Source organism: Lactuca virosa, chromosome 1 (assembly GCF_052849685.1).
Source record: "Lactuca virosa cultivar CGN04683 chromosome 1, Lactuca_virosa_CGN04683_v6, whole genome shotgun sequence".
NCBI classification, from domain to species: Eukaryota; Viridiplantae; Streptophyta; class Magnoliopsida; order Asterales; family Asteraceae; genus Lactuca; species Lactuca virosa.
This window is the reverse complement of record NC_136426.1, coordinates 47,664,894-47,736,982: the sequence shown is the minus strand read 5'-3', so window position 1 is coordinate 47,736,982 and position 72,089 is coordinate 47,664,894. Positions and strand designations below refer to the sequence as shown.

The following is a 72,089-nucleotide window of genomic DNA, read 5'->3' as shown; positions in this document are numbered from 1 at the left end:
TTCCGAATAAAAGTTATGATTGTTTTTCCTTTATTGAATCGTTACATCGAATGAATATGATTTCCTTTGATTAATGATTTCCTTTGATTAATGATTTCCCCTGATTAATGATTTCGGATTTCTACGTGAGTCGTTATAACCATGCATGATAATGACTAGTTCGTCTGTCTTGGTACTTTAATGAACACCAAAATTTGATCTTAAGACTTTGTCACCCTAGACTGGCCGAGTCTAACTGTAGCGAACAGCTTAGGTGTGGGGGAGTCACCCCCGTATAGATCTATACACAAACTCTCGCTCTCCCTCCAAGAGACTTTGATTACAACTACAGACTACGACCGACACTTATTGGTGTCACCCGTTATTACTCACTCAATCCACATGAATTTGATTAACCTTGATTAATGATCGAATTTTAGTTTACATGAAGAGAAGGTAAGCCTAACAGACGAGGAGAAGAGGACTACTAGGCCCTACTAATTTCGTATGTTATTTAAGGCTGTCGAGTATACGAAAAGCGTGTTTGTCCATTTCGCATATAATTTATTTGGACCTTACTAGTAATACTAATGGGCCACTGAGACCCAATAGCATGTAAAAACCATTGAGGGTCCATTAAGCATGTAATTGGGTCAGAGGAGGCCCAATAACATGTATTATTTAAGTTGGGCCCAAAAGCCATATTAATGAGTCACGAAGGCCCATTAAGCATGATTAGAATCTCTCAAGCCCAACCATTTGAACGTTTACTTGTTTTGTATAGTACTAATGTTGCGAGTTGTTTAATCGATATGTCGTATAAATCACGAAATTGTTTTATAACGATTTATAGCTTTATAAAATAGTTATTTTTCTATTTAAAACCGATAAGTTATAAAGTTTTGTATATTTTGGCCCGATTATTATTATTATTATTAACATAATTGACCAAAAACATTAATTTGACCTATTCAGCCCCCTTATTTTGTAAAGTTGACAATTTTTGCCCTTTTTATAAAAAAAATGACATTTTAGGTCCTTGAACCATTTTCTTGACATCTTTGACCCAAACACTTATTTAAATAATGTTTTAAGCCCAAAAGTGACTTTTTGAAAGTTTCAACCCCTTTAGTTAAAAGAATTGCATTTTAACCCACCTTTTTCGCAACTTTTACACTTTTTACCCAAAATCCAAATTCTTTGCATTTTAAATCCTTTTGTAACAAATATGATCATTTTAAACCCCAGAAATAGATTTATTTACCTTTCTACCCACTGTTTTGAGAAATTTCCATTTCAGCCCCTTAAGAAACATATTTTTCACAACTTTGGGCTTATGGGCCGAAAAGCCCAAAAATTAGCCCAATAAGTCATAAAATTTCATTTTTAGTCCTTTGAAAAACATAATGTTCATAGAAACTTCTATTTTAACTGTTTTGGCATTTTGAACCTTGTAAAAACCGCAAATGACAACTTTTTCCTAAACTTTTACTTATTTGACAAAAATAGTCCAAAAATGAGTTTGATGTTGTAGTATGTTAATTTAAAGCTTGTATATTAGTTTATCTTGACATGTTGAGTGAAATATGAACTAGATCACATATTTTTCTTGAACTATAGATCTCGAAATATCTTTCATCTTTAGGACAAATACATCACAAAATCACAAGAAATCACACATAACATCATAACATACAAATACACATAGGTCTTCACATTTTACTTGCATTCTCCCCCATAAAACATATGAAAACCGAAAATAGAGGGGTATGAACTCACCTTAGGTTTGTGGGTTCGGTTTTGAAGAAGGAAATGGAAGAGTTTTGGTCCTAGTAAGCCTTCTTGGGTGGATCTCGAACTTAGAGTTCTCTAAGATGATGATCATGAGTTTGTGTGAGTTTAGAAAGATTCTTGATGAAATAAAGAGACTAGATTATAGATCCAAGCATTTAACTTACCTAAGGTGATGATTCTTGTGGAAGAACCTCCTTGAAATGCTCCAAGATCTCGAAAATTTGGATGGAGAACAGTATGTGCTTGAGAGTGTTTAGGATGAGAGTTTGAAGATGTGTGTGTGTGTTTGGTGATCCTCGGCCGAAACAAGAAGAGAAGAGAGAGGGGAGAGTCTTGAGGTGATGGTGCATGGAAGTATGAGAGTTGATGCATGGATATCCCATGGGTAATTGTGAGGTGGCACCATCAAAAGTCAACCCTCCCTTATCCATTCTTTTCTTATTTTTTTTATTTTGTTTTACTTGGGCCGAGAGAGAGAGAGAGAGAGGAGAGAAAAGATTTGGGCCTTGATGTTAGAGTCCAAAATATGGAGCCCAAATTAATAACTTTCGGCCCATTTGGGCCTTTGGAGTGGGTTACGGCCCAAACGTGCATGCAAGAATGGATTGGTGGCTTTTTAGGGCTTATTGGATTGTTATGGCCCAATAAGGCCCATTAAAGGTAAACTAGTCCATTTTAGACTTATAAAGCCCAAAAAGGTTAAGTCTTATGAGAGTGGGTCCAATTAGAGCCCATTTAAGATTTCTAAGCGCAAGATAGTCACATTGGAGGTTTATTGGCCCCTTTAGGCCCAATATAGAAATCCTAGTCCATAATGGACTTAAACCGAGATTTCTAGGGTTTCCAACCTTTTGTTGACTATTTGAGTGTTTTGAATAGAGTGTTTGATGGAATTTGGTTGTCATTGAATAAGCATCATATGTTGCTTTCAAGTTTTAGTTACAATGTTATCCTTGTTTAATGTTTACAAAGCATTAGAATTCCTAGTTGTGACACACAGTGGTATTGGTATGTAGCCTCTGGCCGTATAGAGCATGTCTCGCAAGAGAATGACTTCTACCCTTAAGGCATTGGCAGAAGGTTAGACAGGGCTGAAAGCCTGAAATCTACCAAAATGTTTAATTTGAAATTGTATGTCTTCTGTGCCATTTGGGCCGAAGCGTTATTGATATATATCAAGTATTAAAATTGTTATGTCTCATTGATTTGATATGGAAAGCTTGTCGCATGATTCAAATATGCCTTTGTTGTTCCTTGTTCCTCTTTGCTTCTGCCATATTGATGTATATATATGGCATAACGTTATATTATATCTAATTTTGAACTCACTAAGCGTCACCGCTTACCCCTTTCAGTGTTTAACAATTGCAGGTGATAAGCATCCAGTATAGTCATATACTGTTAGAAGATTTTGAATAGTTAAAAGCTATTACTTTTGTATTTAGTACTCATGTATGTATAAAACTTTAATATCCTGGGTAGTTATGTAATATATAACACTTTGTAATAGTCGGTTTGTATCCAGTCTTTTGTAATCAAATTATCAATGTAAAATATTATTTATGAATATGCATATAGCATGTTTTGGAGTGATAATAATGTCTTTAGTATGAAAGTTTGCTGTCACACCCCAAAACCGAGAACGGCGGAATACGTTCTGGGGTGGAGGACGTCATGTACAGTATCATAACAAAGCATAATAGTAAAGACAAGCAACAACATCCATTGCATTAAGTTAATAATTGTAATACAAACGTGTTCAGTACAAATGTTAGACACCAAAAATACAATCAAAATAAGTGGAGTCTTATATGTGCTCCGTCTTCTCAAAAGCTGCATCCGTACCTGACTACTGATGACCTGAGAATACAAGTTATTTTGAAAACGTTTATCAGCATAAAGCTGGTGAGTTCATAAGTATTTAGTGTCATTTCCTGTATAAAAATATTCACAATTATACATTTGCAAAAGAAAGTTTCGGTGTTTGAAAATAGTATGAGCCATAGAAAACCCTATGTTTTCCAGAAAAAGTAGTCTTCACTAAGACCCGATGGTTTGTTTGTTCCTTTGATAATGTACAGGTTTTCCCAGTAGTTATTTGTTTGAAAATATAGTTTGACTTTATCCATGTATAGTATTGAGAAAAATGTTTTACCCCAACAGTAACACTGTTGGCCATATGTAATGAAATGCAGGCTCCAGGTAGTATTAAATGTACAATACTCCTCAGGGAGTCTGTTGCCTTTAATTTTTAAAGTATTAATTAAAGGTTTGAATGTGAACTCGTACGTAACCATGCTGATTGACGATCGAATCCCTTTGACCCTCCGAGTCATATGTAAATGTGACATTTTGTCACCCCTGGGCCTAGACGGCTCGGACTGTAGCTAGCAGTCGGGATGTGGGAGTGTCTGTCCCGTATAGATCTATACACATAATGCCCGCTCTCCCTCCAGGAGACTCTGGTTACGCGGTGATAGCACAAAGATGTGTCGTATCGAGAAATAGTATGTCACATTCTATTTTAGTAAGTTCTCTTGTATAGTATATAGTGTTCTCTTTGTATAGTACATAATGTTCTCCTTGTATAGTATATAGTGTTCTCTTGTATAGTATATAGTGTATATTGACTCACAACTGAACTGACTCTAGTAGTTGTCATGGCAATAGTAGCATTGAGTAGTGTCCCTTAACTATACCTATTATAGTTAAGATATGAAGACTTTTATATTTGACACAAATATATAAGATATATAACTAAGAATTCAACGAGAGTCGGACTAATAACAAAATACCCTAAGCCCACAATCAAACAAGAACAGGAAGTAAGGTGAGTTATTAGTCCTAAGTCCTTCAAGTCTTACTTATATAAATATATTGGTGTAGATACCTATTATAGTTAAATAGTGTTATTGGTTGCGTGTCTTTGATATCCAAAGGCATTGAACTGATATGAAAACTTTTATGTCTGACACAAATATATAAGATATATAACTAAGAATTCAACGAGAGTCGGACTAATAACAAAATACCCTAAGCCCACAATCAAACAAGAACAGGAAGTAAGGTGAGTTATTAGTCCTAAGTCCTTCAAGTCTTACTTATATAAATATATTGGTGTAGATATGGTTTGAGACAAAAATTGGTTTAAACGAATTTTGGAAAATAGTTTTATAGTGATTTAACATGAAAATGAATTTGGTAAGCATTTGAAAACAGTTTAATTGGCAATATAGTTGAAAACATAGAAAATCCCTTTTTGGTGGTAAAAACAGTTAATAGTGTAGAAAATCCTTTTGGTTGCAAGTTATAATCCACATGCGATTGTTACTATAACTTATTTGGTTCAACTTGTATTCCCCCCCATAAAACAGTTAAAAACATTTAAAAGGTTCATTTTGGGGTATGAACTCACCTGTAGTGAGTGAAGTGGATGGAAACGCCGGGTAGGATGCTAGGTGTCAAGTGAGGACTTGAACACACACACGGATCCTATGTAACATGTAGTGATGTATAAAGTATCTAATTAGTTGTGTAATCACTAATTAAGTGAGTAAAGGTACTTTAATGTTTGCAAACACTTTGTTTCAATTGTTAGGAGTGCTAAAGGTGGCATCTGAGGAGTGTATGGCCTCACTGTGGAGTTTACACTTCACTTGGCAACACTTAAGTGTGTTTACGGTTGGGAGACCATTTCCCCCATGAGTTTACGGCCGTAAACTCATGGAAATGGTGAGTTTGTGTGTCTAAAGGGCTCATGCATCACCAGGAAGGCTCCTAGGATCAATTCGAAGGCTTGGGAAGTGATTAGGGTTCAAATGGGTACTCCCTTGGAGTTTACGGTCCTTGGACCACTCCTTGGGAGTTTACGGTCGTAAACTCTAGGAGTTTACGGTCGTAAACTCCAGGGTTTACGGCCGTAAACCCTTGACCACTTCAACCATTTCTTGTTTCAAGGTCCTAAGCTCATTTACGCTAGTTTCTAGTTCATCAAACAAGCTAAGGAAGGGTTTAGGGGCATCAAAACACCATTTGAGGTGTTTACGGTTTTTGGGTTTACGGTTTTCGAATGTTCAAGAACCGTAAACTCAAGTTTATGGCCAAAAAGTCACGATCTTGGGTTCCTTCGTCCATGCATGCAGGTATCTAGGCTTTAGAGAAGGTTTGGAAGTGTTTTGGGGCTTCGAAACCCTCATATAGGAGTTTACGGTTTTTGGGAGGCTCCCCAAACCGTAAACACATGCATGTTGGGGTATTTGGATGATCCAACTCGAAATAGCACGAATACTAAGCTAGAAAATCAAGTTAGGAAGATTACCTTTGATTTTTTTGAGGCTTGAAAGTGGTGTTCTTGAGCCAAACCCGATTTTTAGAGAGAGAAAGTAGAGAGAGAAAGCTCCAAGGTGGGAAAAGGCTCTAAAGGTGGACACTCCTCCTTTATATATGGCTGCCTAGTGGGGACCCACCATACACTGTCGTTTAAGCAGAGCTAAATGTTTTTACCGGGTAAACTAACCGTAACCCGACTTAGTTGTTTTTATTCCGTCATTATATATTATTTATTTTACTAACTCAAAATGAATTATTTTAATAAATAAAAATTAACGGAAAATTTTAATGGAACCAACTTATTATTAACGGAAACGGGTTACAGTGACGGAGTAAATTTCGGGTTGTCACATCATCCCCCCGTCAGAGGGAATTTCGTCCCGAAATTCAGAATTCAAGTAGTTAAGTTATTACAACACAACTAAGCAAAGAGATGAGGATAGTTAAGTTTCATTTGATCCTCGCGCTCCCAAGTGAACTCTGGTCCTCGTTTGGCGTTCCAGCGAACCTTCACAATCGGGATGCGGCTTTGCTTCGTTCGTTTGACCTCTCGGTCCATGATCTCCACAGGTTCTTCCACGAAGTTGAGGCTCTCATTGATCTCGATTTCATCGAGTGGAATTATGAGAGTCTCATCGGATAGGCACTTTTTCAAGTTCGAGACGTGGAAGGTAGGATGCACATTACTAAGTTCGCGGGGTAGATTGGGTTTGTAAGCTACTGGGCCGATTCTAGCGAGAATCTCAAAAGGACCTATGTATCTTGGATTCAGCTTTCCACGCTTTCCGAAGCGTATCAAGCCTTTCCAGGGTGAGACTTTCAAAAGGACTCGGTCTCCCACCTGGAATTCCAAGGGTTTCCTCCGTTTGTCTGCGTAGCTTTTCTGTCGGTCTCTTGAGGCTTTAAGTCGTGCTCGGATTTGTACGATCTTTTCGGTGGTTTCGCGGATCATTTCTGGACCGGTGAGCGTGTTGTCAGGAACTCGTCCCTTAGCTAATTGAGTGTCGCCTACCTCGGCCCAGCACAGAGGGGATCTGCACTTCCGGCCGTATAGGGCTTCGAATGGGGCAGCTTTGATGCTTGTGTGATAACTGTTGTTGTAGGAAAACTCGACTAGGGGTAAGTGGGTATCCCACGCCTCACCCAAGTCGATTACACAGGCTCGCAGCATATCCTCCAAGGTTTGAATAGTTCTCTCACTTTGTCCATCGGTTTGAGGATGGTAAGCTGTGCTCATATCCAGCTTAGTTCCAAGAGCCTTCTGTAGTGACTGCCAGAACCTCGAGGTGAACCTGCTATCCCGATCGGAAATAATGGACACAGGTACACCGTGCAGTCGGACTACCTCTTGGATGTAAATTCGCGTAAGTCTCTCCATTTTGAAATTTTCCTTGATAGGAAGGAAGTGGGCGGATTTGGTTAGCCGGTCGACAATTACCCAAATGGTGTCGTACCCACTCGGAGATTTGGGCAATTTGGTAATGAAATCCATAGTAATTCTCTCCCACTTCCATTCAGGTATCTCTGGCTGTTGGAGAAGACCCGAGGGTTTCTGGTATTCGACCTTGACCTTAGCGCAAGTAAGGCACTTGTTCACGAAGGTAGCGATTTCCGCTTTCATGTTAGGCCACCAGTACGATTTCTTGAGATCCAGGTACATCTTATCTGAACCTGGGTGAATGGAATATCGAGTGTTGTGCGCTTCTTTCATGACCAAGTCTCTGAAGCCACCGTGACGTGGTGTCCAGATCCGGTCCATGAGGTAGTAAGCTCCGTCATCCTTGGCTACCAGATTTTTATCCATTCCTCGCAGGGACTCTCCCGCCACATTTTCTGGTTTCAAAGCTTCAAGCTGTGCTCCCTTAATTTGTGCGGGTAGATGCGAATGGATAGTCAGGGTTAGGGACTTGACTCTTCGCCCAGAATATTCCTTCCGACTTAGGGCGTCTGCTACTACATTGGCTTTACCCGGGTGGTAACGAATTTCACATTCGTAGTCATTGAGTAGCTCGACCCACCGTCGTTGTCTCATGTTGAGCTCCTTCTGGTTGAAGATGTGTTGGAGGCTTTTGTGGTCGGTATAGATGGTGCTCTTTGTACCATACAGATAGTGTCTCCATATTTTTAGGGCGAACACGACCGCTCCTAGCTCGAGGTCGTGCGTGGTGTAGTTGACTTCGTGTGTCTTCAGCTGTCTTGAGGCGTAGGCGATGACCTTACCTCGTTGCATCAGGACACAGCCGAGCCCCTGATTGGATGCATCGCAATATACGACGAAGTCATCTGTCCCTTCGGGGAGGGACAGTATCGGCGCGGTGCACAAGGCTCTCTTCAGGGTTCGGAATGCCTTCTCTTGTTTTTCTTCCCAGTCAAAGGCCACGCCTTTCTGGGTCAATGCCGTAAGAGGCTTCGCAATCCGAGAGAAATTCTGAATGAATCTTCGGTAGTAGCCAGCGAGGCCTAGAAATTGGCGAATTTATGTAGGCGTCTTCGGTGCTGACCAGTTCTCAATAGCTTTAATCTTGGATGGGTCCACGTGGATTCCTTCTTCGCTAACCACGTGTCCTAAGAATTCGACTCTTCGGATCCAAAATTCGCACTTTGAGAACTTTGCGTAAAGCTTCTCCGATCGTAGAGTTTCTAGGACCTGTCGCAGATGATCGCTATGCTCTTCCTCACTTCTAGAGTAGATAAGTATGTCATCAATGAAGACGATGACGAACTGATCCAAGTAAGGACGGCATACTCTATTCATCAAGTCCATGAAGACTGCGGGCGCATTGGTCAGTCCGAACGGCATCACTACGAACTCGTAGTGCCCGTAACGAGTCCGGAAGGCTGTCTTCGGAACATCCTCCTCGAGCACTCGCAACTGGTGATACCCGGACCTTAGATCAATTTTGGAAAAGTAACTCGTCCCTTGCAGTTGATCAAATAAATCGTCTATACGAGGAAGGGGATAACGGTTCTTGATTGTCAGCTTGTTGAGTTCTCTGTAGTCGATGCACATGCGGAACGATCCGTCTTTCTTCTTTACGAACAAGACTGGTGCTCCCCAGGGTGAGAAGCTTGGTCTTATAAAGCCCTTGCTGAGCAGTTCGTTAAGTTGACCGGATAGTTCTTGCATCTCAGCAGGCGCTAGACGATAGGGCGATTTAGCTACGGGGGTAGCTCCTGGAATTAAATCGATTCGGAACTCGACTTGTCGTTTAGGAGGTAAACCTGGAAGTTCCTCTGGAAAGATGTCAGGGAAGTCGCACACGACGGGGAAATCTTTGAGTTCTTTCGTTTTCCGGCTCGTGTCGACAACGTGTGCAAGGAATGTGCGATATTCCTTGCGCAAGTATTTCTGAGCTTGAATGCTCGAGATGATGCGAAGGCTCGTACTAGGTTTGTCTCCGTAGATCATCAATGTTTCATTGTTGGGCAAGTTCAAACGGATGGCTTTGTCGAAACACAGGATGTCGGTATGATGGAGACTCAACCAGTCCATGCCTATGATGACATCAAAGCTCTTGATCGCTACTGGTATGAGATCGATAAGAAACGAATGATTATCTAGCGTGAGGGTACAACCTACGTAGATTTCGTTAGAACTTTCCGTCTTGCCGTTAGCCATTTCTACGACGAAGGTTTCTTTCAGTGATTGCGGTGATTGTTTGAGTAAGTGTTTAAAGTTTTGATTTACGAAACTTCTTTCTGCCCCACTATCAAATAGAATACAAGCATAAGAGTTATCAAGAAGGAACGTACCCGTGACTACGGTGGGGTCTGCTACAGCCTCATTATGGCCAATAGCAAGTAGTCTACCTGCTCCTCCCGCGTTGCCAGCCTTTGGACAGTCCCTTTTGAAATGTCCGACTTCGCCACAGCCATAGCAGGCCTGGCTTGCTCCCGAACTGGGAATTTGGGAAATAGGTTTGGTAGGGGCTCTGCAGAACCGGATGGTGTGGCCCTTCCGGTCGCAATTGGTGCAGTGCATTTCACGGCATGGGCCGTTATGATGGAAGGCGCACTTATCGCACTTGGGTAGATTCCCCGCATATGTTTTGGTGGGCACAGGCGCAGTAGGAGTAGTGGCAGCATGGACAGCCACTATTTGCTGGTTACTGGAAGAGGATTTGACTGATTTCCCTTTCCTTCGATCTCCCCGTTTTCTCTTGTTGTCGGAGGCATGAGTTGGAGCAGTAGTGATGGTTGTGGTTGTAGATGGAGCACGGGGAATTTCATGATCGATGAGCATTTGGGCCAACTCCTTGGCACTTTCAAAGGTCGTTGGCCTTGATGATAGAACGTTCCCACGATACGGAGGCACTAGGCCCCCGATGTATCGCTCGATCTTCTTGGCTTCCGAGGGGATCATGTTAGGGCATAGGGCTACCAGCTCGCAGTACCGGGTTGTGTAAGCTACTATATCGGAACCCTGCATTTTGAGATTCCAAAGTTCCTCCTCCAATTTCTGAATTTCTCCCTTTGAGCAGTACTCTGTCATCATTAGTTCTTTCAGTGTATCCCAACCCATGGCGTTAGCGGCTACCAGGGAGAGGGATTTGACATGGCCATTCCACCATGTTAGGGCCCTTTGGGTGAGGGTACAAGTAGCAAACTTTATCTTGCTCCCTTCGGGGCAGGAGCACATTTCGAATACTGCTTCGGTTCTTTCGAACCATTGGGTTAGGGCAAGGATTCCCCCGGTCCCGTTGAAGTAGGTAGGCTTGCAACTGATGAAATCTTTGTAGGTGCATTCCCGAGCACGGGGGTGGGTTTCACCCTGGCTAGAGTTAGTGCCCAGTCCACCTCCACTGGCACCACCGGAATTGACTTGCGCCAGAGCGGCGATCACGGCTGCAGTCACGGCTGTTTGGAACAACACCGGGTCGAACTGCGGAGGAACCGGCAGTGTAGGTGGTGGTGGTGGAGCTTGAGTTGCAGGAGTTCTCCTGGTTGGACGCTTGCGAGGCGGCATCCTGTATTGAAAGGTTACGAAAACGATGACAATAGTAAGAATCGATTTGTAAACATGATAAGAGTGTTTCTTGGACTAACTCTCTATAGTCTAACAAACAAAGGGAAATGTATTGCTAGGTTAGGGACACCCAAAAGTACAACTTCCCCATCGATTAGATACTGCCAATATTACTGGTATTACTGACGTATAATGAGTTCGGGAAAGGGAATGACCTAGCAGGAGGTCTTACATCAAACCATTAAGGAAAATGTTGGCAGTTTAGTAGTCTAGTTAGAGTACTTCCAAAGTTAGGAATGTTTATAGGCATGTACTCTATTGACTATAGAGGAGAAAGCTATTCCTTAATCAAAAGGGAAGGATGAGTTGGCATCTTTTACTGGCGACGGGGATCCTTTGGGGCAAACCCTAAGATCAGCCAGTTGGCGCACAATTCCCTGAAGATGTCGCTCGTGCGTCCTCTGACGTGCTCGAAGTTTCATGACTTCCGCTCGGGATGCGGTTATGTCATTTACGCGAGAATGGGGAAAGAAAATTGATAGGCGCGCTAATCTATGATACTTATAAGATGATCGTTATTAGTCGACCCAATATTTGCATAGTGCATACCAATTACATGTATTCGAAGCAGAATAGACCTTCGAATAAGTGACCCTAACTCCAAGCCCACAATCAAACAAGAACAGGAAATGAAGCAAAGGTCACAGATTCTAAGTCTATAACGCCTTAGTCACATGTAACTGTGGTGTATCCACTTAGCAACTATTGCCCTACTAGTAACGACCCTTTTAGTTCTCACATATGTTGTAACTAGAATGCAGAATACTCCTATAGTATTCTTGTTCTGATGTTCTTGTAGTAGTATTGGTAAGTTTTAGACTTGTTGCAACACCACAATCATTCTTAGGCACATGCTAGCCACTCCTAGGAAGATGTAGTTGATCAGGCTACATCCGCCTAGTTTTGGCCATATGTCTCTAAGCCTAACTGTGCTGTTCAACAATCTTAATACTTTTGTTCTGTTCTAGTATGATACTGACCCTTTGCATGAATGAATGTATATATATACTTAGTTAAATATTTTATTATTTAACAGTATATATTCTTGTTCAGAGTGTTTCAGTCCCGATGTGTTTATAGTTTGTATATCTTTTATGGGTTGATATACTTGATTCACTATAAACAGTGCTCTGATACCAATCTGTCACACCCCAAAACCGAGAACGGCGGAATACGTTCTGGGGTGGAGGACGTCATGTACAGTATCATAACAAAGCATAATAGTAAAGACAAGCAACAACATCCATTGCATTAAGTTAATAATTGTAATACAAACGTGTTCAGTACAAATGTTAGACACCAAAAATACAATCAAAATAAGTGGAGTCTTATATGTGCTCCGTCTTCTCAAAAGCTGCATCCGTACCTGACTACTGATGACCTAAGAATACAAGTTATTTTGAAAACGTTTATCAGCATAAAGCTGGTGAGTTCATAAGTATTTAGTGTCATTTTCTGTATAAAAATATTCACAATTATACATTTGCAAAAGAAAGTTTCGGTGTTTGAAAATAGTATGAGCCCTAGAAAACCCTATGTTTTCCAGAAAAAGTAGTCTTCACTAAGACCCGATGGTTTGTTTGTTCCTTTGATAATGTACAGGTTTTCCCAGTAGTTATTTGTTTGAAAATATAGTTTGACTTTATCCATGTATAGTATTGAGAAAAATGTTTTACCCCAACAGTAACACTGTCGGCCATATGTAATGAAATGCAGGCTCCAGGTAGTATTAAATGTACAATACTCCTCAGGGAGTCTGTTGCCTTTAAATTTTAAAGTATTAATTAAAGGTTTGAATGTGAACTCGTACGTAACCATGCTGATTGACGATCGAATCCCTTTGACCCTCCGAGTCATATGTAAATGTGACATTTTGTCACCCCTGGGCCTAGACGGCTCGGACTGTAGCTAGTAGTCGGGATGTGGGAGTGTCTGTCCCGTATAGATCTATACACATAATGCCCGCTCTCCCTCCAGGAGACTCTGGTTACGCGGTGATAGCACAAAGATGTGTCGTATCGAGAAATAGTATGTCACATTCTATTTTAGTAAGTTCTCTTGTATAGTATGTAGTGTTCTCTTTGTACAGTACATAATGTTCTCCTTGTATAGTATATAGTGTTCTCTTGTATAGTATATAGTGTATATTGACTCACAACTGAACTGACTCTAGTAGTTGTCATGGCAATAGTAGCATTGAGTAGTGTCCCTTAACTATACCTATTATAGTTAAGATATGAAGACTTTTATATCTGACACAAGTATATAAGATATATAACTAAGAATTCAATGAGAGTCGGACTAATAACAAAATACCCTAAGCCCACAATCAAACAAGAACAGGAAGTAAGGTGAGTTATTAGTCCTAAGTCCTTCAAGTCTTACTTATATAAATATATTGGTGTAGATACCTATTATAGTTAAATAGTGTTATTGGTTGCGTGTCTTTGATATCCAAAGGCATTGAACTGATATGAAAACTTTTATGTCTGACACAAATATATAAGATATATAACTAAGAATTCAACGAGAGTCGGACTAATAACAAAATACCCTAAGCCCACAATCAAACAAGAACAGGAAGTAAGGTGAGTTATTAGTCCTAAGTCCTTCAAGTCTTACTTATATAAATATATTGGTGTAGATATGGTTTGAGACAAAAATTGGTTTAAACGAATTTTGGAAAATAGTTTTATAGTGATTTAACATGAAAATGAATTTGGTAAGCATTTGAAAACAGTTTAATTGGCAATATAGTTGAAAACATAGAAAATCCCTTTTTGGTGGTAAAAACAGTTAATAGTGTAGAAAATCCTTTTGGTTGCAAGTTATAATCCACATGCGATTGTTACTATAACTTATTTGGTTCAACTTGTATTCCCCCCCATAAAACAGTTAAAAACATTTAAAAGGTTCATTTTGGGGTATGAACTCACCTGTAGTGAGTGAAGTGGATGGAAACGCCGGGTAGGATGCTAGGTGTCAAGTGAGGACTTGAACACACACACGGATCCTATGTAACATGTAGTGATGTATAAAGTATCTAATTAGTTGTGTAATCACTAATTAAGTGAGTAAAGGTACTTTAATGTTTGCAAACACTTTGTTTCAATTGTTAGGAGTGCTAAAGGTGGCATCTGAGGAGTGTATGGCCTCACTGTGGAGTTTACACTTCACTTGGCAACACTTAAGTGTGTTTACGGTTGGGAGACCATTTCCCCCATGAGTTTACGGCCGTAAACTCATGGAAATGGTGAGTTTGTGTGTCTAAAGGTCTCATGCATCACCAGGAAGGCTCCTAGGATCAATTCGAAGGCTTGGGAAGTGATTAGGGTTCAAATGGGTACTCCCTTGGAGTTTACGGTCCTTGGACCACTCCTTGGGAGTTTACGGTCGTAAACTCTAGGAGTTTACGGTCGTAAACTCCAGGGTTTACGGCCGTAAACCCTTGACCACTTCAACCATTTCTTGTTTCAAGGTCCTAAGCTCATTTACGCTAGTTTCTAGTTCATCAAACAAGCTAAGGAAGGGTTTAGGGGCATCAAAACACCATTTGAGGTGTTTACGGTTTTTGGGTTTACGGTTTTCGAATGTTCAAGAACCGTAAACTCAAGTTTATGGCCAAAAAGTCACGATCTTGGGTTCCTTCGTCCATGCATGCAGGTATCTAGGCTTTAGAGAAGGTTTGGAAGTGTTTTGGGGCTTCGAAACCCTCATATAGGAGTTTACGGTTTTTGGGAGGCTCCCCAAACCGTAAACACATGCATGTTGGGGTATTTGGATGATCCAACTCGAAATAGCACGAATACTAAGCTAGAAAATCAAGTTAGGAAGATTACCTTTGATTTTTTTGAGGCTTGAAAGTGGTGTTCTTGAGCCAAACCCGATTTTTAGAGAGAGAAAGTAGAGAGAGAAAGCTCCAAGGTGGGAAAAGGCTCTAAAGGTGGACACTCCTCCTTTATATATGGCTGCCTAGTGGGGACCCACCATACACTGTCGTTTAAGCAGAGCTAAATGTTTTTACCGGGTAAACTAACCGTAACCCGACTTAGTTGTTTTTATTCCATCATTATATATTATTTATTTTACTAACTCAAAATGAATTATTTTAATAAATAAAAATTAACGGAAAATTTTAATGGAACCAACTTATTATTAACGGAAACGGGTTACAGTGACGGAGTAAATTTCGGGTTGTCACATTTGGGTTCTTTCATCAGCCTTGTGAGGTGAGTTACCTTCCTGTAGAAGTGGGTCGAAGGCACCAATGCCGGCCCACTAGTAGATGATTATAGTAGAGATGACTGTCTTTGTGATAATTGTTTGGTATATCACTATCAGTTATGCTTTATGTGCTAGTACGCTATGATGTTATGTGATAGTGGTAGGAAGGGTGAAATAGTCCCCGTAACCGGTTGAAATGGATGAAGGGGTAGGCCAACACCCATATATGCTAGGCAGTATGTGATTTATGTGTAAGTACTAGGAAGTTATATGGTAGTGGTAGGGGTGAAATAGTCCCCGTAACCGGTTGAAAGAGACCGAAGGGGTAGGCCAGCACCCAGGTATGATAGGCGGTTACCGGTTGAAAGAGACCGAAGGGGTAGGCCAACACCCTGATATACTAGGCGGTTACCGGTTGAAAGAGACCAAAGGGGTAGGCCAGCACCCGGATATGCTAGGCAGTATGTGTATTGTATGGTATGTGGTATGATGGGGGAACTCACTAAGCTTCGTGCTTACAGTTTTCAGTTTTTGTTTCAGGTACTTCTAGATCGAAGGGGAACGGGCCGACTTGATTGTATCGCATCACACCATGGATTTTCCGCACTAGTGATTTTGGGATTATGACTCTGATGATGATTTTATATGTATCATGGATTGCACAACTAAACTATTTGATGTTTTCATGGTTTTGGGAAATGAAATGGTTTGTTTTATGATTGTTAAACTTAAAAATGAAATTTTTGGATTGTAAATTTAAGGGTGTTACAAAACAAAGAACATACCCATAATATAATGGGGCCGTAGTGCTCGTCTTCCATGTCAGAGATGGGTGTCGGAACGTCGAAATCGGAATGCGCCTTTTTGGAATGAAATCGCCGCCTCAAATTATATTCCGGATTTTGAAATTCAAAATCCCGATCCGGAACATATATGGTTGATTAGGAGTAGGCATTCCGGATCCAATTAAATGGGTCGGGCCACCCGAAAAATAATCCGAAATACGTTCCGAAACGACCCATTCCGGAATTTGTAGTTATTTTGCAAAAAAGTTATATTTAAAAAAAAAACCCAAAAAAGTGGTTAGATTACTCCATTTCTCAAAAATAAATGTATAATTGCAAGTTGGCTAAGTTGCATTTATCCCATATTGGTGGGGGAAGAAACCTTTTGTAGGTTTATAAATTTTTTCTCTTGATAAGCCTTCAAAGAATTTAGTGGAGACAAGAGATGTGCCAAACTCATACATGCGCGCCTACACTAGACGTACACACAAGTGCATAGAATGACGTGATTTAGGCGTACTTGGCATTTTGCATGACACATTAGTTAATACGAGCCGATGAGATTTTATTTTTGGCTAGTTCGGTTCAAGTTGCTTGGACTGTCCCGGTCGGCACGTTGACCGATGTTGACTTTGTGGGACCTTTTAGAAGCCTACAAATTTGAGTTGCTTAGAGAGAAAGCAACCGCCGATAAGGATCGACTTTACGTGACATGTGACAAGCAGTGATAGGGTCGTCATTGTCATAGATTCGGATTTTTGTGCAGTATTCTAGGGTTTGTGCATCTATAAATACAACTACCACTTAGTCACATTTCATACACCAAGCTTGTCAAGATCGGGATCCTACGTAGGATCATTTTTGGGTTTGCAAGATCGGGATCGGCATCCTAAGATCCCACAAAATAAAATATAATTTTAATTTATAATTTTTAATCATGAAAAACATTTCAAACATTCAATTTTTCGTTCAAAAGTTATAAAAACTTCAAAATATTAGTCATAAGTCACAATACAAAATGATAAATGGTAATTGGTAAAGGGTAAATGACATAAAGTAGTAAAAAAACAAATTTCATTTGCAAAAAAAAGGGATGGTAGGATCGGATCGGATCTCGATCCTACCTACGATCTTACGATCCTACCTGCGATCATACCCCAAATACGATCCGTTTACGATCCGGATCATTTTTCATACCTAGGATCGTAGGATCGTACGATATATATATATATATATATATATATATAAGGTGAGGTTCAATAGAGAACCATAATTAATAAGGAACCAAGGAACCAATCGTGAGCGTCGGAAATCATAATGATCAATGACCAAGGAAATAGATGTACACTTGTACATTGGATACACACACACATACCAGATTATACCAAAAATCCACCTCTTTACCAAAAAACTCACCTCTTTTTTTCGTTTAAAATTTTTTTAGGCCACATTTTTTATCGGAAAAAAAACCGAATATACCGTTGTTCTCGATTTTTCGTCCTCTTTTCATAGAGATCTATGTTGATATAAAAAACGATTTTTTTCGAAAATACCCACTTCATTTTGTTATTTTTAATATTTAAGTTTATTTTTATCAAAAAAAAACTAATTATAACAAAAAAATTAATTTTTTGTACTCTATTAATAAACATCAACACCGACTAAAAAAAAATTTCGATCAATGTAGATTCATACTGTGAATCTAAACTGTAAATATTTCAATTTTTAACATTCAAAATGTGAAAAAGCTCGATCAGTTCAGATTCATATTGTGAATCTGACTTACTATTATGCACACTGTGAATCTGAGAAAGTTCACAATGTGTATTTGAACAGCTTCACAATATGAATCTGAACAGGTTCACAATGTGAATCTGAACTGTAATATTCTTTTTTAAAATTTTTTTTAACATGAATATGAATATTTGTTTAAAAAGTAGAAAAAAGTATGAATTTTGATATATTTATTAATTTTTTTCTATAAAAAAATAGACTTTAATTTTTCAACAAAGAAAATGAAGTGAATTTTTTTCGAAAAAAAAAAGTTCGATTTTTATATATCATCATGGATCTCTATGGAAAGAGGACGAAAAATCGAGAACAACGGTATATTTGGTTTTTTTTTCGATAAAAAAAATGGCCTAAAAAAAATTTTAAACGAAAAAAAGAAAGTGAGTTTTGTTATAATTCAATTAATGTGTGTCCATTATAAAAGTCTACAACCCTTCATTTTGTCGGTGATCGTTTTAAATTTCGACGTTTTGAATTGGTTCATTGGTTATTTGATTAATAATGGTTCTCTATTGATTTTTTTCATATATATATATATATATATATATATCATTTGAGAACCTAAAGTTTCCCGAGAACTAAAAGTGGAGCGTTAGATCAAAAAAAGGAAGGGCTAAGATGCAAGGTGGTGTTTTTGTAAATAAGTAGAAAACTAAAGAACTGGGGGTGTCTTAATTAAAATAGACAAGGGCAATATTGGAAACAAAAAAAATATAAAGATCCTCTCCTCCGATCTGATCTTGACAAGCATCTTTCTTTCCTCCAGAAATCAACCGACGTGCTGGGCATTGTCATCCTCAAACCTGAATCTGATCACATGCTGTTGAACGTCGATTCCACTTGTATTTTCGCCGATCCGGTCGATTTGAAACGAAATTGGCGACTTTAATCGACCTTAGAAGGCCGATTTCCTTAGCTGATGGTGAATAGAGCTTCAAAAGTTGAATCTGTTATCTTCGGCGGCGAATCCCGCAGCTACTCCAACCAGCGAATCTACTCCAGGCGACTCCACTCACAGGTTCGATTCCACTTCCGACAATTCCACTCAGGTTCAATTCCAATGCCTCGGTCTAATTTTTGAATGTAACGTTTGATTTATGCCTTTGCAACAAGTGGACCTGTGTCGTCTGCAATGAGAAGCAATCGGTGCGAAAGGTGTTTTCCAGGGATCCATGGCTAAAGACGTTTGGAAATTCGTTTAGAGCTTCACCATGTCTCGTCAATTCAACGAACAACAGCAGTAGTTGCGAGAAGAAACCCTAATTCAAGAACAAATTGAGTATCATCTGAACAAAAGATGCATCGATTGCAACGAGCACATCGAACTTGACACCAGCGATGTTGGAATCAGTAATGATGAAGGTTGGTTGTTATTCACATATGAATTACATGTGATTCATATGTAAATCACATATGAATTACATGTGATTCACATGTAAATCACATATGAATCACATGTGATACACATGTAAATCACATGTAATCCACATATGAATTACATGTAAATCACATATGAATCACATTTAAATCACATGTTATTCACATATATATATATATATATATATATATATATATATATATATATGAATTACATGTGATTCGCATGTAATTCACATATGAATTACATGTGATTCACATGTAAATCACATCTGAATTACATGTGATTCACATGTAAATCTAATATGTATTTTTGTGAGTGTTTTTGCATCAATCAATGTCTTTTTAATTTGTTGTAGATTGGAAGAAATTGTGGTGAATATTAAAGAGGTGAAAAATGATAAATTGAAGAAAATATGGAAACACTGACACGGAGACATGAAAATGCTTTGAAATTTTGTAGCATTTTTTTGTTTTTTATATTTTATATTGTATCAAATAAAATATTTATTGTATTGTGTTTATAGATTAGTAAATAAAATGAGTTTTCTTATGATTTCCTTACAAATATTATAATATATGAAATATGCATATATGCATTTGTAAAAATATGCACAAATGTATCAAGAATGTTGATTTTTTTGGTTAAAAAATTATAGTATTTTTTAAATATTCCAGCTTTTTTTTTTAATTTTATTGAATTTTAAATGCTTTAAAAAAATTGTAGTTTTTTTAAAAAAAAAAATATTTTTTTCAATTTTTTTTCAAAAATTCATGTTTTCTTTAAAAAATTAAAAAATCTGCACTTTTAAAAAAAACTGAAAAAAATACTACTTTTAAAAAAATCCGAAAATTTGATTTATTATGTAATTTTTTAGACATTTCTATTAATATTTACTACAATAACACAAAAATTAAACATTAAATGAGATTGATAGGATTACGATCATGCCCTTAATGAATTAGTTTTGATCTAACGATCCATTTTTAGTTCTCGGGTTCTCGGGAAACTATGAGTTCTCAACCAATCTCAACCCTATATATATATATATATATATATATATATATATATATATATATATATATATATATATATATATATATAAAATTTACGTTTCATAGTTTGCGTTCATGTCTTCATGAAGGGTATAGTAGGCCCTTTTCTCTAACATCATGATAGAGAATGTTCACCATTTACTTGGTCGTGACGCGTTCACACACGGCGCACGTACATGAAACGTAATACGAACTTGCGAAAATAATCATGTGCGACGAACATTAATGGAACGTCATTTAAATGGGTTTTTCTTTTCTTTTTCATTTATTTTGTTTTTTTTCGTTTTATTATTATTATTTTTCGTTAAAAAACAATTTTTTTAAATAGATATATGCTCGGTTTTAAAGATTTTAATTTTTTTTCGTTTTTTTAATGTTTTTTTTTTATTTTTTTTTTGTTTTTTTTTAAAGTTATTTTTTTGTTTTTGTTTTTTTTAATATCTTTACTACATACTTGCAGATAGTAGAGTCTTTTTTTTTTTCATTTTTTGATTATTTTTTGTTTGTTTTTTTTTTTTGACTTTTTAAACTAAATATCGGTTTGAATTTTAATGTTTAACAATTATAAAATTTTAAATTATAATAATGTTAAAGATCATAATATTTTTCGTTCATATTTTTTTTTAAATCATATTATTTTTGGATCATAAAATTTTGAATCATAGTATTTTGAATCATAACGATATTATGCGTCATACATTTTTGGATCATATTAATTTTGATCATAATATATTGAATTAAATAAAGTTTTTGTTCGATACAACATTTGGATCATTATATTTTTTGAATAATTTAATTTTGAATTATAAAAAATAAAATAATTAAGGATCATTAAATATTTGAATCAAAATATTTTTAGATAATAACAAGTTAAGCATCATAAACATATTGAATCATAACATTTTTAAATCTTAAATATTTTGAATCATCTTTATTTAGATTATATTATGTTCAACATTTTTTTTGAAAACTTTTAATCTTTAAATTTAAGTTTGGTATCTAAAACACTTTATTTTTTGAAAAAATCTTTTTACATAGTCATCAGAATAGTGAGTACAAGTATTCCTTAAATTTTTATAATTTTTGGAGAATTTATTTTTCTTTGTTTTTTTATAAATATAAAAAATTAAAAAATATAGATATTTTTTCAAATTTTCATGATTGTGCTTATTTTGTAGAAAATTAAATTTTAAGAAGATTGGTTTTTTTTGCAAAGAAAAAAAGTTATTAACTAAAAATGAATTAAAAAAAAAAACAAAAGAACGACTATAGCGTCGACACGTGGGGGGGGGGGGGGGGGAAGTTGGTAACGTTCAATTTTCAATCAAATTCCTAGCCTTCAATTTTTATTTATCACCCATAAACTTTTTTTTATACTTCCATAAATAACCCACATATTTATAAAGATTATTCATTTTTTCACATTAGATCTTAACCAACCAATCGAATGAATAAGGGTCCGAGATTTGTCGTCGCAGTTTCTATCATTTTTGGTGTTTCTTCTTATCTCATATATATATATATATATATATATATATATATATATATATATATATATAAACCCTTTTCATGAGGAGCCTTCTACAAAAAATTCGCTGAGTTCCAACAATATATATATATATATATATAAACCCTTTTCATGAGGAGCCTTCTACAAAAAATTCGCTGAGTTCCAACAAGTCCACGTACCCTACATTGGGAACGACACAAATAGCAACACGTTCGGTCATGTCGCTTACAACGCAAATACGAACATGTCGCTCAAAACCTTATGTCATGTCGATTACAACTTAATGATCGTATTAGCCCTCAAAGCGCCCTTTCTTCCTCACTGCGAAATACCCATCCAATCTGCAACAACAATCCGACCATATCATCCCAAAACGAAAACCCATATGCTGAGATCATCCGATTTACATATTGAATCAAGAAGAACGAGGAATCTATCAACCCTCCACTGGTATGTTATCTGTAAGAACCCTAATTAAATTCAAGTTGTTTTTTACCCTTAATCAGAACGACCCTTGAAATTCTGCTTCCATGAAACTATTTGAAGTTTGTCCCTTATCCTCGGAAGTCCCAAACACAATTTTCTTCCAGAGATTTGTTCCAGTTTGTAATTTCAAAATCTTTCTTGGCAAAACCATAATTTTTTGATTCCTTAATATAATCACCTTTGCCTTTCATGGGTTGTTATATTTCTTTATTATTATCTTTTAATGTTATAAAACTCTCACTTTTAGGATAGGAGTAACCCCATATGGTTTTGCTTTTCATCAATTCCTGTCAAATGTTTTAAATGAAAGTAATTTGAAAGTAATGATATGTATGATCTGAAAGAAATGATAGATCCCCTGTTGCATTTATAAGACCTTATAAACCAACTTAAAATGCAACAATAGAACATTCACTTCCAATTGATTTAAAAAGTGCAAATTTGAACTTAATATCAATATTTATTCATGAGCTGTAAAATATGTTTTCCATGTATGCTGTCAAGTCACTTGTTTCAAAAAGTGCAAATTTGATCTTAATATCAATATTTATTCATGAGCTATAAAAATATGTTTCCCCTGAATGTTGTGAATTAAAATTCTCCTTTCTGGAATACCTATATTGTTTATATCTTTGTTCCTTCAATTAGATGAAATGGGTGATGTTTCCTCATAACTGTTAAAAATTTGAATATGGTCTCAAGTATAATGTAGGGAATTTAATTAAAGTAATTTCCTTGTGCATTATTTGTTGAAAAGAGGGAGCAATACATATATGTATATCAAATGACCAAGTTAGTATTTTTGTCATGATTTATAAAAAATCAATATAAATCGATATAAGACGACATCATTACAATCTTTATTTTATATATTTATGTTAAATACAGTCATTTAAAGTCTGTATTTCATTAATTCAATCAGTGGAACAACCAATCATTTAAATAAAACTTGCATTTAGGTATAATCACTTATTTTTTTTAATGAAATTTACAATCATAATTTATTTGTTAATTGAACTTGATGAACTAACTATTGGTAATGAACCAGATCAGATCATCAACTGCTGAAATGAACCAGATTGGAAATTGCAAAAGTGATTCCAACCAAAACTACCCACACATGTGACATGTAAGTCATTACTCACAAAATATTCTCCATTTTCTTTACCTTGCACAATATCATAATCTTCATCTGAAGTGACAATTACAGGTCTCAAATAAGAAAAGACATCCATGAGTATAGTTATATGATATAGCATTTACTAAATTGGTATACGTTTATCATCAAATTTCAATACCATGATTGGTAATCATCAACCATCAAAAATTCAGACAAAAATAACAACTGTTGGTGGTTGTTCCAAGGTAGATAAGAAACTATACATGAGAATAGCTATCATAAATTGGAATTTTTTTTTGATAAATGTGATGATATAATAGAGAAGTTGGATATGTTTGTATGTGAAGGTCAAGGGCGATAATTGAAATCGATGATGGAACCGGAACAATTGGTGCAAGCATTTCAACGCCAGAAATTGAAAAGTTCATTCAATTAAACCCCAGTGAAATCAAAGATGCGGAAGAAAATGTAAGCCTACTAATTTAAATATTACAAATGTAATTTAACGCTCCTTTATTTAAGATTAACATTTAACAAAACAGGAACAAAATGTACAAGATATAATTGCAAAATCAATTGGATCATTACCGCTTCTAGCATATGTATGATCATATCAGACATCGAACCAAGAAAACTCTATCACAAGATTTGTCATTGTCAAGGCACATAGACTCCCAGAACATCAAAACGAAAACAAACAACGGATCCAACAATCAAATGAAGATCAAACTTTGTCAACAACAAAACCACGTTTCCTAAACAAACACAGAAGCGAAACCAACAAGACAATGGGAAAGCAAAAGAGATAGAAACATCGACAGTTGGCACATCAAGACCAACAAAAAAATGAAATAGAAATTGACAATTATCAAATTTGAATAAAATTTCTGAACTATAATTATATTTGATAGTGCTAATTCCATTTGTATATTATATTGATCATTTCCGCATTATGTTATATTTTATGTAATTAATTCCAAAGATGATATATTATTACATATTTAGTTTGATATTTTTTTTCAGTCTAATTATTTGTTGTTGCTTCTGAAAATAGTACATAATATAACATTCCATTACATTAATAAATTTATAATAGTTTACATCTCTTATATAATAACCATTACATTAATAAATATATGATAGTTCATGAGAATGTGAGTTTTACTTAGCTACCATTCTATATATATCTACAAATTCATTTAATAGTTTATCGCTTAGCTATTAAATTTGTAGAATGATTTAATACTTTGTTGTACTTTCTTTGTTGATAATTGTGAATCAGTTAGTTGTGATATGTTAAGCTTGATAGATCATCATGAAAATTTAGATGCTTCCAAAATTTCACAAGCATACATGTCCTGGCGATTTTTTTTTTTTTAATAGTTTTTTTAGAGACACCGAAGAGTTTGATTCCCACCCATTTGATGTTTGGATAACCATAGTCATATCCGTCTCTCCTCTCTGCCATTACGTCATACTTAATAAAAAGAACCCAACCTTTATTTCTAAATCTCAGGTAGGTTTCTTTAGTTTATAATTGTTTACTCTAACATACTTTGCTTTGGGTTTACTTTTTTCATTTTAACAAGTGCAATGGTTTATTTGTTTGTGTTTGATAAGATGTGAAGGTCATTATATCTTTAAATACTATTTGTGAATTAAGTGTGATCAATCATTATATGCAGGTTATTGATATAAGATCTTATGCAAAGGTTATTGATATAAGATCTTAATTAAAAACTTATATCCTATTAAACGGACCCAAATTAAATTATATAATGAACACATTGCAGGTAACATCACATAGAACATCATACAGATACTTGAATCTACCATCTTTATTAATCATTTATTGATCTGAAATTTGCAATTAGAGGAGTATGATTTTTGTGGTCGGACCAAGTCATGTTAGATCTGAAGTTTTTTTCATACAAAATATGGATTTCATCATTCATGAAACGGAATGAAATTCATTAAAAACGTGAAAACTCCCTTACTTTTTTTCTTAGGTTTTTATCTATACACTTTTTTTTTACCGTAGGTGGAGGGTCATGACATTCATAGTTTTTATAACATGGTCTTCCAATTCTAGGGTTATCTTTTTGTTAATAATATATGATGTTCAGTCGTTTGTAGACACTTTAGGGTAAACTTCATCCCACCTCAAATTTGAACACTTTTAGCCTCCCACTCTTTAATAATCATTGATCATCATTTTTTTTTTTTTGGTTTTAGGTTAAAGGATCTTAAATTGTAACTTACGGTGGACGTTCCGATAGGTGATCTTAATCATGATCATAATCGTACACCATATCTTCTTTTAGCTCATCCCTTTTCGTATCATACCTTCTTCATTCTCTGGTTGTGTTGCAATGGTAATAACAGACTTTAATCACCTCGTTTTGTTTTCCATTGTTATATTATAAATGTTATCATAATTGTAACTATTGTTTAGTGAAGAAGATCTCATATGCCTAATTGTAACTATTATTTCCATTTTTACCCTTGATTGTGGTTATATCTTCATCATTACTACTGTTTCCATCTCCACACGTGGAGTAGCTTGCATAATCACTACTTGATGAAGTAATATAATCATCTCTTCTTGGCCTTTTTTTTTTGAAAAAAACAACCTATATACCTTGTTTCGGTCCCTACAAAATCCCATTAACTGGGCCGGGGTATAACCATAGATTTCACTCGGTGGTCAGAGAATCTGCTTATTGATACACATCTTTTTCTTTAGTATGTTTCCGAATATCCATCGCCATCCTTATGGGTTTCTTAAATTCTCAACTTATAAATGATGGTAAATTTTGAGAATGAGCTCTACATTTTATCAAGTGACTATAAATTTTGTGTTAACTACTAAGGAAGAAAGAAGGGTTTAAAATATGGACTGTTGTTCGTCAATAAGGGATGACCACGAGGTGTTTGATGAAAAGCCAACCCAAATAAAAATTGTTTCTATCCATTTTTATGAAAAAAAACACCAAACTATAAAGGGTGAATGGTGATGGTGGTGGCGATGGTAGTGGTAGTGGTAGGTAGCGGTGGCAGTGACAGTTGGTGGTTGGTAGCAGTAGCGGTGGGTGTTGGTGGTGATGGTGGTAGAGGGTAATTTGGTAATTTTGCACTTTACCACTAAATTTGAATTAATTCCATCCAAACTATAAAGGAATTCACTTTCATTTATTTGGTGGGAAAAAAATTCATTAAGGATTCCATTTCTATCTCAAAAAGTTGAACCAAACACTCAAATGTGGTGTAATTGGATTCCAGTTTAGCTAATTCATTTACATTCCATTGTTCCAGTGAACCAAACATCCCCTTACTTTACTATACATTCATGTTATATTTGCTATTATTTGACATTTGTCTTATTTTAGGGTATATATATATATATATATATATATATATATATATATATATATATATATATATATATATATACACCTCAGGCATTCAAAGTATGTCTACAAGATTGCAATGTAGAGTGTTCATGTAAGGTTTGATTGACGTTTTTTAAGTTTTCAATAATGATTTTTTGGCTATATGCTGGATTGTGCAAAATAATTGGATATCTGTCAAAAACTCTCTATTCTATGGGATCAATCAATGTTAAAAATGAATTGTTTAGCCGTAAGATGTGGATCACGGATCTTGATCTATGTTGCTTTCCATGAGCGTCATGAATCTTTACATATCAAGGTGATTATCCTAAGCTACACCGACATACAAAGGGAGTTCCTCTTTATTGTTGGTGCCTTAGTTGTGGCATTATTTTACTATGAACGCTCTATACAAACACATTATTAGTAAGTTATATAATCAACACTCCCTCATAAAACATGTCTAGATTGAATTGACTTCTAACTCTAGAAAATACACCCACTTATAGCATTGTATTTTTATTTTTTGGTTATATGCACAATATACCTTAGTTAACGGTAAAAAAAGATACCAAAATTATCCCCCATGGGTCGTGCTTAGCACGGGCCTCAAACTTTTCTAGTATATATATATATATATATATATATATATATATATATATATATATATATATATATATATATAGAGAGAGAGAGAGAGAGAATGGTTATATTAGAAAACAAAAAAACCTTAAAAATAATAAAAATTCATAAAAAAAATACTTAGAGATCACAAATCTTTTTTTGTTTTTTTTGACTTTTTATATTATAAAAATCGCAACTTTTTTTACATTTTCGTTGAAAAAAAAATCGATTTTTTTTGGTTTTTTTTCAAAAAAAAATTTCAACGAAAATGTAAAAAAAGTTGCGAATTTTCATAATATAAAATCAAAAAAAGATTTGTGATATCTAAGTATTTTTTTTAATGTATTTTTAGGGTTTTTTTGTTTTCCATAGAACATATATATATATATATATATATATATATATATATATATATAGAAAAGTTCAATACACAACCATTATTAATAAAACAAGGAACTAAGGAACCAATATAAAAGATCGAAATTTAAAGCAATCACCGGATTATAACAAAACACATTTCTTTTTTTTTCGTTTAATTTTTTTAGGCCATGTTTATTTTTTCAAAAAAAAATAGCGAATATACAATTGTTCATGATTTTCCGTTGTCTTTCCATAGAGATCCATATTGATATACAAAATAATGATTTTTTTTTTCCAGAAAAGCCCAATTCATTCATTTGTTTTTAGAAAAGTTAAAACCTATTTTTTATCGAAAAAATTTAATAAATATATCAAAATTCAAAATTTTTGGTACTCTTTAAACATAGATTCATAAAAAAAAAAAACAAATTTTCAGTTTAAATTCACATTATGAATCTGCTCAGATTCACATTGGTAATCTACTCATATTCATATTGCGAATCTGGTCAGATTCACATTGTAAATTCTGAAAACTAAATTATATACAGTTCAGATTCACAATGTGAATAAATCCATTTGTTGATTTTAAAAACTAATTTATTAGTAATCAAAACGTTAAAATATTATAAAGTTACATGAAAATATATTTAAATTCATATGTAAATTTCATTAAATTAATTTGTAAATGATCAAAGAGTTGAAATAGTAAGTCAGATTCACATTGTGAATGTCAAAATTGAAATATTACAGTTTGAACTCATCGAGGCTTTTTTTTTTTTTTTTTGTTGTTGTTGTTGTTGTTGATGTTGATGTTAATTAATAAAGGACAAAAAATTAAGATTTATAGTTAGTTTTTTTGGATAAAAATAAACTTAAATATTGAAGAAAAAACAACAAAACGAAGTGAGTTTTTTCGAAAAAAAATGTTTGTTTTTTATATATCAACTTGGATCTCTATGGAAAGAGGACGAAAAATCATGAATAATTGTATATTTGTTTTTTTTTCGATAAAAAACATGGCCTAAAAAAAATTTAACGAAAAAAAAAGATGAGTTTTTTTAGTAAAGATGTGAGTTTTTGGTATAATCCAATGTATGTGCGTCCAATCTTAGTCGTTGATCATTATGATTTCTGACGCTTACGATTAGTTCTTTGGTTCCTTGTTAATAATGGTTCTTTATTGAACCTCACCCTATATATATATATATATATATATATATATATATATATATATATATATATATATATATATATATATATATATATATAGGTAGGTAGGTAGGTTAAATCGAGAACAATGAAAAGATTGAGAACACACAAATCAAGACTCTCCAAATATTAAGATCGAAGGCTAATATAAATTGGCCCTTTATGAAGATCTTAAAATTTTCAGTATCATGTGTAATTATTAAATGAGCATCAGGGTAGTAAAGGAATTTTAGTTCTTACGGTTTCCACAAAAATAGCATTCATCCATCAATTGCTCATTCTCTCTAGTTAAATTAGGGCTTGAATTCTTGCCATCCACTACAAAGATCACCACCGTGAACCCTTAGCCACCATTATTCCTACAACTCTACACCAGATGACCATTGAGAACCCTTAGCCACCATAATCGCAGTAACTATACACCATTACCATCTCCTCATTCACATCAGCCTACACGTCTTAAATATCCTTATACTAGTAAAAAACCACCACATTAAAGCCCTGCCACCATAAGTTCATCTCCAACCCATCTTCACCCCCCTCCCATAAATAGAGTAAAAATGAGGTAAATAGTGTTTCATGTCCAACGATACTCCATTTTTTACTCCAAAAAGTATATTTCTCGTATATTCTATTTTGCAACTTACATATATTTTCAAATACACCCCATCTACTAACTGGCTTAACATATATATAATCTATCTTTTTATTCGTTACATTAATATTAAATAAATAAGATTATATCTATTTAACACTTGTAAATAAAATATTATACATGCATTTATATAAATATTATACATACAAATTTTTAAATAAATATTATACATGAATTTATAGAAATATTACACATACACACTTTTAAATAAGCTTTTATAAAATACGTTATTGTTTTTTAAATTTTTATTATGTATTTAAACTTTTATATGAATTTGATACACAAATTTTTTTTATATTTATAATTAATTAATATAGATTAATATATAACAAAATATCATAAATATTAAATATTACATTTAAATTATAGTTAGTAGATAAAAATAAACTTCAAATGTATAAAATAAAAAGAGATGGACTAAAACCGACAACTGAAACTTCAACTCCATTTTGGGAGAAATGAATAGTGTTCCTCAATATTTGATGGAATACTATTTATCTCTCCTAAAATGGGGTAGGATTGGCGGAGAATAAGGGAGGAAATAGAGGAAAAATAGAGTTTGGGGGTGGGTGGAGATGCTCTAATACCAACATCTTTTTCACTGTTTACGTAGTCCACATAATCGAAACAACCACATACATACAGGCAGCCACACGACACCACCAATTGGGAGAGATGGATTCAGGTACGAGTACAAAGGAGAAATCGAGAATGGAACAATAGGAAAATCAGTCGATTCTCTGGTGACAACTTGCGGTATATAGGTATGATTAAATCTAAAACACTTTATAACCTATTTCCCTTGATGTATAATCGACTTTTTTTCTCGTTTATTGACGAAAAGTTGTGAGTTTGGATATGATTTTATTCAGTTAGCGTTACTTCTTGCTTGACACACATACTCTCAGTTTCTGTTTCTTTCATACTTTATGCAATCCTTAAAAACCAAAGCATTAGAATATATTATCTTTCTATCATATGAAGGGACAAATTGATGCAAAATCATTGGTAGTTTTTTCAAATATTTATTATTGTTGTTTGTAAGAAAATCTACAGGATTGCCTAACAATGGTTGAAGTTGTAAAAGAACTTGAAAGTCTTTGAATGTCAAGTAAGTTCATGAATATTTATTAGGATAATTTGTTTCAATTATGTAATTGTCATAATAGTAGGAAGTGGATTTGCATGATTTTCCAATTTGAACTTCTTTTGCTTTAATCTTTTAATGTTTTGAATTTTCACCTATACACACAGGAAGTCTGGGAATGGGAACAAAAGTTGCTTAGGTATTATGAGAATATGATCAAAATTTTAAAACATCCAGTACGTAATATAACCATTTATGATATTCTTGGATGTTACACCCATCTCTTAGAATTGATCAATGTATGACATTAAGGAGTCAAAGAAATGGTTTTTAAGGAAAACCATGTCACGACGTGACAAGAAGGTTGTCATGATGCGACATACCAAGTATGAGAACGCGTTTCGGATGGATCTTACGGCGTGACAAGGGTATGGTCACGGCGTAAGGATGGATGCAACCCAAGTCCATGATCTTTTAGGATTTCCTTCATATTTAAACCATTAATCTCAGATTTAGGGCTTCATTTCCAGCCTCCATCACCCTCTAGAACCTTGAAGCAAACCCTAATACCTTCTTCTTCATTTGTGAGCCTACCCTTGATGATTTGGTGCACTTGGAGGGAAGACGAAGGCCCTTGTGGTATAGAGAACCTCTTGGCAAGCTTGGAGTTTGTATTTAAGCCATTTCTAGACCATTGTAAGTATTCAATATCCAAATGATATGTTGTTAGCTTCTAGATCTAGGCTTATTGTCCCTTTTTCGTCATGTTGTGGAAGTTTGGATGGAAATTTCCATAAAGTTGGCAAATTTATGGATCCTTGAGGTCCCTTGAGTGTTATATATAATAGATTTGAAGTTTGGCTAAGTTTTTAAGACATTCATATGATTGTGCTTCCACTTTTCATTATTTTGACTTAATAAGAGACCAAGACATGCATTGGATATGCATGTCTATAAAGCATCGATTTTTAGAAGGTTTTCGGAGTATGAAGTCCTTCTAGAAAGTTGGAATTGATGGCTTAAAGGATTAAGGGCTGGATGCATTAAGTTATTCTAATTTGTTGTAGTCAACATGACCATATGGAGGTCACGATGTGACGATGAGTTTTTGCTATTGTTGGAAGGACTCTGCCACGACGTCGGGGCATGGCCATCACGACGTGACAATGGTTGATCGCGACCGAGTTGTTCAAATCTTGAGTTTTGGATCGGGGTTGAGTTGTTGGCCACGACGTGACCATGGGCTGGTCACGACGTGAGAATCGGCTGTTAGTGATGTTGAATGTTGGCTTTAGTTGTTGACTTTAACCTTGACCGTTGTCTTTTGGCAAGGGTTGACTTTTGGTCAAATTTCTAGTTTTAGAAGATAGACTAAGGGTTTATATTGTGTGGTTTATTAGGAGGTGTATAACATTGTTCGTTGGCCGTGAGAGTTGTTAGCTATTGATTATATCAGCAAGGTGAGTATTCTCACTATACTTGTAACATACCAAAAATAATAAGTAAATTTTTTTATTTTTAAGTCAAACAAAACCATCAATCATTCATTTCAAACCATCAAAGTATGAAAATGTGGAAAAATAGTTATCAGAGTACAATCCCAAAATCATAAAATGTTGAACACTGATGGATGCGATGCGATCATGCCAGGCCCTTCCCCTTTGAACCGGAAATATCTGAAAAACATTTAAATATAAACTTTAAGCACAAAGCTTAGCGAGTTCCCCAAAATACCACATACCATACATATAATGGGCCCCGCCTGACATCAGGCCCCGCTCGGTACATATATGTCAATAACAGGTGATGGGCCCCGTCCAACGCATTCATCAGGCACCGCCTGGCATCGGGCCCTGCCCGATATACATACAAAGACATACAATACATGAAAGAGTCACAAAAACAACTAGCATCCTATAAACATAAATTAATGGGCCGACATTGGTGCCTTCGACTCGAAAATACTGTGAGGAGACTCACCTCAATCCGATGATAAAAAAGTTACACACTCGAGCTGCTGCTACAAAGGTTCCTCATACTGGACATAACCAAGACCAACCCTAATTAATAATTAGGGTAATAACCCATAATCAAATGTCCAAATCACATTCTCTCTTACTAAGGGTAAAAGACCATTTTTCCTTTCCCATACTAGACCCAACTAAACATGGCCCAAGGCCCATAATGTCCCAAGGTCCAAAAATGGCCTAAATGGACTTCTAGGAGTATGTTATGCGTACTCCTCCATTATGCCCAGCGTACCAAGCTCAATTTGGGGCTAAATCTGTTATGCCCTGCATAAACAGCGGTTACGCCCTGCGTAATCCTCTGTTGCCCAAAACCACTTTTTTAAGCTCTTAATACCTAAAGACTAAACGTCCAACTCATAGATCTACATCTTGGGAAGGTCTTAAATGATAAAGTCGTCAACTTTAAGCATTTTCATGGCTTAATAGAGCCCAAAACCAAACCCTAAGTCCATAATACTCTCTAATAACCTCAAAAACTTGCATGAGTGGGAAATATCAACAATGACTTCATTTTTATGACACAAGATCCTCAAAAACAACATAAAGTGACAAACTTGAGCTATGGAGTAGCTTTTACTCACAAGAGCCAAACCATGGGACCAAAAGTTAAGAAAATCTAAAACCTAGCCTATATCTAAACCATAAAACCATAAAGGTATGAGCTTTATACCTCCAGAAGCTTGCAAAGGTGATGAAGGCCCTGGATCTACAAGCTCTAGCCACGACAATCTTCAAGGAAAAGCTTCTACTCATTCACTATGCACCAAGAACACACAAATAGGGCTCACATAAGCTAATCAAGGGTTAGGGTTCTAGACAATGGTAGGGTAATCACTGTCATCCTCAAACATACATCCCTGATAGGAGTATTGGCCGCCTTACGACTATGAGCATCGACCACCATGTTGGCCTTCCCAGTGTGATAAAGGATCTCAAAATCATAATCTTTCACCACATCGAGCCACCTACGTTGCCTTATGTTCAGATTTGGATGATCCATCAGATACTTTAATTGTGGTCCATGTAAATGATACAACGAACCCCACACAAGTAATGACGCCAAATATTGAGGGAAAAAACCACCGCCCCCAGCTCCAAATCATAGGTGTGATAATTCGCCTAATGAGGCTTCAGCTGCCTCGAAGCATAAGCTATCACACGACCCCTCTGTATCAATATTGCCCCAATCCCGAAATCGACATATCGCAATATACCACTAAATCATCTACACCTTCTGGTAGTGTCAAAATCGGAGCCTCACATACCTTCTGCCTCGAGGTCTCAAACGTCGACTGTTGCTCAGGCCCCCAACATACTTCTTCGTCAACTTGGTCAAGGGAACTACGATCCTGGAGAAATTCTAAATAAACCTTCGATAATACCCAGCTAAACCAAGGAAACTCTGAATCCCATATGGAGACTTCAGAACCTCCCACTGCATCATGACCTTGATCTTGGTCGGATCAACCAATATACCCTTCTGATTGAAGAGGCTCCCCAAGAACTACATGTCACGCAACTAGAAATCACACTTGCAGAATTTGGCATACAATCTTTCCCTCCTTAGAGTCTCTAGAACCTCTCGATGATGATCTTCATGTTACTCCTTGGTCTTAGAATATACTAAGATATCATCAATGTAAACAATCACTGACCAATCCAACATCGGCCTGTAAACCCTGTACATGAGATCCGTGAATGTTGTCAGTGCATTGGTGAGCCCAAAGGCATCACCACGAACTCGTACTGACCATAACGATCCCTGGAATTCGTCTTTTGAACATCCTCATCCCTAACCCTCATCTAATGATAGCCTAAACGCATATCAATCTTGGAGAACCAAGACACACCTTGTAACTAGTCAAACAAATCATCAATCCTCGGAAGCGGATAATGGTTATTTACCGTTAAATTGTTTAGCTCCCGGTAATCGATGCACATCCTGTGGGAGCCATATTTCTTCTTCACAAAGCGTTTGGGCGCTCCCCAGGGTGAACTACTCAGTCTGATAAACCTATTGTCTAACAGCTCCTACAGTTGTGTAGACAACTCCTGCATCTCCGGAGGTGCTAACTGATAAGGTTCCTTGACTATCAGAGCCGCACCTGGAACCAGATCAATACATAACTCAACCTGCCTCTCCGAAGGCACTCCGAGAAAGTCCTCCGGAAACACATCTGAATACTCTCGAATGACTGACACATCACCAATCGTCCTCTTTCTCTCATCCCTAGTATCCAATACATAAGCTACAAAACCATAACAACCCTGCTGAAGATACCTCTTACCTCTCGCAGTTGAACAAAGAGTTGGCCCTCATCGAGCATCATCGCCATGGGTGACTAGTTCTCCCCCACTTGGGGTTCGGACCCGAACTAACTGGTGCTCATAATCAATGATTGCCCTCATTATGGATAAAATGAAATTGAAAAATATGGGAAATCGAGTCTACAAGTCTAGTTTCCAGAAAGTCTGATATCACTGTGCTTGGAGTTGTGGATTCTCGTTTATAATGAAAATTGAACATGTGTCATGGTGGGAAATTCTAAAACTCTTGTATAGTGTTGATTAAATGGGAATGTTAATATTATATTTATGTAGGTAGTAATCTTGAAACCCCTTAGTTATGTGATTGTTTGGGTTTGTTTAGGGTGTTTGGCAGCCGTGTTGGGAGTTTTTAGCCATACACAAAAATTTGTGTTTTATATGTTTGTACTGTACAATTCTATAAAGCTCAAATTGTTGTGTATGACCAAAAATTATTATCTATAGATCACTACCCTTAATTATTATATAGTGAATGCCCTACTCTATATATAAGGTGAAAATAACATGATAACATATTTGATTTTCCAATTGCATTTTAATTAATTTTTGGCTGTTAAAAGAACCGAAATTTAAGATATCGTAGAGGTTGGAGATATGAGTTTGCTTGTGGCATATCCGTATATATGTCGGCCACATGAGTCGTCTCATGTATCCGATCATATATTAAAGTCAAAAGAAATCAGAATCTTTTTGGTCATCGCAGTTTCCAAGAGAATAAGCTTATCATCTAAGCACCAGCAAACCTATGGAACTCGATTCGACCAAATACGATTGACGGCTAGACAGACTCTCATGGCGAAGACACGTATCATACAATGCAACCATTCACCACACACGCGTCCAGACACCGCGATCGTCATCTCCCACGTTTGCTGTTCATCCATATCTTTAAAGCCCATGGTCTGCATCTACCGACCTTACCGTCCCTCTGTCAATTCAATAACGATTAGACTTAACAATCGAGAGTTGTCGATCAAGACGATGCATCTTGTGTTCCTTTGTCTTGTTCTAACGTCGCTGGTAACTGGAGCGACTTGGTCTCCTTCTCCACCTCCTCACCACCACCGATTTGTCGTCGAATTCGATGAAGAACCCGACGGGAACACCAAAGTTTCGATTTCACAACACGACGACGATGCCAAGATCGACGCCGGTGGCTTCGCAGCTGGGCCGAGAGAGCTCTTCGGCAAGTGCAGATATAAGCTTGCGAACGTAATCGAGAAGACGAAAAACGTTGTTTCTGGTAAACGCATTGATGTTTCAAGCGAGCTTCACAACTTCGAAGAGCAGGTGAAAGAAGTAACGGATGAAGTGGTGAAAGTTGGTGATCCTAAAGTCAAATTATCGGAAAAACTATCGGAAAAGTTTAAAGCAGTCGGAGAAAAGGCCAAGGATGTGGCTGGAATCGTGAAAAATGCTGTGGGGAAACCACTAGGCCTGTTTACCTCTGGGGAAGGCACAAAAGGAACGCTTAAAGACTCGGTACTTAAAGTGGAACAATGGGATCTTGTAGATTCACCAAAGCGAATAGGGGAAGATATTGAAAGTAACGCTACCCGGAAAGTTGAAGAAGGGGTGGAAGAAATGAGAGAAACAGTGAAAACTGTACAAGAAACTAGTTGGAATGATCTTCTAACAAGATCTACCAGTATGGCGACAGTATTAATAGACAAGATACAATCAGTGATCAGTTGGTGTCACTTATTAGGGTTCTCGACAGCTTACGGGATGGGAGTGTGGGTTACGTTCTTTTCGAGCTCTGTTTTGGGCAAGTGTCTACCTAAGCGACAGTACGGAATGATCATAAATAAGTTGCACATGGTGTATTTCAGGGCAATGTCGTATTGTATCGGGGCAGCTTTCATCGGGTATCTGGTAAGCCTCGGGAGAAATTTGTTCTTTTTGTCCAACAAGATGGCGGTATTTCAAGGATTTAATCTCCTCTCTGCGCTTCTTATGAATTTGATCAATATGATGTTTTTGGAGCCTAGAGCAACAAAGGTAAGATGCATCTATTTTACAATATCTTATTTCTAGTTTCTTGATCCATAGAAAGGTTATTCTAACGTGGATTTTTCTTGATTGGGTGCTTGAATAGATAAAGAAGATAAAGGAGGACAGTGGAACAAAAAGTACTGTATCATCAGAGAAACTACAACTAAGCACATACTCGTCGACGTTGAACTTCTCGACAATGGTGGTGCTCACATGGCACCTGGCATACATAGGTCAACTAGTTCAAGCTGGAAACCCATGATCTATGGCTGCAAGAGAAGGCACTTGTTCTTCATTTGACCATCAGATCACCAGATCACTCTGGTCATCTTTGTTTCTTAATATCCTTGTTTTGAGAGAGAGAGAGAGAGAGAGAGAGAGAGAGAGTTGTAGAGAGAGTTGTCAATGCGAGGAGCTGATCAGGTTTTAAACGACTGATCATCTGGTTTCATACGTGCATCATATACACATTGATGACTATGTGGATTAAGTTTATGAGTTCGATACATAACATGTCGGGATGGTTCATGTTGTCCTTAAGTATTTTCCAACTATATATGATGAATTTGGTAACGATGTTTTAGTGTGTTCATTTTGGGCTTTATGTAGGCTAAAACAAGAACCCGGCAATTTTTATCCATTGTCCGTTGAAAAGTTGGGGACTTCATCTTCTAATAACAAAAACGCCACCTTCTTATGAAAACCATTTATTGGATGTAGTATTGCGACATGGAAAATAGTCTTACCAATAAAAAAATACCCCTTGTAGAAACAAGCCGAAGATCGAGCTGACAGAGTACTACGACATCATGCACAAAGAAATAACTTCTTTAAACTCTTGTATTCGTTTTGAAAAGCTAATTAGTTCTTCTATTACAATTTGGTGATGCCCAATAAGAGCACCCTAAAGGTAGCTCGAATGGCTGTCGAAAAAACTTTTATCGATCGAGGCTCTTGATGAACTTTTGTGTTGGAGAGTATTTTTCCAATGTGAATAGATGCCTTCCAATTATACACATTACAATATGGATGATACACATGATCGATCGAAAGTGTTGCAGTAAACATAGATATAAAGTCTATGTTAAATGTTAACATCCTGTTTATATATTGGGAGGTTAAACATAAATATAAGTTATATATATATCTTAACATCTTCCTGCAGTTTTATATATCGGGAGGTTTGTCCAGCCGTTAAAACTGACCGGAACTCATGAAATAGTTTAAGACGAAAGATCTTTCGTGAAACTATCTATATATTGAGAGCCCAACAATTTGAGTTAGGGCCAAAACAATTTTATTATACTGATGAAGTGAATGTCAATTTCAATAGGTTTTGAGCTGACGTTGGATTGTATTGGCCAACATGTAAGCAACATTGACGTTGTCACAGAAGACGATGGTGGAGGAGAACAATTCTCACTACACGAAACAGAGTTACGACAGACAAGTTCATCGCTAAATCCGTTAAAGGCTTCCAGTGACGGAGTTGTTCGTCGAAAAAACCCTTGTCATTACACTACAAAAAATATGTCATTTAGTGGCACACAAAAAGTGCCACTAAAAACCACAAAAAGCGGCACACATAATGAGTGCCACTAGAAACGCTCCCATTAAAACCCTTTAGTGACACTTATTGCTTTTGTCCACTAGTACAAAAATGACATACGGCCACGCTTTCCGAAAAACGGCCTGTCACACTTTTTATTAAAAGTGTGGCCAAAGGTCATTAAAAAAATTTACAAACTGTTTTTGGATACATTTAAATTAGTTTGTGTGGCTATTGTATAGATAATCAAAACTTTAACCACACTTAATTATACCAAATGTGACAAATATTAGTCACACTCGAACATTGAGGCCATAGGTCACAATCGGCCACAGATACCGATTATCATTGTCGTACTTTTTTTTATGAGAGACAGTAGATAAGCGTATGTTGACATGAGGCAGTTGTATGTGTGTCTATAACATGGTGCCTTTTTAGACACATAACAAACAAAGTAGCTAAAAGGTGATACATATGGTCACACTAAATATTTGTGTGTTCATAGGGCGGTTCTGTACTAGTTGTACTTAGTTAACACAAGAAAAGAAAACAAGTTAGTATTGGTTGTTTATGGTCATGTACATTTTATTATGTGTGTCAAAATATGATGAATTGACTTTGAGAAGAAACAAATATTGTGAGTGTAGGTAGCATTTAGTTATGATTACAACTATTATATGTGTCTATATGTAAATATAGTTATAGAAGAACAATAATGTCTTATCGGTATAATTAGGGGTCGTTCATTGAATATGTTACTATAATTATGTAATGTTCATTCTGGTTTTACTATTGTATTTGTAAGTTTAAAGAATATTCTTCATAAAATGAAAATTTGTTGCTGTAAAACTGAAATTGTTTCCTGGTTACGTTATTATACAAAAAAATGACAATTTTAGACTTTTTGGAAGACTCATAAATTTGACTATTTTTATCTTTGATATCATTTGGCAGAATAAAAAAATGAACAAAAAGGTCAATCATGTCATTTTACAAAAGTACATTGCTTTTTTTTTGCAGTTAAAGGGTTGTATAAATTAATGAAAAAAATTGAATGACAATTTTGTAAAGTTACCTCAACAGAAACAATTTCTGAAAAAACAAAAAAAAAATAATAAAAACAAAAACAAATAACATTATAGTTGTATTGAATAAGAGCTATAAGAAATGACCAAATTGCTCTTTTTGTCATCTATTCTTTTAATTGCACCAGATCATACACCATTAAAAACTGAAAAGAATACAACTTTCTTTAACAGAAAAGTATGAAAAATAAATGAAAAGAATACAACTTTGTCTAACATTGCATAACGAAACTACATTGCTATAATATGCAGTTTATGTTATATCGAAGTTGTGAGGTTAAAATAGTGACCGAATTATACTTTAGTTGAGGCAATGACCTAATCTCCAGTTGCATTAATACATGTTATTTTCAATATAATTAATCAAAATACAACTTACCAACATCTAAAACCTTCTAAAAAAAGTTTTTCATTTCTCTCGTCCAAGTTCCAATACCACCTACTTAATTGGTAAAGTTGAGAACTTAAACTACCTAACTGTCAGAAGAAAATACGATCATACAATAAAACAGAAAATCCAAATAAAAATACTAACATAATTTTTTTCATGACATAGTAACACTTCAAATCCAAATCAAAAAGACAAAAGACTATGCGTTCTAATGCAATGTGGTTTATAGGAATTTACTTAAATACATAACACATCATAACCATACATAAAATACCAAAAGTACCTTGAAAAATACAAACACTTAGAGATAAGAACACACCAGACACACATATAAATGAAACAACTTATAAGGTGAATCAGGGACAAATATTTACCAACATGATAAGTTTCTATTAGAAAGGAATCAAACATGATGTCAAAATACATAAATTCAACCCAAAAGTAAAAAAGAACTCTCATATTATGTCAATAATTCTTGGATACAATTACAACTCAGAAAAAAACTCACTCTAACCTATACATCAAACTAACCTATCTCTCAGAAGTTATAAGCTTCAAATTTCTGCAAGAATCTCACAAGAAAGTATAGAGAACAATCATGTACTGTTATTATAGTTTTTTCCCTATGAATGATTAAAGAGCTTCGAGGGTTTATTCTTTTTGATAATTTTTCAAATCCAACTTTAGAACCGAACATAAATCAAGCACAGAGATGATCAAGATATGCACCGCTTGGAATTTTCTTGAGCTGAGATCCGGGGCCCTGTATCCATTCGTACAAACGCAAGTAAGAAAACTTACACGATTTCTAATCAGAACAACAATGAAAGATAAATGGGATTTCCATCGTAACATACTTGTTGTATGGAAATCGGTTTGCTAGCAGAAAGATTGTCGTATAGCGTTCGGCGGTCTTCCTTTCCCTGGTTGGCCTCTCAGTCGGCGTAGCAGGTGATTTAGAACTCGAATCGGTCTTCTTTTTCTTCCAGCTGCCTTCGGCTTTTTTCGCGCTATCTTCTTCTTCTTCATCTTCGCTCTCTTCGTCTTTAGCTTCTTCTTCATCCTCGCTCTCTTCGTCTTTTTCTTTAGTCTCTTGCTCTTCTTCGCCTTTCTTTTCGGATTCCTCCTTGTCCTTCATTTCGACGTCGGGAACGTCTTCTTGTTTTTCACTCTCTAGGGTTTCCATATCGGAAGCCATTAAAACCCACAAAAGTCGATAATTCAAAACCTGTGTAAGCGTAGATTCGTTGTGTAAGCGTAGATTCGTGTTTGAATTCAGACGCTATTTATGTATGTATATAGAAACACGGGTACAGATCCAGAAACAACCGAAAACCCTATAAGGTGGAAGGAAAGATTCAAAAAAAAATTTGTTAAAGTTTTGGGCTATTGAGTGAATTGTGCAAGCAACAATAGATGAACACAGGGTGAAGAAAGGAGTGAGCTTTGTTGCTACTGCAATTGAATCAAGAGTTGTAGAAATCTCGTAAATGGTTTTTGGGGGCAAGAAATTGGGGGTAAAAGGCGCGCTTGGTTGAATTGTGGGGAAGATTTTGAGGGTTTTGAATTTCGTGCCAAATATGTTAGTGGACATCTCCATATCTCTTCCCGGTTGAATGAAATTTTTGCATCGTTTGCTTTTTCTTTTTAATTCAAGAATCAAGATCTCATCCCAATTCCAAAACCCCAAAACCTTGGATCAATATTTACTTGATTTCTCATTTCTTTATTAATTGTTTTTTTTTTAATTTTGATAGCAAAATTTAAGAAATAGTCGAATAACAATATAATTTTTAACTTTTCCTATCATACTAGTATTTTTTTTTCATAGTAATATCATGTTTTTCAATATTTATTGTTAAAGTATTATATTTTCTCAAAAATATCGATTAAGTGTGATAGGTAGCTACCATTATTGTCCTTTTTTCACATATCATTTTTTATTAACTTTTTTATGAATAAATTATTTGAAAAAATAAATGATGCTTACATAGATAAAAAAAAATTGTTACCTATAACTCTATGACTCTATGTATATTTCTTGAATAAAATGTTTGATTATGTAAATGATAAAAGTTTTTTGTAAAAAAATGTACATATTTTGGTCAGTTTACAAAATAAAATAAATTTATTTTTTAAAAAAATAAAAAAAATAAATCGATAAAATAATCCATTCTAAACATTTGCTCTCGGTTATAGCATATCACAAATTAATAATTAATTTATCACTAAGATTTTTTCTGTAAAAAAACAATAAAAAACTAATATTATTATTATTATATTAAAAACACAAATAAATATACTACTTATGGGTTAGGGTCTATCGTGTATGGCTTTGGGATTATGACTTATGGATTAGAGCTTAGAACTTATGCTTAAGGTTAAGGGCTTATGTATTATGGATTAAGGCCTATGATTTATGGCTTATGACTTATTGTTTATGCGATAGGGAAAAGGCTTATGACATTGGGCTTATGCTTGGGGATTATGACATAGGCTTATGCTTTAGGTTTATTGACTTAGGGATTATGCCTTATGGCTTAGCGCTTAGGGATTCTGAAATATGGCTTAGGGCTTAGGGCTCATAGGGTATGACAAAGGGTCTATGGCTTATAGTTTAGGGAAGAAATCTTAAATCTTATGACTTACGACTTAAGGCATATGACTTATGGCACAAGGCATAAAGCGTACACAGTGTCAATGGCTTGTGGAGAAAGGCCCAAGCTTAAAAGGTTCCATGTTGTTATTGGAATCTTGAGAACTGTTATATACATGCCTTAAAAAGGTTCAACGTTGTTATGGCTTAAGACCTATGGCATATGGCCTAAACTGTGACATCCCCAAATTCACGGCCAGAAAAGACCGGTTTGTTTATGCTTCGTTTTATAAAATCAGAGTAATTCTTTGATTAAAAGAGTTGCGGAATTTGTTCCCAAAACAAAATGTTATAAGAATTTATCAAAACATTTATCAAAGAGAATGTACTTTTCATTAATAATAAAACCTCGGGATGTCATGTTCCGATACAGACCAAAAGCATAAACAGTATTAAATAGACCTTACAACAGTCATTTATAACTACTGGTCTATAATCCAAAATCTCTCGTCAAGTCCACCAACTTATACTCTTGTGCCATTACCTGTAATGCAAATAAAACTGAGTGGGTAAGGCTTGGGAGCCTGGTGAGCATGTAGGGTTTTCAACCCACAATAATATAATTATTATATTTAATCATCAAACAATCAACCTAATTACCCATCCCCATTATCTCCTTTTGTTTCTTAAAGATTTACCCTAAGAATCAACTATTCATCGTTCATTTATTCCTAAGGATTGACCTAAAGAATTGGCACAAAGTCCATTTGCTACCACGGTTTATACAATAGGCACTACGTCGCATAGTCACCAGGGTTCAGACAATAGGCACTACGTCTCATAGTCACCAGGGTTTACACAATAGGCACTACGTCGCATAGTCACCAGGGTTTACACAATAAGCACTACGTCGCATAGTCACCAGGGTTTACACAATAGGCACTACGTCTCATAGTCACCAAATATTTCATCTACCCATGTTCTGCCCAACATATTTGTAGATATAAAATACATATACGGTTTAAGTCATTTAAAACCTATATAAAATATTCATCCAACACCCATCTCAAGTTAACAAACAATATATAAACACATAGCACGTATTTCATAGCAAATACTTCATATCTATGTGTTAGAAGAAAGTAACTACACACTCACTTGATCAGAAGATGATCGGGCAGCACTACGGCTCTAAGAGTAGTATTTCTTCGGTGAAACTAGAAGATCTTCACACACCGGGCTTCTTGCAGGCAGAGCTTCGACTCGGAAACTCTTTTCTTCTCAGGATTTTCGGGCTTCGGGACTTGCTTCGGGTCTCGGGATGATACCGGGGCTTCGGGGGGTTAAAATAGGGCTTAGATAGGGTATCGGGAGTGGGAGAGTATGGGAGGAGCAACCAAAATCGGCTGACCCTTGATTTCTATTTATAGGGCCATTTTTCTGGATTCAAGTCGTGAATCTCAAATATTCACGTCGTGAGTTCAATAGTCATCAGGTGCGTCATCGCAACTTGCGTCTGTCAGGCTCCAGAAGTCATAAATACTGAGTTCACGTCGTGAACACTGTATTCACGTCGTGAACTCTGACAGTTTTGGGGTTTCGCGCCCCGAACTTCAGAAATTCATAACTTTCGCATACGAACTCCGTTTTCGACGTTCTTTATATCCACGCGTAGGTGAGATTATGCTCTACAACTCTCGTTTAGACTTCGTCGGCTAATTTTGACTTTATTTTTATTATATTTTTATTATATTATTTTTAGTAGGCCGGGACAGGAAAACTCCGTTAGAAATCCATAACTTCTTCGTCTGACGTCCATTTTCGTCTGTCTTTTTACCGTTGGACTACTATCGATGAGATCTTCGATTCTCGTTTAGATTGTTTCGGCTAGAAATCACTCGATCTCATATTCGAACTTCGGGCTGCATACTGCTAATGCTGAAACTTCGAAAAATCATAACTTCCTCATACGAAGTCAGATTTAGACGTTCTTTTTATGCACGCTCTCGGTTTAACATATTATACGACTTTCATTTAGATCGCTAAGGCCAAATATCGCTCTAACGTAAATTCACTATTTACGTCGCGCTGTGTCGTGCCGGTTCTGTCGCGAAACTTCGACAGGTCATAACTTCTTCGTTATAACTCGGATTTCGGCGTTCTTTATATGTACGGAATCCTTGTAACATATACTATAACTTAGTTAAGATTAATCCTTCTAAATAATCTTCCATCAAAAAGTCATTTTTTGATGCTTATCGTCTCTAAATTGACTAGCCCGGATCTACGGGCGTTACAATTATCTCCCCCTTAGGATGATTACGTCCCGGAATCATCAACGAAATAAGACTTGTATACTGATTCCATACGTTATCTCTTCATCCTAGGTAATAACTGTAAGTTCTATGTTTCCTCGAAAGAGTATCTAACTCTTGGACTTCTCGATAGCAGGTAGTGCTCAATCCTGCATCTGCTCTTCGTACTATGTTGGACTTTCAATCGTAACCTTCGAGTTACAAAATAAATCCTTATTGAGGACTCCTTCTTCTTCTTAGGATAAGTACTTTCCTTTATCTATTGTAACAGACCGATGGGTCATGTTCTAATGACCTCTCATCGTATGATGCAACGCTTAGACTCAAGTCTCTTAGGGTCAAATTCTAGAATGGAATATACCTTCCTTCATATTCTAATGTGATATAATCACATTTTTACATGTAGCATTTCTAGCTACACGCTTCCTTAACAACGAGCGTGATGCTATCGATCGCATTGATTTCAATCTTCTGACATGAGTCAGATGCTACCTCGAACTTGGTTCTATGAACCACGTAACAAACTCATCGTAGCCGGACTCAATTTGATATGACCGCTAGGGTCAGAATATCAATCATCTTCTTAGTCACTACCGAAACAATGGTAACGACATACTTGAATAAAAACAGAATCAATCACTAGCTTCTTGGTAACCTTGTGACTTTCCCTGATCCAAGCGTGAGTCCTGTGCTTCCAGTAGTATAGATCTCTACTACTATTCACACCTACTCATACTCGTCCCAAGTATTGTCTTGCAGTCCCCAAGTCCTAAAATCACCAAACAATTTAACACATACGAATGTGTCCATATAATCATAGAAATTTTCCTAGACTCTACTAGGACTTCTTCCATGCGTATCTTCAATCATTAATTCTACTTCAACTGGGTTGGTGATGGAAATTCCAGACTATGGGACAACTTCAAGAATTACACCAATCGTTCCATCATCCTGCCAATCGAAGGTGTACCTCAGACGTACTGTACTCCTCTAAACGTTCCGTTATTTTATCAGACATATTCTAAAGGCAAGATACCACTCTTACGATATCTTCCGATAGGTGTCATTCACTATCAGAAGCCTTTCATTTCCTCCATTTACTCAATTCTCTACGAGTCTTCACCATAACGCTTTGTACATCCAAGCAGACATTCGGTGTACCGGGCGAGAATTTAAGATAAGAAAGCTTTAATTACGATAGACGTATAAATCTCCTTATCACTCCGAAACGTTTACATGCTAGTTCTAATACCGTAGTCATACGCTTAGAATCCTAAACACATAAGGTTTCCAGATCCGGTTGGCAACAAACCATAGATCCGGACAAATAATATCATATATGGCAAACATATAACATTTAGCACATAAAAGCATTTTAGGCAACTTTCCTAAAATAAACTAGTGCTCGTGTTAATTTAGGTGTACTACCTAAAATATAAAAGACACACTCAACTCACAATCATCGCTTAGCATCCTAAGTTTAAGTCTAGAAATCCTACAAATTCCTAGTTCGCTTAAACTAATGCTCTGATACCAACTGTGACATCCCCAAATTCACGGCCAGAAAAGACCGGTTTGTTTATGCTTCGTTTTATAAAATCAGAGTAATCATTTGATTAAAAGAGTTGCGGAATTTGTTCCCAAAACAAAATGTTATAAGAATTTATCAAAGAGAATGTACTTTTCATTAATAATAAAACCTCGGGATGTCATGTTCCGATACATACCAAAAGCATAAACAGTATAAAATAGACCTTACAACAGTCATTTATAACTACTGGTCTATAATCCAAAATCTCTCGTCAAGTCCACCAACTTATACTCTTGTGCCATTACCTGTAATGCAAAGAAAACTGAGTGGGTAAGGCTTGGGAGCCTGGTGAGCATGTAGGGTTTTCAACCCACAATAATATAATTATTATATTTAATCATCAAACAATCAACCTAATTACCCATCCCCATTATCTCCTTTTGTTTCTTAAAGATTTACCCTAAGAATCAACTATTCATCGTTCATTTATTCCTAAGGATTGACCTAAGGAATTGGCACAAAGTCCATTTGCTACCACGGTTTATACAATAGGCACTACGTCACATAGTCACCAGGGTTCATACAATTGGCACTACGTCTCATAGTCACCAGGGTTTACACAATAGGCACTACGTCGCATAGTCACCATGGTTTACACAATAGGCACTACGTCGCATAGGCACTACGTCGCATAGTCACCAGGGTTTACACAATAGGCACTACGTCTCATAGTCACCAAATATTTCATCTACCCATGTTCTGCCCAACATATTTGTAGATATAAAATACATATACGGTTTAAGTCATTTAAAACCTATATAAAATATTCATCCAACACCCATCTCAAGTAAACAAACAATATATAAACACATAGCACGTATTTCATAGCAAATACTTCATATCTATGTGTTAGAAGAAAGTAACTACACACTCACTTGATCAGAAGATGATCGGGCAGCACTACGGCTCTAAGAGTAGTATTTCTTCGGTGAAACTAGAAGATCTTCACACACCGAGCTTCTTGCAGGCAGAGCTTCGACTCGGAAACTCTTTTCTTCTCAGGATTTTCGGGCTTCGGGACTTGCTTCGGGTCTCGGGATGATACCGGGGCTTCGGGGGGTTAAAATAGGGCTTAGATAGGGTATCGGGAGTGGGAGAGTATGGGAGGAGCAACCAAAATCGGCTGACCCTTGATTTCTATTTATAGGGCCATTTTTCTGGATTCAAGTCGTGAATCTCAAATATTCATGTCGTGAGTTCAATAGTCATCAGGTGCGTCATCGCAACTTGCGTCTGTCAGGCTCCAAAAGTCATAAATACTGAGTTCACGTCGTGAACACTGTATTCACGTCGTGAACTCTGACAGTTTTGGGGTTCGCGCCCCGAACTTCAGAAATTCATAACTTTCGCATACGAACTCCGTTTTCGACGTTCTTTATATCCACGCGTAGGTGAGATTATGCTTACAACTCTCGTTTAGACTTCGTCGGCTAATTTTGATTTATTTTTATTATATTTTTATTATATTATTTTTAGTAGGCCGGGACAGGAAAACTCCGTTAGAAATCCATAACTTCTTCGTTTGACGTCCGTTTTCGTCTGTCTTTTTATCGTTGGACTACTATCGATGAGATCTTGGATTCTCGTTTAGATTGTTTCGGCTAGAAATCACTCGATCTCATATTCGAACTTCGGGCTGCATACTGCTAATGCTGAAACTTCGAAAAATCATAACTTCCTCATACGAAGTCAGATTTAGACGTTCTTTTTATGCACGCTCTCGATTTAACGTATTATACGACTTTCATTTAGATCGCTAAGGCCAAATATCGTTCTAACGTAAATTCACTATTTACGTCGCGCTGTGTCGTGCCGGTTTTGTCGCGAAACTTTGACAGGTCATAACTTCTTCGTTATAACTCGGATTTCGGCGTTCTTTATATGTACGGAATCCTTGTAACATATACTATAACTTAGTTAAGATTAATCCTTCTAAATAATCTTTCATCAAAAAGTCATTTTTGATGCTTATCGTCTCTAAATTGAGTAGCCCGGATCTACGGGCGTTACATAAACCTTAAACCATTAACCAAAAACTACAAATCTTAAGCCCTAACAGTTGATTTTTGACTTTTCCATTTATGTTGTATAAACATTTTTTTGTAGCACTTAGCATTTAAGGGTGGGTGTTTGTGGGTATACACTTAACATGGGGTCAGGCCCGGTACAGACGTTGGGCAACCCGGGCGGTCGCCCAGGGCCCGTGGCTCTAAGGGGCCCAAAACTCATAGAATATATGGTATATATGTAGAGAGAAAAAAATCAACTTATCTAAAAATGCTAGGATTTTTTTTAAATTAGTTGTTTTTGTAATGTTGTAGCCATATTTTTGCTTTTTAATATTAATAGTGAATTTTATAACGGTTTATTTATTTTCAACTTTAGAGACCCATTTTTCTTTTCGCCCTGGGCCCACTACATCTTCGGACCGGCCCTGCATGGGGTATGGATGGTACTTAGCATTTAAGGGTGGGTGTTAGGTGTAGGTGTTGGTAGTCATGCTTTGGTGGATATGAGAAGAGTGTGTATGGGTGTGTGTATGTGTGGGTATACATGCATGTAAAGGTGGGTTAGGGTAGGATGTGTGGAGAGGGGTTTAAGAGATGGTAGGGTGTACGTGTGGGTTTATGCGTAGGTATGAGTATCTTATGGGTTATGCCTAAGGTTTAGGGCTTATGTCTTATGGATTAAGGCCTATGACTGTAGCTTAGGACTTATTTCTTGTGCCTTAGGGGTTAAAGGCTTATGGTATTAGGTTTATGCTTGGGGATTATGACTTAGGCTTATGGTATTAGGTTCATTCTTGGGGATTATGACTCACCCCACCCATATCCACACCCACCCACCCTCACCCCATATGCCCCTATATTACCCTTATACACCTACCCCACACCCATTCCGATCCCTACCCCTCATACCAACACCCACATGCTCACCCCAACCTACCCCATATTCACCTTAACCCAACCCTCACTCCCGTACCTACAAACCCATGTTGACACCCATCCCACCCACCCATACACACAACCCCTATATTAACCCCTACCACCCCATATCTATATCCATACCCATACGAAACTTAAATATTTGCTTTAGAGTAATTCATGGTTCATCATTATTAAACAAATTCTAGAAAATCTTTTAAAAATGAAGTGAATTCAAAAATTTAAAACTAATTCATTAGGATAACAATTTTTTAGATATAAAATGTAACAAAAATTATAATCAAATAAACTTATACTTTTTCTTTTTTAACTTTTTGAAACCCAAAATATCTAACTAGGGTATTTTTTTTCATTTTTAAAAATTTCAAAATCATCAAAATTTTGAATTTTTTTTCTACATACTTATATAGCTTCCCCTTCGGTGTGACCTAAAAAAACCGTTTCCGCATCTCTCACGATTTCGTATCTACTCCTATCCCGATCTCCCCCATCGTATCTTCTTTCTTACAGGCGTATCCTTCATTAGGTGCGTTTCTACTCGCCGCCTCATCTATGTTCCTCTCTCTCAATCGGTGGACAGTGAATCATTAGGCTAAACCCTAAAAGGTGAAGATTGAAGTCGGTTCAAGAAATCCTACATAGAGCAAAAAATAAAGCCACACAGAATCTAGAATTTCGTCTGTGGAATCCAAGGCAGTATAGCATAGGGCCAACACGAATATGGCCTCCCAAGTTCGTTAAAACTCATAATCTGAAGATCATCACTCACACATGTACGTCTCTTTATGATACAATTTTGTTTTGCAATTTTCTTGTGTTTTATTATGTCTTAAAAGAACTCTATGCTATTTGTTCAATAGTTTGAAGAAAATGGAGTCTTTAAGTTTCGTTAGTTGGTTTAATGAATCATTTCGTTTTGATTTACAATAGCTGGAAATCCCATGGATGTGAAGGAGGTGAAGGAGGAGACTGAGATGCCGGAAGCGAAAATGAAGATGAGTAGAGAGAGAATTCAAGGGGAGGAGTTGACGAATGTTGAGCAAATTGCATTAGTTGAGAGATGCAACAAGCATAAATCGAAAAGGAAAATCAATTTGTGTAAATTTCTTTCACATTTTCTTCTATAATTATCGCAAATTGATGAACATTTGAGAGTAAATTGAGATTCTTATGATTCATTCAATCACTTGAAGATGTTATATCTGATTCAGTTTTCGTCTTCAATAAAATCATCAATTTGAGAATTTATTTGGACATTCTTTCTGTTATTCTTTCAAATTGCAAATTGATGAATATGTTAGGCTAAATTTAGATTCTGGTGATTCATTCAAGCCATCGAAGTTGTCCTATATGAGGGAAACAGGTTGATGTTTATAATTAAGCAACTTCTTAAATTAAACTATCAACTAGCTTCTTTAACTACTAATGTTCTGTAAATGTAAGTGAATACAGGTGAAGGTCATTTGTGTGCTGATGTTCCAGGTCTAACATATGATCAAGCTGTTATATCACATGCCCAACATTTTATTACATCCTGATGTACCATTAGTTTTAAATGTTAGTGTTGTAAAGTCAATAAAAAATATTTTACTATTTATATTTCTTGAGAAATTCATATTGCAGGAGAAACTGTTTGTGGTCTTCCTCTTGATGATGTGGCTATTGAATCATGACATTTATGTGGAGTTGCTGGTATAATGGGTGTTGCACTCTCGATTTGTATGCTTCCAGGTCATCCAAAATCAGATTGTTTGGGTCCAAAAACAATGGATCTTGATCTTGAAATTGTAAGTAGATTGGTTTCTCTACTTCATACTGCATTTGTGAGCTTGGATTTTATTTTTAAAGTTAATTAAGTTGCATTTGTTTCAACATGGCGCAGTTGGTGCAGTTGTCGTCAACATCCAACTTGTGGATTTGGTGGTATCCCATGTGTTGAATTGTATAATCTTTTCCAGTAAGCTACAAATGCTTTCTGTAACAGGCAATAGATTTTAAATTTTATAAAATTGCATTGAATTATGTAGAACTAAAGTTAGGTAATTTGAACTCTATGAATCATGATTTTTTTTCCTTTTGTGTTTCTCTATTGTTGTTGCTTCTTATATGCCTTTTGTGTGCCCCTAACCAATTTCTTTTCTCTAATACTACTGCAGGTACCACATATAGAATCAACTCAAGAAAATGAACTTCAAAACTCCAAGAAGCGCAAAAAGAGTTTTACACGAGAGATGCCATTGCTAAAGCATACAAGGAGCACTATGAATAAGATAAATCAGTTCTAGTTTTTGGTTTCTAACTTTTTCCTTTTTTTAGCATATTTTGTAGATTTGTTTTGATTAAATGGATTTTTTACAATTTAATTTGGGAACTTATGTATGGATTATTTTCATTTGATTTATTATTTGTATCAATATCCTTTTATCGTTTCACATTGTCGATATATGATAACCATAGTTAGAAAAATAATGTCTTTAAAATACTTTTGGCTACGGTTTAAATAACTGTCTATGATCATTGTACAAACAATAGTCACCCTTTATAATGTTTGTATGTCTAAATGATAAAATAGCTTACACTAAAAACCAAATTTTGCAGTAATAAGTTGAATATTGGTCACAATTACAAACACCATTGTGTCTATAAATCAATTATGATTATTTTTATAACTAATTTATATGTCAGAATTATATAAAATAGTCATAGTTACAACTTTTTATGTGTTTGAATGATAGAATCGGTGATAATAAGTAATATAAATATGACCGTAAGCTAATATTAAATCCATAGAATCGGTGATAATAAGTAATATAAAATAGTCATAGTTACAATTTACATGTAACCATTTATTTACATGGTCATATTTACCATAAATGCATGTCAGCAAAATATACCCAATAGTTTTAATAAACTTAGAATTGTGTGACAACTTATTAGCAAAACGCCACATTGAAACAACATGTATGTAGCCGGTTGGTGATCTATAGTCACTACAATTACTAAATAAATGTGTCTACTAACGGTTTAACGCCACAATATTGGATAAAATGATTGATTTTAGCAACAAAGTTCCCTACCCAATAGCCACACTTTTATAATACAACCACATTTTTTCATATCATACGGACACTAAATTTTAAAGTGACCATAAGACCCATACGATGGCGTCACCTTCCGTCACACTTTCAATGAAAAAATAAAATGTCACTATATGCATATGGTCACACGTTTATGGTGTGTCCGTAGGTCATTTTTGTACTAGTGGTCGTTGTAGTTTTTAAGGCTTTTGTGGCATATTTTTATGTCACGATAAAATATTTTTTGTGGCACATATTTTGTGTCAGTAAATACTAATTCAATTTTAGAATTTATGTTGTTTTAGTGGCACTTTTTAATTGCCACAATACAATAAAAGTTTTTGTGGCATATATTTTGTGCCATTAAATACTAATGTGATTCTAGAATTATACTACTAACAGTGACATACTTTTTAGCTATGATATAAAATAAAAAAGCTAATTAAAATATAATCCATAGAAAATAATAGAAATTTCACTGTTTTACATCAATGCCAAATATGTTTAAATGTCGAACCACATAGACATTAAATATATAAAAAAACTAAACAAAAACAAAAGTAACAAAAAAACTAAACAAAAACAAAAGTAACAAAAAAAACTTTACAATTCATTGCAGTTGAACTTCTTTCCTAAACTTCATGTAATCTCTTGTAAACTTTGACCCGCTTCCTAATTGTATAAACATTGTCGTCTTTAATGAGTTTTCTCCCCTTTATGAAGAATTAAAATGTTAAAATAAGGAAAATAATATATATATATATATATATATATATATATATATATATAATATGTGGTCAAAAGAGTACACTCACAAATGTGAAATGGAAGGATTTACACAACCTGATTGAGACATAACAGGTGTCATAAGCAAAGTTGTTTGATTAATAATACTTACAGTTTCTTCCTACAACCATATAATAGATACACAAGAACTTCAAGTTACTATGGTGATATTTTTTTTAAATTGAATTGAAAGAGTGAATATAAGTGGGATGCTATGTAATGTTAGATTAATGGTATGAGTTACGTCATGTGTGAGATTCCTTAGTTTCTTAAAGTGGGAGAAACATTTTCAAAGCCATATAAGTAAAATATATTAACAAACATATAACGAGTGCTAAAAGGCTGAGGAAATGACTACCTTGTTTGCAGCTTCCACAACAGTCCCCATGAGTCCTTGGTTCTTGCACCATTCCAACCTACTAGAAATTGTGGGTGATTTCTAAGAAAATAAACCTAAGTTTGCAGCTCCAGTGATCCCAAGATAATTAGCATTGAATCCACCACTCAATAAAGTAGCCTGCATAAATTATTCTTTAATAATTAAACGTCATTGACAAAAAGAAGCTATGGAAAGATAAGTATCTTAAAATAAGGCACGGATGAAAAGTCAATGTTAACTTACCTGTGCCTTAGTTTGTTCAAGTTCTTGTTCAAGATGAAACGGATTCAAACGACTAACTTGTACCGAACATATAAGCCTAATAACAAAATGCAAGGTTCATAATAAGTTGTTAAATGAAAGCATACTAAAAAGATGATAATTTTATGCATATTTTTGTATAACTAGATGAGAGTTTAAACTTCATAACCTAAAATAAAAGGCAGTTTTTAGAATTCTAAATTGAAAAAGGAAAGTGATTTCTCTTTCATGTCCCCTGTCTTTTTCAGCAAACGGCTTTTACGAGGTTCTTCACTATTTTGTGCAAGACGTCTTTGAACCTGCAAAGTAAACTTTAGTTATTAATTGTAAATAAAAATATAAAATAGTAACTAAGCATGACTTCTAATATCGGTCAATAGCAAGGCTAGTCATTAGCATATTGTACCTTATCACATGGTTTACTTGCTTCTTGATCGAAATGACTAGAAGGTCCAATTGTTGTGTGTCAAGCATTCTCTGACTAAAAACACAACAATATACTTTTTTTTCTTCAGAAAAGCGATAAAAAATCATGAGGATAACAAGAAAGATGAGCATTTTAAATGATTACATGGTTGTATAGCTTTGCATACATCCCTATAATGGCAGCATATGCATCCTGATAGATGTTGCCTTTGAAATCTCCCCACATGCTAAACTGATGTATAAGATCATCTACATCAATCCTCTTTGAGTTGATATACTGATTAGATGAGGAATTCATGGTGTTTTGTTAGTCCACTGAATATGCAACAATAAGCTTAAACTTCAGCATAACATCTTCACCGTTAAAGCAAAAACTATGAGAATGAAAGTAAAAACACTCATACATGTTAGTTATTAATATGGACTTATGGAGAGTTCATGGTTTAAACCATCACACTTTTAGATGGTTTTTATAAAGGAAAATCCCCTTCCTTCGGCTGCTTTTCACTCTGCATTCAATGTTTTCTGAATATCTCCCTGCAACAGCAACAAACAAGTTAAATTTAATAATAAACTCACTGCATGTGATGCATAATAGAGAATAAATATGCATGGAATATTGTTCCCTGAATGAATAATGGTGAATCAGTTGGCCCATAACGACCTATGACTCGACCTTATTTATCCACTAGAAACTTGGTGAAGTTCCATTTGATGCTTTTGGTCTCGACCCAATAAACCCTGTACACAGATAGGAGTACTAAAATTGCAATAAATATAATATATGGGTGATAGAAGTTGGAGGGAAAAATAGTTATTTACCTCCCAATTGTTTTTGGCAGTCATGTATTCTATGTATTCTGATGTTTTAACTGAGACAACATACTGCCTCTTTGCAAATGTTGAATTGTATGAATAAGATCCAACTAAAATTGCCCAAACCTGGAATTACATGTTGATAATAGATTTAGTTAAAATTAGCCAAAAGGGTAAATGTGTAAATTGGGTCAAATTTTCAAAGTACAATGTCTTAATAAGCAAAAGTTATTAAATTCAACCAGCTGTTGCCAAGATAAGACACTATTCTTGTTCCATTGAACTTTTTAAACAAATGAATCTCCTTCGTGTTCCTGCGGATGCAAAGACAAATATCAAACGCCTCAAGTAATTTGTAGTTGTAACACCCAAAAATTTAAGCCAATTTAAAACTTTCCAAAACATTAAAAACTAATAGTCCTTACAGATTTGTTTTCAAAATAGTCTATATCAGAGTTTTCCCAGAAACATAAACAAAACATGAGGAGCTGTACGATCATGCCTTCGCCTTGCCGCGATCCCCCGATGTACCTGAAACAATAAACTAAAACTGTAAGCCCGATAGCTTAGTGAGTTTCCCCCAAAATACTGATACACTGCACATAACACATATACAAATAACAACTTATACTGGGTCCACAACTTTACAGACTGGGTTACCTCCTAGGCCCACAGTGTGAGTCTGGATTGCCTTACGGGCCCACAACTCACATCTGGATTGCCACAGATCCCACAGTACGAGTCTCCCTCAACTCACATCTGGATTGCACGGAGCAGTATCACCTCAACCCATCTCACATAATATGTCGACATATAACATAACTAAAGCACATACAAATAATCATACAGAGTCACAGGTAGTCCTACAGATCTACCGGACTAGCATATCATCTGGCATACATAACTAGCTCAACTCAACATATCAATAACTACTAAGATATCAAATCCAATGGGCCGGCCTTGATGCCTTAGACCCCTTAGTATAGTGAGGGTAACTCACCTCACACTGTCGACTCGAAGATAAAATCAAGCTCTCGGATTGCCGGCACAAACTCTACCACCTATATTCACCATAGAACCATACTTGTAAATTTCCAATTTCCCAAAATGCCCCCAGAAGTCCAATGGTCAACCCTTGGTCAAAGTCAAAGTCATTGGTCAAGGTCAACAGTCCATGTTGACCTCAAATCGTCGAGTACCCTCGGCTACTCGCCGAGTTCCTTGCATAACTCGCCAACTCGTCGAGTCACTAGAGTGACTCGTCGAGTTCCTAAGGTTTGCGGCCGTAAAATCCTTGGCCAGCTCGTCGAGTTCCTTATGCAACTCGCCAAGTCCATACGTGTCCAAAGGTTGGGAAAACCCTAGCCGACTCGCCGAGTCACTCAACTGACTCGCCGAGCCCACAACAATCTTCATCGGACTCGCCGAGTTGACCATGCAACTTGCCGAGTCCCTTTAGTCCTTCATCCATACAGACGCTTTTAAGCCATGCTAAGGTTCCAAATTGTAGATCCAGCTTCCCAAGGCATGTTTATCACGTAAAGTTGCAAACTTTACGTGCATGCAAAGCTCTAAAGTCTTAAAATGACAAAACCAAGCTTATAAAGAAGTCTCACACTTGAGGGAAAGCTCATACTTGTCAAAGCTGATAACTTTATGGACCTAGAGACCAAGAAGAGCTCAGATATGAAGTTGAAACCTCATATCTTAGCTCAAACACAAGAAAGGCTTCCCAAGAAAAACACACAAAAGAGATCTAGGAAGAAATGAGCCAAGATAACAGCTTAATACCTTTAAAAGGGTGCCCAATGAAGTAGATCTCTGATTCCCACGAGTTCCTTGCTTCTAATCACTTGTTTTCCCCAAGCTTTTCTCACCAAAAATCCTTCCTCAAAGCTTAAATACACCAAAGAAGCATACACACACGAATTAGGGTTTTGGAATGATAAGGGGCTGTGAAAGGGGAGGCTGGGGAGGCCAATGATCCTTTAAATAGGGTGCAAAACCCCGGAAATTAGGGTTTCATCCTCCAGCTCCTACTCGTCGAGTCCCTACTTGGACTCGGCGAGTAGGTCACTTAAACACGTGGACCAACCCGCTGCTACTCGACGAGACGGGCAACCCACTCGTCGAGTAGACCTTGAAATCAAGAAAATATTTTATCAGAAATCAATACCTGAGAATCGGGGCGTTACAATTCTCCCCCACTTGAACTAGACTTTGTCCTCGAAGTGTGCTGCGGTGAACAACTCCGGATAGTGCTCCCGCATCTCTGCCTCCGGCTCCGACGTCCACTCGGATCCCCTCCGATGCTCCCACTGTACCTTTACTAAAGGTATCTCCTTGTTCCGCAGAACTTTCATATTCCTCTCCAGTATGGCCACAGGCCTCTCCACGTAATACATGCGCTCATCGACCTGAATATCATCTAACGACATTACTGCCTCCTGATCCATAATGCACTTTCGCAACTGCGAGACATGAAAGGTGTTGTGGATCCGACTGAGCTCATCCAGTAGCTCTAACCTGTACACCACCTTTCCAACCCTGGCAATGATCCTGAATGGCCCAATGTATCGGGGACCCAATTTCCCCTCTTCGTGAAGCGGATCACACCCTTCTAGGGCGAGACCTTCAGGAGTACCATGTCCCCAACCTGGAACTCTAACTCAAATCGGCGTTTGTCGGCGTAACTCTTCTGCCGACTTTGAGCGGTCTGCAGTCGCTGCCTAATCTGCTGAATCTTCTCGGTAGTCTGCAAGACTACCTCCGTCCGCCCCATCACCATGTGACCGACCTCACCCCAGCAAACCGGGGTGCGGCATCTCTGCCCATACAACTGCTCGAAAGGCGGGGAGCCAATGCTGGAATGATAGTTGTTGTTGTAGGCGAACTCTGCAAGGGGTAGTTGGGAATCCCAGCTCCCACCAAAGTCAATGACACACGTCCTCAACATATCTTCGAGGGTCTGAATGGTCCGCTCGCTCTGACCATCGGTCTGCGGATGGAATATTATGCTAAAGTGCAACCGCGTGCCCAGTTCCTCGTGGAAGTTCTGCCATAAACGGGAGGTAAATCTAACATCCCGGTCGGAGACAATGGAGACCGGAACCCCATGGTGAGCAACGATCTCGTGGACGTATATGTCGGCTAACTTCTCAGCCGACGAACTCTCCCGTATCGCCAAGAAATGGGCACTCTTGGTTAATCGATCTACGATGACCCATATAGCATCAAATCCCTTTTCCGTCCTCGGCAACTTGGTAATGAAGTCCATCGTGATTTGTTCCCACTTCCACATGGGAATCTCTAGGGGCTGCAGCTTACCATGCGGCATCTGATGCTCGGCCTTGACCATCCTACAGGTCAAGCACCTCTCGACATACCAAGAGATTTATCGCTTCATGCATGGCCACCAGTAACTCAAACTCAGGTCTCGGTACATCTTGGTGGCCCCTGGGTGAATAGAGAAGTGAGACTTATGAGCCTCCTCCATAACTGTCTGTCTGACCCCACCCGACATCGGAACCCATACCCGACTGCATCGGGTCAATAATCCCCGGTTATCCTGCACAAACCGGGTGTTCTCACCCTTGATCCTCTCCAACTTCCAGTTCTCCGGTCGCATGCCCTCAACCTGAGCATCCCTGATCAAGCTCACAAGCGGAGAATCCACCGCTATTCTCATACATACCGCTGGGGTGGAAGACCCAGCTGGCTTGCGGCTCAAAGCGTCCGCCACCACATTCGCTTTACCGGGGTGGTAAAGGATCTCGCAATCGTAGTCCTTGACTACATCCAGCCACCTGCGATGCCTCATGTTCAGGTTCGGATGATCCATGATGTGTCTCAAGCTCTTGTGGTCCGTGTATATGGTACAACGGACCCCATATAGGTAATGTCTCCATATCTTGAGAGCGAACACCACCGCTCCCAACTCTAAATCATGAGTATGATATCTCGTCTCATGTGGCTTTAGCTGCCGCGACGCGTAGGCTATCACCCGTCCTCTCTGCATGAGGACCGCCCCTAAACCTATGATGGATGCATCACAGAACACCACACACATCCTCCACTCCCTCCGGGAGTGTCAAGACTGGGGCCTCGCACGAACGCTGACGGAGAGTCTCAAACGCCCTCTGCTCAGGACCCCAACGGAAATCCACCCCCTTCACCGTCAGACGAGTGAGGGGTACTGCAATCTTAGAGAAATCCCGAATAAACCTCCGGTAGTACCCTGCTAAACCCAGAAAACTCCTGATGTCCGAAGGAGACCTCGACACCTCCCACTGCATGACTGCCTCGATTTTGGCCGGATCGACCAAAATCCCCTCGTGGTTAACGAGATGTCCTAGGAACTAGACCTCTCGCAACCAAAACTCACACTTCAAGAACTTGGCATACATCCGTTCTCGTCTCAGAACTCCTAACAACTCCCTGAGGTGCTCCTCGTGCTGCTCTCGGGTCTTGGAATACACCAAGATGTCATCTATGAACACGATGATCGAGCAATCAAGCATCGTTCTGCAGACCCGATTCATCAGGTCCATGAATACTGCTGGCACGTTGGTGAGCCCAAATGGCATCACCACGAACTCGTAATGACCATAACGAGTCCGAAACGCGGTCTTCTCCGCGTCCTCCTCTCTGACCCGGACCTGATGATACCCCAACCTCAAATCAATCTTGGAAAACCAAGATGCACCCTGCAACTGATCGAAAAGATCATCTATCCTCGGAAGTGGATAACGGTTCTTCACCGTCAACTTGTTCAACTCCCTATAATCAATGCACATCCGGTGTGAACCGTCCTTCTTACTGATGAACATGATCGGTGCTCCCCATGGAGAACTGCTAGGTCGAATGAACTGCTTACCCAGCAGTTCCTGCAGCTGTGAAGACAGCTCCTTCATCTCGGGTGGCGCCAACCAGTACGGCGCCTTGGCGATAGGGGCCGCACCCGGCACCAGGTCGATCCGAAACTCAACCTGCCTCTCCGGAGGTATCCCTGGCAACTCCTCAGGGAACACGTCGGCAAACTCCCTAACCACTGGAACCTCTGAAACTGAAGTTTGATCCCTCACCCGTGTATCCACCACATACACTAGATAACCCGCACACCCGTGCTGAATGTACTGCCGAGCCCTCGTAGCTGAACAAAACCCTAATCCCACTATGGTGCCCTCGCCATATACAATCAGTTCTCCCCCACTTGGGGTTCGAACTACCACCCGCTGGCCCTCACAGTCAATCATGGCACCGAACTAACTGAGCCAATCCATCCCTACAATCACACACACCTCCCCCATGGGGATCGTAATCAAATCTATCAGAAAGGACACCCCGAAAATCTCCAACTCACACCCTCAGTAGACCGAAGAAGCAGAAACCTCGTGTTCGTTGGCGATAGAGACTCGCAACGGACACTCTAACTCGCCTACTGGTACATTGAACTCCCTACTAAACGACTGAGATACGAAAGACCGACTCGCCCCCGAGTCAAATAAAACCAATTCAGGCAAAGAGTTCACTAAAAACATACCTAATCACAGGTACAAGGGATAAGCATAAAACATATATAATAAATGAGATAAAGGATAGAAACATACCAGCAACCACATCTGGTGCTGCCCTGGCCTCCTCCGATGTAAGCTGGAAGGCACGCCGCTGAGCCTTCGGAGGCTTTGCCTTAACTGGCCTCCCATCAGAAATCCTCAATGTAGCTGGTGCGGGAACCTACGCCGGCTTAGCGGCAAGCAACGGGCAGTTGGCATTCATGTGGCCAACCTGATCACATTGATAACATAACCTCAAACTCGGAACCGGAGCGGTCTAGCGACAGTCCTTCACATAATGCCCCTCCTTGCCACACCTGTGGCACCCACTACCAGCTCGACAAACCCCAAAATGACTCTTGCTGCACTTTCCACAAGTACGGCTCTGCTGACCCCCGGTCCTAGAATCAGCGGTCTTAGACCGCTTAGGCGCCGGCTGCGATTGTGCCGGGGCCTGCCGCTGTTCCCTCAACTGCAGCTCAATCTCCAACTCACGCCGCTAGCGGCCTCCTGCAACTCCAAAAGAGTATCACATCGCTGGGTAGACACAAAGTTACGGATGTCAGTCTTGAGCATGCTCAGATAACGGGTCATCTGAGCCTGCTCAGAAGCAAACTCTGGGCAGAACATCGCCCTCTCTGTGAACATGTGGGTGATCTCCGTCACCGACTCCCCCTCCTGCCTCAAACTCAAAAACTCCTGAGCCAACCGTTCCCGCTCGACCAGTGGGACGTATCGGGTGCGTAACTTATACCTGAACTGCTCTCAAGTTATAGCAGCTCTCTGCTCATCAGTGTATGACCCTGTCGTCAACCTCCACCAGTCCTTGGCCCCGAGCCTCAGCATGTTCAGGGCACACCTGACCTTCTGGTCAGTAGGACATGAACACGTGAAGAAACAGCCCTCCACGTCAGATTACCACCTCATGGCTCTAATCGAATCCTGGGTACCATCGAATGTCGGGGGCTTCGTGTTATCGAAATCCCGGTACTGGAATCCCCGACTGGCTCCACCTCCTCATGCCGCTGATACAGCCAAGGCAGCTACAGCGGCAGCCGTCTCTGCAAGGGCTGCGTAACGCTCGTCGAAGTACTCAACCATAGCGGTCTTAATAGACCCAAACATCTCCGGCAGCTGTGCCCGGAACATAGCAGAAACCTCATCATGCAGGATCTCTCGAATCCTAGCATCCAACTCCTCTGTACCCATCTGCACCAAAGGCTCAGGTGTTGTTGGCCCCTCCTGGCTTCCGTCTCCTGATCCTGATCCTGAACCGGATCCAGTCACAAAGCGTCTCGTCATCACCATACTGAAACATACCACAAGATATCAGATAATCCACATAAATAACTGGGAACCAACTCCCGACTAAACCCTAGGGGTTGTGACTTCCTTGATACGCGTATGGGTCCTGTGCTTTCAGTAGTACGGGCCCATACTACCTTCCACACCTACCCATATTTGTCTCAAGTATCACCACAACACCCTAACAATATACATAAACATAGCAAGCGCTCAATCCTCACTCCTAGAGGAAGGCTAACTGTCTCACAACTGATCTACCGGTCCCACACAACTCACCCATCCATGAAACTTCCACCAACCCTGTAGCACTAGTGTATGCTAGCCATACATAACGCTGGACCCTATAGACTTTCGAATATCCAATCCTACCCTAAGCCCTAATCGATAAGAACAGAACATAAGGACAAATCAAACATTCTTGGGCTATAAGATCTTAATTATGTACAACCGTGATGCATACACAAGTAACTACAGTAATGATGTCAATCTCATATAAAGAAACCCTAGGCTAGCAGGCATCACGTAATCAGGAAATTATATCATGCAATTCCTGAGGATCCCTAGCCTAGTTCTAACATGCTATTCAAACATCTCACAATATCAAATAATCGTATGGTATTTTGGGGTCTACTTACTGGCTCCGGCTGATCGTACACCCTGCATCCTCCTTTACTTATTTTAAAAACCTTTTGAAAATCATTTTAAAAATCCTTTCCTTGATTTGAGACTGGAGTCACACACATGTTCCTCCAATTAACTCAAACCAAGGCTCTGATACCAACTTGTAACACCCAAAAATTTAAGCCAATTTAAAACTTTCCAAAACATTAAAAACCAATAGTCCTTACAGATTTGTTTTCAAAATAGTCTATATCAGAGTTTTCCCAGAAACATAAACAAAAAATGAGGAGTTGTACGATCATGCCTTCGCCTTGCCGCGATCCCCTGATGTACCTGAAACAATAAACTAAAACTGTAAGACCGATAGCTTAGTGAGTCTCCCCCAAAATACCGATACACTGCACATAACACATATACAAATAACAGCATATACTGGGTCCACAGCTTTACAGACTGGGTTACCCCCTGGGCCTACAGTGTGAGTCTGGATTACCTTACGGGCCCACAACTCACATCTGGATTGCCACGGATCCCACAATACGAGTCTCCCTCAGCTCGTATATGGAATGCTCCCGGGTTTGTTGGTTACCGCACAAAGCAGTATCACCTCAACCCATCTCACATAATATGTCGACATATAACATAACTAAAGCACATAAAGATAATCATACAGAGTCACAGGTAGTCCTACAGATCTACCAGACTAGCATATCAACTGGCATACATCACTAGCTCAACTAAACATATTAGTAACTACTAAGATATCAAATCCAATGGGCCGGCCTTGGTGCCTTAGACCCCTTAGTATAGTGAGGGTAACTCATCTCACACTATCGACTCGAAGATAAACTCAAGCTCTCGGATTGCCGGCACAAACTCCACCAGCTATATTCACCATAAAACCATACTTGTAAATTTCCAATTTCCCAAAATGCCCCTAGAAGTCCACTGGTCAACCCTTGGTCAAAGTCAAAGTCATTGGTCAAGGTCAACAGTCCATGTTGACCTCAACTCGTCGAGTACCCTCGGCTACTCGCCGAGTTCCTTGCATAACTCGCCAACTCACGGAGTCACTAGAGTGACTCGTCGAGTTGTTAGATGCATTTCATGCATGCATTTTGTAGTTTTAATCCATAAAAGTACATTGCATTTAGGTTTAAACTCATGCATTTTGCATATTTTTCGAGATTTTTCATGATGCAATTCCATTCACACACTTTTATGATATTTCAGGGACTTTTGGAGGTTGGATCTTGCTTTAGGAGGTTAAAAAGAGTTGAGGGCAAAATTTCGGGACTTGCGGATCATTGAGGAGAGAGATAAGAGGAAAATGAAGATTTTAGCTTTTCAGAGATTTACACGGCCGTGTAAATGGAAGCCTATAGTTTACACGGGCCGTGTAAACGCATACTCATGAGCAATATACTTCGAAGGCCTGGCAGATTTGAGCAATTTACTTTTTGTATTTACACGGCCGTGTAAATGGTCAGTTATAGTTTACACGGGCCGTGTAAACGTGTCGCCAGTTTTTAAAACAGTTTTATTCTAATTTAAAGAAGGTAGCCGGTTCCAAAAAGGGGAGGATCGTTTTGGGGAGTTACAGGAGGCGATTTTGGGAGCTTTTTGAAGAGAATTGTTGCTTGAAAACACTTGGATTTCACTTTGATTTTAATTTGTAAGACTTTAATTTCAATTTCTAAGTTTGTGTTTGTTCTACTCATGAGTGGCTAGAAACTTAATTCTCCAACTTTATGTCTTGACATTTGGATGTGATTTCAATCATATGACTTGATGTTTGCTTTTAATTTCTATCTAGTGAAACTGATTTTATTTCAATCGAATGTTTGATTCTAATAATGATTCTTATTGGCCATTTGAATTAGGGTTAGGTCATTCAAGTTATTCATTTTGCAAAATCCGTAATTGTTTTGTGAATTGAACTAAGTAACAAGCATTAAAGTGATTTCTTATGAATGAATTTAGTGTAAATCTTTTCACACATTCTTACGCTCCCGAGCTTGTGAGGAGTATTGGGTGTTGTTGGGAACATTCACAATAAGCTTAATGCAATCTTTTAATCTAATTCTAAGAGCTTGTTTAGATTAGGTTAGCAAGGTTAGGATTAATCAAAGAGCTTGTTTTGATTGATTAATGTGGTGAATGGAAAGTGTTAGAGCTTGTTAACACTTTCAAGTACCAACTTAGATAGAATGAAACAAATGTCTTGTCATCTTTGATTCACATTGCTGGATTGTCATACATGAAGTTGGAGTCCTTACCATTTCTGAACTTAATTCATTCGTTTAGTTGTTTACTCGTGTTTTAAATTCGTTTGTTTAATCATTGCATTCAAAAACCCCCTATTAATCTTTTGTGAACAAATACCTTACGCAAAACAGGTATAGACTGATTGTCCCGTGTCTCTGTGGATCGAACCTACTTGCCTTGTACTACCTTTTAGTGCAATACAGTGGTGTTCTTTTGGAGTATATTGTACCCTTATATTTGTTGGGTTTGACACACCTAACACGAGTTCCTAAGGTTTGCGGCCGTAAACTCCTTGGCCAGCTCGTCGAGTTCCTCATGCAACTCGCCAAGTCTATACGTGTCCAAAGGTTGGGAAAACCCTAGCCGACTCGCCGAGTCACTCAACTGACTCGTCGAGCCCACGACAATCTACATCGGACTCGCCGAGTTGACCATGCAACTCGCCGAGTTGTAACATCCCAATTTCCAAGCCCAATTTTTTTTTAAAAAAATTAATTAATTCTCAACATAGTTTACCAAAACATTTCCCAAGCCATATCATTTGCAAACAAAACTATAACAATGTGTCTGAAATCATAATGTCAAAGTAAAATCAATCAGAGCACAATCCCAGAAAACTCCATGCAGAAATCATGTGTGTGTGTTATGCGCTGCTACACTGCCAGCTCCTTCCCCTTAGACGAAGAGGTACCTGAAACCAAAACTAAAACTGTAAGCACAAAGCTTAGTGAGTTCTCCCATCATACCACATACCATACAGACATATCGCATTCATACTGTCGGGCAATTATGGGGTGCCCGACCTACCCAGTACGGCCATTATGGGGTGCTGACCTACCCATGTCAAGCCATTCTGGGGTGCTGACCTACCCTTCGGTCCTATCAACCGAACCTTGGGGACTATTCCACCCCCTACTGCTACTATCACATATATCATAACGTATACATAATGTCAGACATTTCTAGGGTGTCCGACCTACCCTTCGGTCCTGACAACCGAACTTGAGGACTATTCCCTCCCTACTACCACTATCACATATAACATATCATGCCAACATATAATCATATCATCGCATACTGTCAGACATATCTGGGGTGTCTGACCTACCCTCCGGTCCTAACAACCGGACTCTACTACTGTCACATATACATATCATGCAAGCATATAACATATCAGGTGGTAGCAAACCTAGATGAATATCACAAAGACAATCATCCAACATACAACTCCTACTGGTGGGCCGGTATTGTGGCCGTAGACCCACCGCAACTGGAAGGTAACTCACCTCGAACGAGTAGCTACTGATAATCTGTGCGGGAAATCTCTGTCTGCTGCTGCTCCGGAAATCCTCCGGCTATAATCCCCACAAAACACTTAATCAGAGTCTGAAATCTATTCTTAGGGTAAAATGACCATTTTACCTCTGGCCAAGTCCAAGTCAAAGTCCAAGTCAACTTCCAGTTGACCCGACTCGCCGAGTTGGGCTGCCAACTCGTCGAGTCTCTATCTCTTCAACTGTCCTCATCCACGACTCTACTCGTCGAGTTTAGAAACGACTCAACGAGTTCCTCTTCGATATGAACATCGAATGAACCTTCATCCGACTCGCCGAGTTGTATGAACAACTCGTCGAGTTCACCTTCATCTGATGAACAAGTTCTGACCTTGACTCGCCGAGTTGTATGAACAACTCGTCGAGTTCATCTTCAACCATAAGGAGATTGCCTTGGACTCGCCGAGTCTGTTCTAGCACTCGTCGAGTCCCATGAACTCCAGGTCTAAGGCTAAGTCCATTACATTGGGTCACTCCTTCGGACCTTCTACAACCTTTCTAACACCCAACTGAGTTCTTTTGACCCTCAACAGACATGGGACTTTATGCCTTGGAATCGTCGAGTCCCAAGAACGGACTCGCCGAGTCGATAACGTCCACACCCTAAATCCTCGATTTCTGATGTACAACCTTTGACCAAAAGATAGATCCAAGCCCATAAGCTCGATCTAGCACGTAAAGTTTCGAACTTTACGTGCATGCATGGGACTTTTGAGCCTAAAAGGCTCTAAAATGGCTCTTATGTTGCATGGGGCCTTCCTTGAGTGCAAAAGCAACCCAAATCTGCCTTGTGACCCCTTCCAAGACTTAGATCCAAAGTCTTGACCCCCAACCATGTTTGCAATCATGGTTGGCTACCTCATATGGCTTAAAAAGCCCTAAATCTTCCCCAAAAAGGGATCTAGCAAACAAGCAAGCAAGGTACAGACTTTATACCTTTCAAAGACTGCAAATGATGAACCAAACTCGAATCCTCCAGTATCCTCTTGAGTCTTCTATGCTCTTCCTCCTTCCTTGAGGTCAAAACCCACAAAAATCACTCAAAAGCCTTAGATCTTGCACCAAAACACTTAGGGTTTGCTATGGAGGGTTTCTGGGAGCATAAAGGGGCGATGGAGGCTGTATAAGGTTGTTTAAATAGGGTGCAAACCCTCAGATTAGGGTTTTGTCCAGTCAGAGCCTACTCGTCGAGTCCCGGACCCAACTCGACGAGTCCATCACTTAAATCCCACGTCTCATCCCGCTTCTACTCGGCGAGTTGGGCGTTCAACTCGCCGAGTCCCAGGCCAAAAATGCAAAATTACTTAAATAAAATACATACCAGGAACCAAGTGCTACAAATCTCCCCCACTTATTTTAGACTTCGTCCTCGAAGTCTACTGCTCGATCCTGGAATAGCTCTGGGTAATGCTCCATCATCTCATCCACCGACTCCCAGGTCCATTCCGAGCCCTTCCGGTGCTGCCATTGTACCTTCACGAGCTCCACCCTCTTGTTCCTCAGATCCTTCGACTTCCGGTCGAGAATCGCTACACGCCGCTCAATGTAATTCAGGTTGTCATCGACCTGAATATCCTCTAATGGTACCACTGCCGAGTCGTCCTCCAAACATTTCCGTAACTGGGAGACGTGAAAAGTTCTATGAATTTGACTGAGTTCGGCTGGCAGATCCAACCTATATGCCACCTTGCCCACCCGGGCTATAACCCTGAAGGGTCCAATATACATGGGACCCAACTTGCCCCGTTTCCTGAATCGGATGACGCCCTTCCATGGCGACACCTTCAGGAGAACCATATCCCCGACCTGAAACTCCAGGTCCGATCGGCGCTTGTCTGCATAACTTTTCTGCCGACTCTGAGCAGTCTGAAGTCTGCTCCGAACCTGCTGAATCCTCTCTGTCGTCTTGAGCACCACTTCGGTGCTCCCCATGACCCTCTGGCCAACCTCACCCCAACATATCGGGGTTCTGCACTTCCTCCCATATAACATATCGAAGGGAGGACGGTCAATACTCGCATGATAGCTATTATTATACGAGAACTTCGCCAACGGAAGGTAGGTATCCCAGCTACCTCCGAAGTCTAAAACACATGCCCGTAGCATATCCTCTAGCGTCTGGATGGTCCGCTCGCTCTGACCATCCGTCTGCGGGTGAAAGGCGGTGCTAAAATGTAGTCGAGTACCCAGCTCGTCATGAAACTTCTTCCAAAACCTGGAAGTGAATCGCACATCCCTGTCGGAAATCACTGAAACTGGCACTCCGTGCCGAGCTACCACCTCTCGGATATAGATTCCGGCCAACTTCTCGGCCGAGATGCTCTCCTGGATCGGTATGAAATGGCCACTCTTGGTCAACCGATCCACGATTACCCAAATCGAATCCACTCCCCGTGCAGTCTTGGGAACTTGGTGATGAAATCCATGGTAATATCTTTCCATTTCCACATGGGAATATCTAACGGCTGCATCTTGCCGTGTGGCCTCTGGTGCTCGGCCTTGACCTTCCTGCAGGTCAAGCACCGCTCCACATACCATGCTACGTCCCGCTTCATGCAGGGCCACCAATAATCAAGACGAAGATCTCTATACATCTTCGTTGCTCCGGGATGGATAGAAAAACTGGATTTGTGTGCCTCCTCCATCAGGATCTGGCGCACGCCTCCATGATAAGGGACCCACACCCTACGGTGAAGAGTCAATAACCCTCGGCTATCATAGTCGAAGGAGGAAACCTGGCCCACTATACGCTCTCTCTTCCGATGTTCCACCTTCATAGCCTCCTGCTGAGCCTCCCAGATCCGCTCCAATAGTGGAGTCACCACTGTCATCCTCAGGCAGATGTCCCTGATTGGCGCTGCCTTGCGGCTAAGTGCATCGGCCACGACATTGGCCTTCCCCGGGTGGTAGAGGATCTCGCAATCATAATCCTTCACCACATCCAGCCACCGACGCTGCCTCATGTTCAGGTTCGGCTGATCCATGAGGTACCTCAAACTCTTGTGGTCCGTGTAGATGGTATAACGAACACCATAGAGGTAATGACGCCAAATCTTGAGGGCAAAAACAACAGCCCCCAGCTCCAAATCATGCGTCGGGTAATTCGCCTCGTGAGGCTTCAGCTGCCTCGAAGCGTATGCAATAACATGCCCTCTCTGCATCAGTACCGCGCCCAACCCTGAGATGGACGCATCACAATTTACCACAAAATCCCCCATGCCCTCTGGCAGGGCTAAGATTGGCGCCTCGCACAATCTCTGTCTCAGTGTCTCGAATGCGGCCTGCTGCTCAGGCCCCCAGCGAAAGACCACGGCTTTCCTCGTTAGCCTGGTCAGGGGCACGGCTATCTTGGAGAAGTCCTGAATGAATCTCCGATAGTAGCCTGCCAATCCCAGAAAGCTCTGAATCTCAGATGGAGACCTCGGGACTTCCCACCTCATCACGGCCTCAACCTTGGCCGGGTCCACCGATATCCCGTTCTGGTTGACAAGGTGCCCGAGAAACTGCACCTCGCGCAACCAGAACTCACACTTGGAGAACTTAGCATACAAGCTCTCCCTTCTCAAAGTCTCCAGAACCTCTCGCAGATGCTCCTCATGCTGCTCTCGCGTCTTGGAGTAAACCAAGATATCACCAATAAACACTATCACAGACCGGTCTAACATCGGTCTACACATGCGGTTCATGAGGTCCATGAACGTGGCAGGGGCATTGGTGAGCCCGAAAGGCATCACCACAAACTCATAGTGGCCATAGCGCGTCCGGAACGCAGTCTTCTGTACATCCTCCTCTCTAAACCTCATCTGATGATACCCTGATCGAAAATCAATCTTGGAGAACCAAGATGCTCCCTGTAGCTGGTCAAAGAGGTCATCAATCCTCGGGAGTGGGTAACGGTTCTTCACCGTTACCTTATTCAGCTCCCTATAATCTATACACATCCGATGCGACCCGTCTTTCTTCTTCACAAACAGAATCGGGGCTCCCCAGGGTGAACTGCTCGGTCTAATGAACCCCTTGTCTAACAGCTCCTGCAGCTGTGTAGACAACTCCTGCATCTCAGGAGGAGCCAACCGATATGGTGCCTTGGCTATCGGAGCCGCACCAGGGACTAGTTCAATCCTGAACTCTACCTGCCTCTCCGAAGGTATCCCAGGCAACTCCTCGGGGAATACGTCCGCAAACTCTCGTACCACGGGCACATCGCTCACCGTTGCCTTACCCATCTCCCGGGTATCCATCACAAAGGCAACAAATCCTGCGCAACCCTGCTGAAGGTAACGCCTAGCTCTCGCTGCTGAACATAATGCTGGTCCTTGCTGTGGCCTCTCGCCCTGAATCACCAGCTCTCCCCCACTTGGGGTCCAGATCCGCACCAACTGCTGCGTACAGTCAATCACTGCCCCATTGGGGCTTAGCCAATCCATACCGATAATAACCTTGTTCCCCCGCAAAGGTATGGGAACCAGATCTACTAGATAACGCTCCTCAAACAGTCGCAGGACGCAATCTCGGTAGACCTCTGATGCTCGCACTGACTGGTCGTCCGCAATCTCGACCTCTAGAGGGCAATCCAACGTGTCCGACGACTCCGGAAACTTCTTGCTAAGCGCAAGAGAGACAAACGATCGGGTAGCACCCGAATCAAACAATACCTGAACTGGGATACCGTTCACATGGAACGATCCTAAACAGAGCACATACATAACATATCAAGATCACAGCGCCATAAAATAAAAGCATAAGAAAGGAATCATACCCGTCACTACATCGGGTGCAGCGCGTGCCTCCTCGGCTGTCAACTGAAATGCTCGGCTCCGCACAACTGGAGCCTCTGTCTTGACCTTTCGGCCATCTGCAACCCGCGCTGTCGCTGAAACCGGCGCCGCTGCTGGCGCTGCTGCTGACGCTGCTGTCAATCTCGGGCAATTGGCCTTTTTGTGGCCCCTCTGATTCCAGTGGAAGCAAATCAGGTCTGTCATCTGTACTGTGGGGGCGGGGGCAGTACAATCCCTGCCAAAGTGCCCTGTCTTGCCGCACTTGTAGCAGCCTGACGATCCTGCTCTACAAGCTCCCTAATGCGGCCTGCCGCACTTCCTGCAGCGGCTCTGGCCCGGCTGGCCCGTCGACCTAACGTCGGATCCCTTGGGTTTCTTCCCCGAAACCCCTGTAACCTGCTCAGACTCAGCTTTCCTCTTCCTCACATGCTCCAAATCGAGCCCCCTCTCCCGCGCCCTGGCAATCATGGACTCCAGGGTCGGGCATGCAGAGTAGCTGGCATGCTCCCGAATATCAACCCTCAACATATCAAGGTAGCGGGTCTTCCGCATCTCCTCATCCCCCGCATACTGGGGTACCAACAATGCTCTCTCCCGGAACTTGGCGGTGATCTCCGCCACAGTCTCCGTAGTCTGCCTCATATCCAAAAACTCTCTGGCCATCTGCTGAAGCTCTACAGCCGGCGCAAACTCAGCTCTGAATCTGGTCACGAAATCTGACCACGTCATAGCCTCGACGGCTGGGGCTCCCAATGAGTCACCAATCGACTCCCACCAGTCTCTAGCTCTATCCCTCAAACATCCCGCAACAAAGCGGACCTTCGACCCTTCCGGGCAGAAGCTCGTCAACTGCG

At 38.5% G+C, this 72,089-nt stretch overlaps 3 protein-coding genes and 1 long non-coding RNA gene across 6 annotated transcripts; 2 read left to right on the top strand and 2 right to left on the bottom strand.

Moving 5' to 3' along the window:
- The first annotated feature begins 21,991 nt into the window (after nt 1-21,991).
- LOC145104588 (uncharacterized) lies at nt 21,992-24,419 on the top strand. Of its 3 annotated transcripts, none has more exons than XR_013707105.1 (5): nt 21,992-22,321; nt 23,406-23,486; nt 23,568-23,722; nt 23,825-23,945; nt 24,020-24,419. It is a non-coding gene; the product is annotated as an uncharacterized LOC145104588 (long non-coding RNA). The 3 variants fall into 3 exon arrangements; XR_013707106.1 differs by having other exon boundaries at nt 23,556-23,722; XR_013707107.1 differs by lacking the exon at nt 23,568-23,722 and having other exon boundaries at nt 21,995-22,321.
- An 11,408-nt stretch (nt 24,420-35,827) lies between these two features.
- On the top strand, nt 35,828-37,749 carry LOC145104583 (uncharacterized). Its single transcript, XM_079041804.1, has 2 exons — nt 35,828-37,163; nt 37,261-37,749. Exons 1-2 carry the CDS (start codon nt 35,955-35,957, stop codon nt 37,417-37,419), a joined length of 1,368 nt encoding a protein of 455 aa, XP_078897930.1. The 5' UTR covers nt 35,828-35,954; the 3' UTR covers nt 37,420-37,749.
- A 2,802-nt stretch (nt 37,750-40,551) lies between these two features.
- Nucleotides 40,552-41,887, bottom strand: LOC145121581 (uncharacterized). The gene is made up of 2 exons (XM_079057320.1): nt 41,040-41,887; nt 40,552-40,945 (listed from the first exon to the last, which is right to left on the bottom strand). The coding sequence occupies exons 1-2, from the start codon at nt 41,378-41,380 to the stop codon at nt 40,834-40,836; spliced, it is 453 nt and encodes a 150-aa protein (XP_078913446.1). The 5' UTR covers nt 41,381-41,887; the 3' UTR covers nt 40,552-40,833.
- Nucleotides 41,888-53,931: 12,044 nt separating this feature from the next.
- On the bottom strand, nt 53,932-54,856 carry LOC145113588 (uncharacterized). Its single transcript, XM_079049664.1, has 6 exons — nt 54,726-54,856; nt 54,539-54,613; nt 54,386-54,431; nt 54,294-54,301; nt 54,115-54,190; nt 53,932-54,009 (listed from the first exon to the last, which is right to left on the bottom strand). The coding sequence occupies exons 1-6, from the start codon at nt 54,854-54,856 to the stop codon at nt 53,932-53,934; spliced, it is 414 nt and encodes a 137-aa protein (XP_078905790.1).
- Nucleotides 54,857-72,089: the final 17,233 nt, after the last annotated feature.

Bases quoted from the DNA above. Each gene is read 5' to 3' on its own strand.
- LOC145104583 (XM_079041804.1), top strand. From the start codon at position 35,955: ATGGCGAAGACACGTATCATACAATGCAACCATTCACCACACACGCGT. The intron at 37,164-37,260 runs GTAAGATGCATC...GTGCTTGAATAG, and splicing joins TGGAGCCTAGAGCAACAAAG to ATAAAGAAGATAAAGGAGGA.
- LOC145121581 (XM_079057320.1), bottom strand. From the start codon at position 41,380: ATGGCTTCCGATATGGAAACCCTAGAGAGTGAAAAACAAGAAGACGTT. The intron at 40,946-41,039 runs GTATGTTACGAT...GAATGGATACAG, and splicing joins AACCGATTTCCATACAACAA to GGCCCCGGATCTCAGCTCAA.
- LOC145113588 (XM_079049664.1), bottom strand. From the start codon at position 54,856: ATGAATTCCTCATCTAATCAGTATATCAACTCAAAGAGGATTGATGTA. The intron at 54,432-54,538 runs GTACAATATGCT...TTTACTTTGCAG, and splicing joins CAAGTAAACCATGTGATAAG to GTTCAAAGACGTCTTGCACA. The intron at 54,010-54,114 runs GTAAGTTAACAT...TAATTTATGCAG, and splicing joins TTGAACAAACTAAGGCACAG to GCTACTTTATTGAGTGGTGG.